The 69,572-nt window shown below is 51.7% G+C and overlaps 4 protein-coding genes across 4 annotated transcripts in view; 3 read left to right on the top strand and 1 right to left on the bottom strand.

Moving 5' to 3' along the window:
• The window catches only part of Scube1 (signal peptide, CUB domain and EGF like domain containing 1), a 117,522-nt gene extending 103,512 nt beyond the window's left edge, over positions 1–14,010 (top strand). Inside the window, 10 exon segments of the mRNA XM_032918762.1 lie at positions 22–138; positions 1,245–1,382; positions 3,310–3,513; positions 5,895–6,056; positions 7,306–7,473; positions 8,334–8,495; positions 10,281–10,478; positions 11,777–11,929; positions 12,348–12,427; positions 13,162–14,010. Coding sequence (XP_032774653.1) covers positions 22–138; positions 1,245–1,382; positions 3,310–3,513; positions 5,895–6,056; positions 7,306–7,473; positions 8,334–8,495; positions 10,281–10,478; positions 11,777–11,929; positions 12,348–12,427; positions 13,162–13,314 — 1,535 coding nt within the window. The 3' untranslated portion in view covers positions 13,315–14,010.
• Positions 14,011–25,862: 11,852 nt separating this feature from the next.
• Positions 25,863–45,070, top strand: Ttll12 (tubulin tyrosine ligase like 12). The gene is made up of 14 exons (XM_032918752.1): positions 25,863–26,066; positions 29,370–29,539; positions 31,539–31,737; positions 32,853–33,012; positions 33,102–33,235; positions 35,638–35,714; positions 37,951–38,067; positions 38,179–38,373; positions 38,655–38,766; positions 39,839–39,990; positions 40,326–40,407; positions 41,974–42,042; positions 42,894–43,032; positions 43,729–45,070. The coding sequence occupies exons 1-14, from the start codon at positions 25,905–25,907 to the stop codon at positions 43,878–43,880; spliced, it is 1,920 nt and encodes a 639-aa protein (XP_032774643.1). The 5' UTR covers positions 25,863–25,904; the 3' UTR covers positions 43,881–45,070.
• A 1,346-nt stretch (positions 45,071–46,416) lies between these two features.
• Positions 46,417–56,632, bottom strand: Tspo (translocator protein). The gene is made up of 4 exons (XM_032890898.1): positions 56,580–56,632; positions 48,461–48,671; positions 47,701–47,839; positions 46,417–46,844 (listed from the first exon to the last, which is right to left on the bottom strand). Exons 2-4 carry the CDS (start codon positions 48,640–48,642, stop codon positions 46,656–46,658), a joined length of 510 nt encoding a protein of 169 aa, XP_032746789.1. The 5' UTR covers positions 48,643–48,671; positions 56,580–56,632; the 3' UTR covers positions 46,417–46,655.
• A 7,941-nt stretch (positions 56,633–64,573) lies between these two features.
• Mcat (malonyl-CoA-acyl carrier protein transacylase) overlaps positions 64,574–69,572 on the top strand; it is a 10,439-nt gene continuing 5,440 nt past the window's right edge. Inside the window, exons 1-2 of the mRNA XM_032918740.1 lie at positions 64,574–65,033; positions 67,621–67,708. Coding sequence (XP_032774631.1) covers positions 64,620–65,033; positions 67,621–67,708 — 502 coding nt within the window. The 5' untranslated portion in view covers positions 64,574–64,619. The remainder of the gene's footprint in view (positions 65,034–67,620; positions 67,709–69,572) is intronic.

Below are 69,572 nucleotides of genomic sequence, written 5' to 3'. Positions count from 1 at the left end.
GGGAATTTTGGCTTTCCCCAGATGCCCCCACCACCCCCATCAGACAGAAGGCCCGCTTCAAGATCAGAGATGCCAAGTGCCACCTGCGGCCCCGCAGCCAGGAGCGAGCGAAGGATACCCTGAGGCATCCCCTTTTAGGTAAGTGGGCTGCCTCTCCTGCTCACCTAGAAAGTGAGAAGTGCCCAGGCCTTCCGGGTTGGGTTGCCACGCAGAGGCACCCACCTGTCTGTCCTTCACCAGGATCCTGAAGCTCTCTGAGACATGTCTGGCCCACACTGCAATAGTCATGAGTGGGACACATGGGTACTACAGCACCTAACAGGCCACTGTCACACAGACAGACAGACAGACAGACAGACAGACAGACACACACACACACACACACACACACACACACACACACACACACATACTCATACTCTTTATGGCCTGATGGAGCCCTGATGGAAGAGATTTCAGGTCTCAGTCTGAGAGAAAAGCAGCTAACAGCACGGCGAAAGGCCGAAGAGTGAAGCCTTTATCTCTGGGCTCTGGAGATCCTTCCACAGACTTGCAAAACTCAGCCCTCAGCTGGCTTTACCTGGGGCGTAGGGTCTCCTGGCCAAACCCTCAGCAGGTGCCAAGCAGACACATGGGCTCCTCGCTATTATGAGGTACCTCCATATACGGTGGGATGTCACTCAAGGCTGGACTCAAGACTCACTTCAGCCCTCAGTCCCTGTGGAACCCCATGCAGCTCTGGTCTGGTGTCTGACTTAGGGTTTTATTGCTGTGAAGAGACACCATGACCAAGGCAGCTCTTATAAAGGAAAACGTTTAATTGGGGCTGACTTACAGGTTCAGAAGTTTAGTCCATTATCACCGTGGCAGGAAGCATGGTGGAGTGCAAGCAGGTATGGTGCTAGAGAAGGAGCTGAGAGCTCTACAACTTCATCTGCAGGCAGCAGAAGGGAACTGTGTACCACACTGGGCATAGTTTGTGTATAGGAGACCTCAAAGCCACTTCCACAGTGACACACTTCCTCCAACAAGGTCACAGCTATTCCAACAAGGCCACACCTCCTAATAGTGTCACTCCCTATGTATGGGCTCATGGGGGAGGGCACACTTATTCAGACCACCACAGTGTCTATCTGTCCCATGGCCCGGAAGGACCTTGCCCATGGCAGTTAGCATGTGGGACTAGGAAGGACCCTGCTTCTGACCCAGATCACCTTTGCCACAGTGTACTCTTCTCTGTTCAGACAACTGCCACGTGACTTTCGTGACCCTCAAGTGTGACTCCTCCAAGAAGAGGCGTCGAGGCCGCAAGTCCCCCTCCAAGGAGGTGTCCCACATCACGGCAGAGTTTGAGGTGGAGATGAAGGTGGATGAGGCCTCAGGTGAGTGGTCTTCTTGGAGACAGTGAATCTAGTAGATGTGAGGCTCAGTGAGCCATAGGGAAGTCAGGGCTTTGGGGAAGCGCTGCACACTGCGGGTCAAGCTCTGTAGCCCTGAGTGCAGAAGGCAGTGCAAGGTAAACACTTGGAGCACAGCTAAGGGGCAGAGACAGCAAAGTACCCCAACTCTATGTGCCTGCTAGGGCAGGAAGGTCAGGGGCAGTAGCCAAACCAGGCCCTCTTCCCAGCCAGCAAGAGGAACTTGTGATATGGAGCCCTCATACAGGCAAGCCTTAGCTCGAGGTGAGTGGTTGGTAATTTATTATTGTCATTGTTGTTGTAGGTGGTGGTGGTGGTGGTGGTGGTGGTGGTGGTGGTGGTGGTGGTAGTAGTAGTAGTAGTTGTAGTAGTAGTAGTAGTCATCCTTTTGAGACAGGTTCTATTATGTAGCCCTAGCTGTACTGGAACTCTCTATATAGACCAGGCTAGACTCAAACTCACAGAGATCCTCCTGCTAAGCCTCCAGAGTGCTGGGATGAGAGGTGTGTGTCACCATGCCTAGCTTGGGTTGTTTGCTCTTAAGACAGGGTCTTATGTAGCTCAGGCAATCCTCAAAGCCGATATGCAGCTGAGAATAATCTTCAACTCCTAATCCTCCTGCCTCCACTTCTTGAATGCTGGGGTGCACACCTACCCTACCTGGCTCTAGTGGTAGGCAGTGACAGATCTGATTGCTTTTGGCAGCTGTGCCGTGGCAGGATGTGCCTGGTCTGGGCCATGGGCATTGTGGCCATGGCTGCTGCCCTAGAAGCACTCTCATCTATGGGGAGGCAGATATGGGCAGGCCAGCGATGCTGGGTGAGACTAGGTGGCAGGGCTTGGAGAATACATAGGGAAGGAAAGGTGTTGGAAGCCTTCTAAACTAGAGACTGAAATCTAGAAGTGGCAAGGAATGGGGTTCAGGGAGAGGAACAGAGCAGGTAAAGGCAGAGGGATCAGAGAGAACAGGACGCTGTCACCCAGGGATCAGCAAGGAAGAAGAGCAGAGACGAGCAGAAAGCAGAGAGAGACAGAGGGACTAAGCCCCTCGAGGATCTGCCTCCGTTGCCTATTTCCTCTAGCTAAGCCCCACCACTGTAGGTTTCAGAACCTCTCCAAACAGCACTGCTTAGCTAGGGACCATGCCTTCAAACCTTTATGGCAAAGAGGAGGTCAGGAGTGCCGGTGCACATCGGGGGAACAAGCCTGTGAAGGCCAACAACCAATATGTCACTTTTTTTTTTTTTTTTGAGACACATCTCACTAGTTAGCCCTGGCTGGCCTGGAACTTGCTATGTAGAACAGGCTGGCCTCAAAACTCACAGAGATCCTTTTTCCTTAGTGCCATGATTAAAGGCGAGTAGCCACGCCTGGCCCTTATTTTTAGAGATGGGATCTCTCCCTGAACATTGAACTCTTTTGACTCTAGAGATTGGCTGGCCACGAGCTCTGAAGATTCCCATGTCTACCTACTCCAGTGCTGGGGTTCCACATCCACCTGGTTTTTTATGTGGGTACTTAGGATCTGGGGGATCAGAACTCAGCTCTTCATGACTGCATGACAAACCTTTAACCAACTAAGCCATCTGTCCAGCCCTGGGGGACACTATATCTACTCATATCAGAGCCGGACGCTACCCTGGAGACAGTGGCAGAAATCAAGAATGGGCACTTGGCTCAAACTCAGATCTACTCTGTGACCTCTTAGACCCTCAACTTTTTATTTCTGTCTGACACCTCTAGTGCCCCCCATCATACCCCAACCAGGGTCTACTATGGATGTACTGACATGGTTTAGGCAGAAGCTTAGCACAGGGCCTTGCCAGGGGAGTCCCCAGCAGAGAAGACAGCCATTAGCTACTCTCTCTCACGGGTCCCTTCACCCCTGCAGGCTCCTGCGAAGCAGACTGCATGCGGAAGCGTGCCGAGCAGAGCCTGCAGGCTGCCATCAAGGCTCTGCGGAAGTCCATCGGCCGGCACCAGTTCTACGTCCAGGTCTCCGGCACTGAGTACGAGGTGGCCCAGCGGCCAGCCAAGGCACCGGAGGGGACCGGGACATGTGGCATAGGCCAAATACTACAGGATGGCAAGTGTGGTGAGTCCCTACTCGTGGGCCGGCACTGGTAGCCCAGTGAACAGCAGTGACCTCAGGGAAGTCAGATGCACGGCACATGTCGGGAACAGAGGGACAGGCCTGCGGAGGAAGAGAGCATTTGTTCTTGCCACCGTCGGTTAGAGCACAGTCCCTCTCTTCTGAGAAGAGGGGACTGACACAGGGCAGTGCAGCGAAGTCACAGGAGTGAGGCACGAGTCCCCTGGGGACCAGCCTGGGCTCTAGTCTGCAGTGTGGTTCAAAAGGAGGTGGTGGGAGCTGAGCCCTCAGACTGAGGAACTGGGAGGGTGAGGCAGGTCTGAGGTGTGCAGTGCTTCCTAACCTCCCCCATCCCCTCCCCCACCCCAGAGTACCATCCAAGAAATCTGTTGTTGTAAAACTACAAAAAATAAAAGGCTGTCTTTAATCCCCCACTAGGTCTACACCGCAGTGCCCCATGATATCTGGTAGATACCTTTCCAGAAGCACACATCCCAATTCCGAGGCGGACCAACGCCTCTAGCAGCCGCACACTCTCTTACACTTAAATCGCTACATGAAAGAACACACAACACAATAACCTCTGATCCAAATGATAAGATATAATTGCCCACCTAAACATATGAAGCCCTATACACATCCATTACTTAAGAACATTCATAACAACCTGTACAGGTACAGAGTGGAATCCTCCATTGTTGTCCCCACCACGGCTACTCTCTCATCTCCTCCTCTCTTCCGTTCCTGTCTCCTCCTCTTCCTTCAAACTTTTCTCCCACCCATCCTTCCTTCTCATCCAATGACAGGCCTCCTTCTATCCTGTACCTGCCCTCACCTCTATTTTACAAATTAAATGGGGAGAAGGTTCTGGTGAAGTCACCTGAGCCCTGAGTAAGTGACTAGGCAGCTGTCCTTGGGTCAGTGGAATTAGCATCAAAATACAGATAACTTCAGGGCAAACCACAAGAGACCAGGACCAGCAGGCTATAGGAGAGAGGCCAGAGGCAGTAACTATAGGCAGACCCAGGCAGTATCACTTGGGATTGCCCTGTTAGAGAGAGCAGATTCACTGGCAGCATAAGGCTTGGGTGGTAGAGTCCTAGTCCTCGTGAGGATGAGGGGCAGTGAGCAGGCCAGTGCACACACGGGCGAGATGATATGGCCACAGATGCAGCTCTGAGTCCCTCGTGCCCGAGGTGAGTGAGCCTCGGTGTGTCAGAGCCTCTGTGTTAGCGAGCCTGTCTCCTTGAGGCTGTGTGCAGGGAGGTGACCATGGAAGAAAGGCTGACTGCAGCCTGGAAGCAGGTACCTCACCATCAGGAGAGTGTCTAGGGAAAGACTTCAGGGGTACTCCGAGGGTGTGTTCAGGAAGTCGAGGGAGAGGGGTGGAGGGACATGCAGACGCTTACCCTGCTCCTTGGAAAGTGTTGGACAGGCCTGAAGAGCCGAGGTCAGGAACTCCGTACAAAGGGCACGTGCATGTGCACGAGTTTCATGTGGGACAGTGAGGGGCTTGGTGATGTCATTCTCTTACCTTTAACAACTTATCTGGGAGTCATTTCCAGTTTTCAGAAACCTAGTCAAAAAAAACAAAAAAATTGAGTATATTCCAGCTATGGACACCGTGTCATATCTGCTCTCTGTGTACACACATGTGTGTACTTCCCCCCCCCCGTCCATTTCTGTGTCTTTGTGTCATGTGTCTATCTCTGTGTTTCTGTCTGCCTGTCTGTCTGTGTGTGTGTCTGTCTGTCTGATTCCGTGTGTCTGAGGTGAATATGCAGTCCATACCCACGTGTCCACTTGGGAACCTCAGGGATCTTCCTCTGCCTCCTTCACACATCTGTACCCGCCTCCCGCAGTGACAAACATGGCTCCCCTTCCCTCACGGCTTCTTATGAGCATCTTCTGTGGCTCTCAGCAGCCCATGGCCCTGGCTCTGTGGAGCCCTTCATCTCTGTGTTACTCCATAGTAGTCTGTCTGCCTCAGCTCCTCTCACCCACGCCTTCTACTGGTCCCCAGGCTGTGTTCTTAGGTGCCAGCTTCTCCAAACAGGCAGGAAAGGAAAAAGAGGTTTGGGGTGGGAAGTCCCGGTAGAGATATACAGGGGACAGGGATATTGGATAAAACCAAAAAGTCAGGCTGAGAGCAGGGTGTAGGTCAGAGGCACAGATGGAGCCTAGAGCACAGCTGTGGGGAAGGGCTGTGCAGAACACTCTAGAAAGAGCATCAGGATGTAGCCCATAAGATCCTCATAGATGCCTGCCACCTGGGTGCTCTCCACTCTTCTGGATAGATGCTTAGAGCCTGGGAAACTAGGGCTGTGTCCTGTCTGCACACGGGGATGGCCCCTGACCCACGTCTCTCTGCTCTGCCTCTGCAGTACCATGTGCTCCTGGCACCTACTTCAGTAGTGAGCCAGGCCAATGCTTGCCGTGTGTGTCGGGAACCTACCAGGACATGGAAGGCCAGCTCAGCTGCACGCCGTGCCCCAGCAGCGAAGGGCTGGGTCTGGCTGGTGCCCGCAACGTATCCGAATGTGGAGGCGAGTGTGATCCACCTGGAGGGAGAGGGTTGGGTGGGGACACATTCCAGACAGGGCCCATCAGCCCCTTACAAGGCTCCCTGAGCTTGTGACCTTGGCTGAAGCTCTACCCCTTCCAAAGACACACAGTTTCCACAGAGTCACCATGCACAAGACCTTACAGCACGTACATACAATCATTGACAGACCAAGGTGTGGCTCGTAACAGAAAAGACGAAGGCTTAAACGACACTCCACGTTCTGTGAGATGCTTTGCCCCAGCCAGATCGGCTTCAGCCAGAGCTCTCTCTACATAAAGAAGTAGCATGTTGTTTGCCCTGTCGGTGGTTGAGAGGCCAGTTGTCAGTTTACCAGGGGCACTCAGCCCCTTCTGCAACATGGATCAGAGTTCTCCACCGGACTCTCCCGCTGGGCCATACTGGGCCACTCTAGAGAACAAACATCAAGGGCTCAACTCTGGAAAGGGGTAGTGTCCAGAAGGGTAGGCGAGGAGCAGAGACCTCCAAGGCACAAGAGAGCCCACCCAGAGGCCCTGTGGTTGCCAGCTACTCCCTCATCTTCTGGCTCCCAGGAATGTGATGCCTAGGGAAGTGGTGGCCATGAAAGCACAGGGTAGGGGTTGGGGATTTAGCTCAGTGGTAGAGCGCTTGCCTAGCGAGCGCAAGGCCCTGGGTTCGGTCCCCAGCTCTGAAGGAAAAAGAAAGCACAGGGTAGCCATGGGATAAGAAAGTCTCCACTTGGATGGAAGCTAAGGATCTCAGAGACTGGGCCAAGAGGACATTAGACCCACTCCATATTGGAACATCTGCACCCACATTTCTGTGGAAGTGCTGAGCTCAGGGTGGCTTTTTTGTGATCCCTCGTTGTCTCTGCCAGGCCTCAAAGACCCTCCCCTCCCGCCTCCCCTATTCTGACCTGTCCAGCTGACAGATCAGACAGCATCAGCCTAGGGCTCTGGGCTATTCCTTCTGTAAGCACCTGAGACCTGCCCCTGGGAAGCTGGGGTGTGAACACCCCCTCCTCTGCACCCCAGACCTTGCTCCTTACTTAGCCTCAGCCAATGCTGCTGCTGAGAGATGGGAGGGCAGGCTGGCAAAGCCATACAGTAAGCAACCATCAGCCTCAAGACCCAGGGCCTACAATCTCCAAGTTGCCCAGGGTACCTTTTCCAGGGAGGGTGGGGCCAAGCCCTCATGTCTGAGTAGCTGCAGCACATCTCCCAACCTGAACCGAGACTTCTGACTTCCAGGCCAGTGTTCTCCAGGCTTCTTCTCAGCAGATGGGTTCAAGCCTTGTCAGGCCTGCCCTGTGGGCACATACCAGCCTGAGCCTGGGCGTACCAGCTGCTTCCCCTGTGGAGGTGGGCTGCTCACCAAGCAGACGGGTACTGCCTCTTTCCAGGAGTGTGAGGCCAAAGGTAAGGGGCCAGCTACCCAGGGACACGTTCCCTCACACCACTTTCTGCTTTGCAAGGCCAACTCCAAAGTCAGAGACTCCAGCAGTGGACATGGGTTACCAGGACCATGTCACGCAGAAAGGGACAGCAGCTAGACTCAAACCTGCGGAACACCAGGAGTGTCAAAGGGGGGATACCAGCACCTCAAGGGAGTAGGTGGGCTGCTGGAAGGAGGAGAAGAAGAGAGGATGATAGGAGGCAAGGAGAGGACATATAGGCAGGCAGTGGCAGAGAAGTCCCACCAAAACAGACATACCAGTCCAAGCCACCCCCCCAGGCTTCCTCTCTCCAGTGCACCAGACCCTCCCCTCCTCACTCACTCTCTGACCCTTCCCTCCCGATCCCCTGTCCTGTTCGCCCCCTGTGACCCTGTGTGCTGCCAGTCAAGGCCAGGAGGCTGGACTGTCATAGGCAGAGCCTGCCATAGGCAGAGGGTCCCCTGACACACAGGCTGCTCTGTGTCACTTCCCACTCAGTTCCAGGAACAGAGCTCTGAAGCCCTATCTTTGCTCCACTACCCATTCACTTGGTACAGATGTCAGCTGTAGCTCTTCCTTTCCCTTCCTGCCCTGAACCCCTCCTGTCAGACTGTCACCCCCTACTGCACCCCTCAAGTAAGTTTGACCCTTAAATGGTCATTATATGAGCCCCATATACCCTTGATGTGAACAGTCCCTCCCACCATGACGCATACAGCTTGGGCTCACTTACCCATGATGGTGAGACAAATCAGTGAGGTCTTTTGGTGAGTAGGGTCTTGAGAGCACAGGGGCTCCCCTATCCTCGCCCATGAGCACCCCACCCCCATGTCCCCTCTGCAGTACACTGCTCTCCCGGCCACCACTACAATACCACCACCCACCGGTGCATCCGATGTCCTGTGGGCACCTATCAACCCGAGTTTGGCCAGAACCATTGCATCTCCTGTCCGGGCAACACCAGCACCGATTTTGATGGTTCCACCAATGTCACACACTGCAAAAGTAAGTGTCCCTCCAACCAGGAGGGAAGCTGGGAATGCGGGGCAATGGGGGAGGGAGCAAGTGAGACCTGACCCCACATTCTGAGTAGAGACCACTGGCCCCTGGCAAGGTGGGGCAGCCAATGCTCTGCCCACTGTACAATAAATGAGATTACATTACAGTTCATAATTCCCCATGCATGCTTGACGAGACCTGAGCCTCAACCCAGACCAGACCCTGCTCTGGTTTCTGGGTACCCAGAGAAAGAAAGCAGGCTCTGTGCCTGCAGGGGGCAGGCTATGAGGCAGCTTCCAAGTGCCTGCCTTCAGCTATAGAAGGCGCGCACTACCTAAACCATCACCTGGCACCACATAAATGCCAGGAAGCAAGGGAAAACATGGAACTGAGCGGGGACCAGTGTGGAAGGGCTGGAGGAGGACCTGAAAGGCCTTGTGGGATATCAGCTTGGCCTTTCCTACCAGCTCCCAGCTCTTGGCACAGCAGTCCTGGGGTATAAGAGGATACTAAATTAGGGCTTTTACTCGACTTCTGAGAGTTTCTTCTGCTACTGTTTATTTTTTCTTTTGGGAGTCTCTCTATGCAGGATCTTTCTATGTAGCCCTGGCTGGCCGAGAACTAGCTATGTAAACTAGGCTGCCCTTGAACTCACAAGAATCCCCCTGTCTCTGCCTCCAGAGAGCTGAGACTAAAGGTGTATGCCAGCATTCTGGGCTGTTTCTCAGAGTTTCTAGTTTTCACACTTCCACCCAAAAGTTCACAGCTCCTTCCTGACTGCTGGTCATATCTAGAGCCACCTAGAAGCCTTAAAAGGTTGGTGGTTTGGTCAATCCTTTGTCCAGGGCTGTCCCCAACCCTGCCATGTTACATCTGTCAAACAAAGAAGAGGCACCCTCAGCCATGTCATATTAAAGATTAATTAAATATTACATTTAACTGAAAAAAATGTTTTAATGAGTAAAGTTGGAGAAGCCAGATGTGAGAGAAGATTCTAGAATACTGGAGAGGCAGAACTGTTCCTCAGAAACTTACTTCTTTTAGATAGAGTCTCGGTGTGTAGACCAGGCTGACCTAGAACTCACAGAGAGCCGCCTGACTCTGCCTCCTGAGTGCTTGGTTTAAAGGTGTGCCCCCCCCATACCTAGGTCTCAGAAACTTGGAAGTAAAAACTCACAGGAAATTTACCAATATTTACTACTACTTACATTCAGTTCCCTTTGAAGAGCTAAAACTGTAAGCTTAAAACTAGGAACCAGGGGTTGGGGATTTAGCTCAGTGGTAGAGCGCTTGCCTAGCAAGCGTAAGGCCCTGGGTTCAGTCCCTAGCTCCGAAAAAAAGAAAAAAGAAAAAAAAAGTTAAAAAAAAAAAAAAAAAAAACAAAAACTAGGAACCAGCCAGGCATTGGTGGCACATACCTTTAACTAAAGTCTTAGCTCAAGACCAGCTTGGTCTACAAAGAGAGCTCTAGGACAGCCAAGGGTACACAGAGAGTCCAAAAAACTGAAAACAACAAAGAAACTAGGCACCATCTGGCTCATAAAACATGAAGAAAATAAAGAAGGAAGCTGGGCAAGCAACCGGGTGTCAGGGAACCCGGTGGTGTCAGCTGAGGACCTGCCCTCTGGTTGCACAATAGCAGTCCAGGCAGGGCCTGCTGTGAGTTATCAGGAGACCTCAGTAGCTGGCACAGGAGTACTTGCCAGCCCTGCCCCGCACCTCTAATGCCTTTGAGGGCTAGAACACCCATGCAGCCAGCCTGACAAAGTCCCTTGGCCATGGTACTCACAGACCAGCACTGCGGCGGCGAGCTTGGTGACTACACAGGCTATATCGAGTCCCCCAACTACCCTGGAGACTACCCAGCCAATGCGGAGTGTGTGTGGCACATCGCGCCTCCCCCCAAGCGCAGGATCCTCATTGTGGTCCCTGAGATCTTCCTGCCCATCGAGGATGAGTGTGGCGATGTTCTGGTCATGAGGAAGAGCGGTATGTTCTGGGTTTTGGGCTGGGACAGTAAGAGCAAACAGCTCATGTGCTCAGAAAGCAGGTGGCGCCAAGGTCCCTGGGAGGTAGGAGCCAGGTATAAGATCTGAGCCGTACGGAACTCTAGGGAAAGGTCGTAAAGGCCTAGGGCTACCGAGTTGGGAATCTGGACCTAGTCAATTGTGGTCTCAACCTGTCAGCCAGTCTCTTCCATTTGTCCAGCCAGCTACAGTGTTCCCTCCATACCTTATGCCACCATACCTCAAATGAGACCCTGGAAGCTCCCTCCCACTCAATAGGCTTCTGACTTCCCTCAGAGGCTTGGAAGAACCAAGGGCCATCCAGACACACATAGAAATACCTGGGCTAGCCCTTTTTGAAGCCCTAGCTATACACCCTGTCAGGTGTGGGAAGGATGTGGAAGGATAAACAGAGTCAGCCCTCAGCAGGGGTGGAGAACAGTGTAGGCCATGACAGTGACAAAGCCCAGGAAGGAACTGAACACCTGCAGGGGACCTGGCCCTATCCTCAGAGACTTTACTGTCATTGGGTGGTGGTCACCCATAGGAGTGAATTGTGAACCAGAATATTAAGGGAGAAGGGTAGGGACCCAAAGAGGCACAAAACTGCCTGCCTAGTTGGTCTGAAGCTAGACTATCTGTGGGCAGGAAGGTGGAGGGAAAAGGGGGACTCAGCCAAAGTCTTTGTGGAGCTCTGTGTCCTCGTACATAGACTACTTGTTGGTTGGCTGTCAGGTCAGAAAGCCACCGTATACAAAAGGAGGGTTAGAGCAGGAAGGTCCCCGCCCAGCTGGTCAGAGCCCAGCCTGCGACCCGGTTCTCCATCCACTCTCATCATGGCCCTCAGACCACCCACAGGCAACACTCCTGTGAGGGTCAGTAGCTCCGAGTTACCCTTGTCACTCAGCCCCAGGTGAGAAGACTTTTTAAGCCTGAGTTTCTGGTGGCCTTGGTCCATGCTGGCTCAACTCCTACATCTGCCTGAGCTGGTCTCCTGTCCCTGTCATGGAGGAGCCATGAGCCTGGGGGAGACAGAGAGACCGTAACGGGGAGTTCAACAGAGTAACAGGGACAAGGCTGGGGGCAAGAAGCAGCAGGGAGGCTTCATGGGCAGGAAGTAGAAACATGGCCTGAGAAGGTTGAGGCAACAGGTCAAGGGCAGGGCCAGGGAGGACCAAAGGAGCTGGGTGCTCTGGTGCAGGAGGCTGATGAGGTGGGGGAGGTGAGTGGCCTAAGGCAGTGAGCTGCGGGCCTGGGTTGCAAAGGCCTGCATCCCTACAGCCTCGCCCACGTCAGTCACCACCTATGAGACGTGCCAGACCTACGAGCGGCCTATCGCCTTCACCTCCCGCTCCCGCAAACTCTGGATCCAGTTCAAATCCAACGAGGCCAACAGTGGCAAAGGGTTTCAAGTGCCCTACGTCACCTATGACGGTAAGACACCACCATCTCGTCACAGCCCACTCTGTCCAGCCAAGGCCTGGCTTGGAAACTCAGAAATGAGTTGCACATCCCTGCCTCTGACAAACCAGAGACAGGACTGAGGGCTAGGCAATGTGGAAACCCAAGGGGTATAAGGGTATAGGCAAGAAGAGGGGGACTGTGGGTACTCTCTGTGGGCTTCACAGAAGGTCCCACCCCACCAGGGCTTGCAAGGTTAAATAGGGGCAGCAAAGCCACCAGGAGGACAAAGCAGGTGGAGGGGACCCCAGAGCAAAGGCCAAGAGACACAGCTCCATCCAGCCACCACCAGCTGTCCAAGGCGGGTCCAGGGAGCTGGGGAGGGCAGAGGAGGGAGGTGTAAGGTCTCAAGCCCCCTCCACCTTCCCTCTCCCTGCTGGCCGGCTCCCAGAGGACTACCAGCAGCTAATAGAAGACATCGTGCGCGATGGGCGCTTGTATGCCTCGGAGAACCATCAGGAGATTTTGAAAGTGAGTTGTTTGGAAGGGAATCCCTGTGGTTCTGGGAGAAGGGTCAGGGCCATCCCTGCCCTTGCCCTGACTCCTGACCTCTGGAGAAGGGACAGGGAGGGGGGAGGTGTTAGACCAAGGGCCCTTACAAAGGACTGGACCTAGACTGTCTGTCCTCCCTCCAGTCCATGACAAGCCAACTAGGAGATGGGGACCCCGACCTAGTGAAGTACTTGGGCTGAAGTCCTCAGTCTCCCTCTCCCGTCTGTGAAATGGCTCAATGGACGGTGTCTTAAAGTCAGTGGAGTCTACCTACTGCCATTGGGCTTAGATTCCTTCCTCCTCATCCTACCCACTGCCCTAAGAAGCAGGACACTGTGTCTGTCCTAGAGGGCAAGCTGTGACTGTCACGCAGAGGCATTATCCCAAGCAAGGCTCAGAGGATCTAGCTGTCACTGAATGAAACCCGTGCTGGTGATCCGCCTTGATATGGTGGCCCCAGCTCGTCCTCTGGATGGTAGGAGCACTCTCCACCTAAGGCAAACAAATAGGGGCCACACGCCTCTGGCGCACCCTTGTTCAGCAGTTGCCTTCTATTCCACCAGACGGCGCTGAGGTGCGGTGATGGTTTGACAGGCCCAAGGCTGGCCGGCTGCCCTCAAGTTCCTGGTTCCTCCTGGAGCTGCCATTTAGTTTTAGGTAGGAGCCAGGTCCCCTGCCAGTGCTCTGTCCCACAGTGTCCCCGTGTCTTGCAGGACAAGAAGCTGATCAAGGCCCTCTTTGATGTGTTGGCACACCCACAAAACTACTTCAAATACACAGCCCAGGAGTCAAAGGAGATGTTCCCCCGGTCCTTTATCAAACTTCTGCGTTCCAAAGTGTCTCGGTTCCTGCGGCCCTACAAATAACCAGCCAGCTGTCCTGCGTGGGGACAGTGGGAACCAAGTGGGAGGGGAATGTGCCTTCCCTCCACAGCACGAGATGAAAGGAGGCTCATGGGCCTTCAGGCTGCCTTGAGAAACCCATACCTGCCTCTGGCAAAGCCATCCAGCCTGGACCACCCCCATGGAAGGCCTAGACCCAGCACAGACCCCTTGGTGGGGCTGCCACTCCTGGGTGGAAGCAGTGCTTCGGAAAGCCTTCACCTACCCTCTGCCTCCCAGGACACCTAGAGTACTCCCTCCTGAACCACCGCAGTGGGATCTGCCTGGGCCGGGACATACTGTCCCCACCATGTGGGGAGCAGGACGACTGTGCCCTTGGCCCGGTCTGTTTGTTGGGAGAGAGGAGTGTGTCCAGCTCCCTGCAGGCTCTGGAAAGCACGGGCCATTGTCACCCACACAGGGCCAGGCCAGGGCAGGAGGGGTGTGTGGTGGTGCCATCTGGGGAGTTGATAAGCCTGTGCCAGTGCCTGTGGAACCAACACACCCTGCCAGCTCTTCTGGGCACAGCCGGGTCATGGAGCTCAAGGGACTCTGTAAGAGATGGAACAGGTCCTCCAGGAGAGGAGTTCACATGCTTGTGCTTCGCCTTAATAGACCATCTAAAGAAGTTCTATATATATATATATAAATATATAAATATTAAATATATTCACTTCTCTATGTGGGTGGGTATTTCAGAAGGGTTCTCCTCAGCAACTGTAACACTAACCACTGTTGCCAGCCTCCCCCTGGTGATTAAACTGCGCCTCCCAGCGCTTGCCACCTCTGGCCCCCCCACCCCCCCCCCCCTCCTCCCACCCCCCACCCCCCGCCGGCCTGGGGAGAGCACAGAGATATGCTTGGACATGCCGTTGAATGTGACTTGTTGAAGACTGGACTAGGTGTTGTGTTGAAGCATTGACGGGGGGGGGGGCTTCACAAGCAACATCACCACTGTCAACAGAACACAGTGGAAAGCACCCCCCACCCACTCTGGGTCCTAGCGCTCACTGACTCTGCACTGTGCCTGCAGGTCACCAGAAACAAGGCCTTCCTCAGGGATGTGCAGGCTGTCTTCAGACAGCCCCCACTCTTTACTGCAACAGGAGGAGAAAGCAAGTTCCGGGAGAGGAGGCCTCCAAGGCAGAGGCTATTAGGAGCCTCCCTGACACCTCCCAGTCTCTTAAAGAGAGGAACCCTTGTGTGGCCAGGCTACACGGCATCCCACTGGCTGGGGAGTCATCCCATCACACAGAGGCCTTGCCTGTGCCTCAGATGGCTTGCTGCCAGCTGTCAGATACACGTAGAAACTGGTCTGTATTCTTCAAATTAATGGATATTAGAACTTGGAGGAACATGGGGGAAATCTCAAAATGAACTCCAAGGTTTCCTGGTCTCCAGCCCAGCCAGTCCGATGGTATAAATGTACTGTTCCGGAAAACACATGTGGCTCACGGAAGACTGAAGATGTGTGAGCCGGCAAGCCAGGCCTGGAGAACCACAGCTTGATAACAGAGCACATCTGAACACAGGCTTGGAACTCAGGGAGAAGCTATGGTTACCACATGGGGCCACAAGGGATCACCAATGGCCATCACTCTTTCGTGGAGCGTGGCAGGTGGACTTTCTTCATCTGGTAGAAAGGTCAGGGCCGACTGCCTCTGCAGTTCACAAGCCCTGCAGCCCAGCTGTGCCAGGGAGAAGCTCTCTTCATCTTCAGTTGGGCCACTGGTCATCCTCAGTCCCGCAGAATGAATGCAGCAACACTTACCATCTCCAGGAAAACCAAGCAGAGAAGGACACATATGGAGGCACACTAAGAAGGAATTACAGGAATCAGTTCAAAAGTTATAGTGGCCAAGAAGTGATACAAGGTGTCATCTGCAAGTTGGCAAACAGGAAAGCCAAGACGCTGAGTATCTGTGTAGATAGATTGAAGGCCTGAGCCAGGAACACTATGTAGGTCACTGCCCTACCACATCACAAGAAGCATTTGGGGGCTCAGCCCTGCCCAGTTAAGTTGACATATCAAATTAACCCACTTAAGGGCACCAAGTTTAGTTTTTAATCTTCTCCCAAAACCAAAAACATCAGAAAGAGTCCTCACATTCACCTTAAGTCTTGCCTGCAACCCCTGAGTGGCTTTTGGCAGTTGCCACCTGTGTACCCATTAACAAACCCAACTATGTCCTCTCTCCAGAATGCCCACCCCCACTGTGGCCACATCACGCCCAGTGTCCCCGGGGTAGGAGCGGATACAGTGCAGACCAGGCTCATGATCGAGTCCTTTTGTATCTCTCCTCCCCACCCCACCCTCAAATAATCACCAAAACCTTGGCACCTGGCGAAGGCTGAGGGGCCTGTGTGTCTCCCTCCAGCTTCATGGTGCACAGTCCCTCCTGGTAGAGCTTCGTACCCAGGCAACCTGAAGACCTTTATGGAGGTGAGAGGAAAACCAGCTTGTTCCCCAGGTTCCAGAAGATGGTCATCATGTGGGACCCGGAATTGGAGGCACTCCAGCAGAACAGCCAGGAAGCCTCCCCGTGTCCCCAGCACCTCCTGGTACTTGTCTTGGAAACACCTACACGAAGGAGAAGATGGACCTGCACGGAAGGCCAGCGCAACAGTGAGGCGCACCATCTCCCACTCCGAATGGGACTTTTAATTGTCCTGGCCACTTGTACTGGTTACAGAGCCCTGTGGTTATGGCTACACCACCCTTCTCACCCTGACTCCATCCCCAAATCTCAGGCAACACCATCAACGGGTACTGCCTGTGGCACCCAACTCCTGTCACACTGGCTACCGCTGGTGACTACTTTCCCAAACCCTGGCTCCCCCAAGGCCGTCTTTCCTAACTGCCTCCCTACTTTGAGTGGTCCCATGCTCAAGTGCACACCACAGCCCAAGGTGGAGGGACACATTGGCCACTCTTCCCCTCCTGCCGTCTGTTAGTTTGGAGCACACAGATGAAATACATGCCTAGAAGTCCCGGTTCAAAAGCTTTACTGGGGAGCCTGCATGCCCACCGCTGGCTTCTACAGAAGGAGGCCCTGGCTGGTCCAGCTTGGGTGGATCCTAAAGTGACATGTGGAAACTGTGTATCTTACAGAGCCTCCTCTCGTCCCACCCCTCAGCAGAAAAAATACGGGCCTAAAATGAGTTGTGTCACTCAGCAAACATTTCCTGAGTACCTACTGCATGCCAGATGTCTAGAAAGACTAACGGGGGAACAACAAGGTCACATACAACCTACCTGGCACAGCAGCCTTCTGCTCGTCTGCGCGACCAGGACAGAAGCCGGTGCTTCCTTCTTGCGCTGGAAAGTGTGACTAGCCTGGCAAACATTTACCGACTTCACCAAAGATGCGCAGAGTGATATAGGTCAGCCCTTCTGCTCAAGCGGGCAGTGCCTGGCTGGTGCCATTCAGACGGAGGCCGAAGGACTTGTGAGCAAAAACACAGAAACGGCACAAAGAGCTCCTCTTCAGGGCAGGACTCAAGAAGTCAAAACTTCCGTCAAGGTTCAAGTGGGGGACTCCTCAGGGTCCAGGTGATGTGGCAGAGCCTGTGCTCTCTCCCCAGCATCTTGTTTAGACAGCCATCAACAGTAGGCTCTCGGCTGGCTGTGGCCTTCCCCAGCCTGCACCCAGCCATGCCAGTATAAAGGGCTTGATTGGAAGCTCCGAGCGACCATGGCCATAATGAAGCGTGGGGAGCTAGAAGCGTTAGTGTTGACTTTGGTGACATTCCACCTTTCCAAACACACATTCAGAGGAAGGGTGAACTTGGCACCTCTTGATCCATCCAGACCAGTCACCATCCAGACCTGAACTGTCACCACCACTTACGACGCCTGCAAAGACCGCGTGGCCCTCAGCCCCGCACCTGAGAGAAGCACAGGGCCTGTCAGCACAAACAGGAAGCAGCTGGTCCTTTAAGCAGATCTGTCAGAAACCACAAGCTTCGCCAAGGTCAGAGCCACGTTCACCCAGAAGCCATCTACTCTGCTCAAGAGACCGATGCACTCCTGCACCCCAGTCTTCGGCCCGGGGCCCCACACATTCGCAGTCTGTCCAGACACTGGGTGGCAGTCCTAATGCACAGTGACCAATGTCCACATAACCTCGTTTGCCTTCCAGCTGCTCAGATATTCAAAGCTTTTCTCTACCATGTTCCCCCCCCCATGCATGTAATTAAACACTTGTGAAAATCACTTTGATAATAAACAGGGAATGAGCCCAAGTGATGTTCATTTCTTATTTCCTTCAGAGTTTGCGACCGAGGGTATGGGAAAAGCTGACACGATCCAAAACAGGAGGGAGGGAGGGAGGGAGGTTGGGAGGAAAGTAGGACGGCGGGTGAGCCTTGAACTTTTGATGCTCTGTTCTAACCAAATAAATTCCGGGAGAATATATTCCTGGTCTTGTGATAGGAAAGATTTCTTAATTTTTTTGTAAAGATTTTATTTTTAATTACGTACTTATGTGTGCCTGTGTGTGTGTGTGTCTGTCTGTCTATCTGTGTCTCTGTGTGTGCATGAGCACATGACTACATTGTTGTCAGAGGCCAGAAGCAGGTATCTGAGATCCCGGAGCTAGAGTTACACATGATGTGGGTACTGGGAACTGAACTCAGGTCCTCGGCAAGAGCAGGACATTCTCGTTGTGCTATCAGCCCCACCCAAGAGATTCCTTAAATGCTCAGTATTAGTTCCTGTCTGGCTTCCACTCTCAACCTGTAGGTTATACCCCCTTCAGGAGTTGCATATCAGCTATTTAATATTACAATTCAAAACAGTGTGAAAATTAGTTATGAAATAGCAACGAGATAATTGTATGGTAGGGGTCACCACAGCATGAGGAACTGTACTGGAGGGTCTCAGCGTTAGGAAGGCTGAGAACTACTGCTGTATATAATATGTCTACTGCTGTATATAATATGTCTTGATCATATCCAGGCCCCTTCAAGTCCCCTTTTGCCCTACCTAGCATATCTTCCTCTCAGTTTCATGTCTGTCTGTCTGTCTGTATCCCATTGAGTCCAATTAATACACCCATATGTGTGGGACCATCTACTGGGACACAGGCAACCCACAAGTGACCATGCCTAAAGAGAAGTAGCTCTCGCCTCCCCAGCAGCCAATGACTGCCAGTAGCTCCTGAGCTAATGGCTCCCCTCCCCCACCCATGATAGCCGTTGAACTGGCTTGATCTGGTGCAGGTAGCCACAGCTGCTGTGAGCCTGTGTGCACAGCTAATCTTTTGTGTGCAACAGCCATGCCATGCCCAGAAGACAGAACTTCACGGCTCTCCTCCTCACCCTCTGGCTCGTACATTCTTTCCACACCCACTTCCTCGGGTGTTTCCTAAACCCGGATGGTGGGGGAGAGGTCTAGAGATGTCCCACCCATGGCTGAGCACTCAACAGTCCCTCACCCTCAGCACCCGGACAGTGGAGTCTCCACTGCAGAAAGCAGCGCCCCAGGGCTGAGAGCGGTGCAGAGCTCTGGGGATGAGCACAAATAGCTCGGTGGTTTGACCATGGGTAGCACAGCAAAGCCAGTCTTGAAAAAGGAAAAGGGAGCTGGGGAATGGCTCTGTAGGTAAAGTGTTTGCCTGACAGGAGTGAGACCAGCCCTCAAGTCACCATCACCCACATAAATGTGAACCCCGAGTCAAGGCCTGCCGGTGATCCCAATCAACGCTCAGGACTTGGAGACATGGGGACCCCTGGAGCAAGCAGCTGGCTGCTTGCAAGGCCCTGGGTCAAAGTGCATGTGCATCCATACACATATGGAAATACTAACTAGACACATAGGAACATGCAAATGAGAACTAGGGAAACAAATGTTTCATAACAGAACATTGTTTTCAAATGTCAAAAGCAAGGAGTGGGCTGGAGAGATGGCTCAGTAGTTAAGAGCACTGGCTGCTCTTCCAGAGGTCTCGAGTTCAGTTCACAGCAACCACACGGTGGCTCACAACCATCTGTAATGGAATCCGATGCCCTCTTCTGGTGTGTCTGAAGACAGTGACAGTGAACTCACATACATAAAATAGATAAATAAATCTTAAAAAAAAAAAAAGCAAGGAGTATATAATTCAATGAAACATACAGTCCTGTCTGATAAGAGGATTTTTCTCCCTTACAGGGTTTCTCTGTGTATTCCTGGCTGTCCTTGCTCTGTAGACTAGGCTGTCTCTGCCTCGTGAATGCTGGGATTACAGGCATGCATCACCACTACCTGGTTGCATTTTTTTTTTTAAGTACATGGAACTGTTAACCATCCTACCCAGTCTAATTATGTTCTTCCTCTGGGGATGGACCATGACTGCCAGCAGGGTTGCTGGTAAGACCAGCCCTGGGTTCTCCTGCCTGCAGCCGGCAGTCTGTCTGGGTAAGGTGTGGATGGAAACCTCATGCGTTCAGTTCAGTGGTGCATGCGAAACCCATTTGCTGTGTGCACCTCAGCACCACTCCCAGTACACAAACCTTCTTCAGGGAAGGAAGCCATGTTCCAGATGTTCATGATGTAAGAGACTTTATTAGTCTCTCTGTGTCTCTCTGTCTCTGTGTCTCTCTCAGAGGAATGTTGATTATGTTGATTAAATATACGTACATTCAGTGGCTAAATAAGGAGGTCACTTGTGAGCTGAACCTGAAGAGTGATGAGAATCAGCCAGGTTTGGCAGACAGGGGCCCTTGGTAGAGAGCATCAGGATGAACTTCTGCAGGGAAAGGTCAGTGTTGGGGGAAACTCCAGCGGGCAGAGAGTAGCAGGGAGGCCGGAGAGGGTGCACAGCAGGGACTCTCAGTGGAGGTCATATGTAGCCTTGAGGGGCATCCTCTGTAAGAAAAGTGAGGCAGAGGGGCGGACTCAATCCTAAGAGGCTGAGGCTGTCTCAAGTGGGACAGGCAAAGGGTCCCGACCTTTCTGAGAGATGAAGGTTGAGCCTGTAAGAGAAGTAAACGCCATTGAAATGATGTCGTTCACGGGGAGAAGGTTTCTATGGTAGATATAAGAGAAAGCCTAGCCAGAGGCATCTAGAAGAGTCGAGAGTAGCCATGGCTACCTCTCAGAGAGAGGGACAGGGAGGGGAGTAGGCTAGCCACCAGCCAGAGCTCTCTCTCCATCTCTCTGGAGCAGAGGGGAAAGTGGTGTGGAGGAACCTTGCCATTTAAAGAGAGGAGTCCTGGGGAGGTAGGAGAGCCGGACGGCGGAGCAGCCTGGGAATAGCACAGTGTGGACAATGAGAAGGGTCGAGAGTCTAGTGTGAGAGAATCATATCATGAGATACATGTTACTAGGGACCAGAAGAGCCTTGGGGGGTGGGGGAGCATGGTCTTTGATACATAGCCACAGGTATATCTAAATGCAAGGGAAGACCATGGAAGTGGCTCCTTGTGGCAGTCAGAAACCTGTTTTCTGAGGAATGCTGCCAGCCACCCTTCTATAGTCACTGACCTAACAGAGTACATTTATACGGGCTAGGGGACACACATACACACACACACACACACACACACACACACACACACACACACACACACACACACACACACACAGCTACCAGGAAACTACAGCTATTTGACTGGGAGCACGGTAGGTTGTTTTTTGATACCTGGGCATGTTGTTTCTCCCCGTGGAGTAGGATAGACAGGCTGAGACAATCTTTTTTTTTTTTAAGGTTTATTTATTATATATAAATAAACCATAGCTATCTTCAAACACACCAAAAGAGGGCATCGTATCCCATTACAGATGGTTGTGAGCCACCATGTGGTTGCTGGGATTTGAACTCAGGACCTCTGGAAGAGCAGTCAGTGCTCTTAACCACTGAGCCATCTCTCCAGCCCCTGAGACAATCTTTTTTTTTTTTTCTTCTTTTTTCCAGAGCTGGGGACCGAACCCAGGGCCTTGCGCTTGCTAGGCAAGTGCTCTACCGCTGAGCTAAATCCCCAACCCCCCGTGAGACAATCTTTAAGGCTAGGAGCTATCACCTAATGTGGCCTGACTCAACTCCTCATGACCTGAGGCCATGAGATTCCACCATGGTGTTCTGCCGCCACACAGGCCCAAGGAAGCAGGGCCAGGAGACCATGATCTGAATCAAACTAAATGAGGTTTGGCTTGGACCGGATGTGATATGCTTAGGTCCTAATTTTGTTCTCACCTTTACTTTTTCCATTTGGTCAACCATAGATAAAATTTTATATATATATATATATATATATATATATATATATATATACACACACACATATATATACATACACATATATACACACATATATACATATACACACACACATATATATATACACACATATATACATACATACACATATATATCCATAGATATACATAAAACATCAATATATTATATATTAGTTATATAATATATAATATATAAATGTATATATAATAATATAAGCTCAGCATAATAAACTCAGCAGTTGATTATGAGTCAGTCGAACACAAAGCACATATAACAAATTTAAGATCACATGTCCACCACCTATTGCTAAAGTTTCCTATATGTGGCAGATCTGAGGCAGACTCTGCTGTCGATCAGTTTTAAAAGGACTCGTTCGCACATTTCATTCTTTGTCTCACAAATATCTGGGAGTTTCTGCGTTAGGCCGCAGCAAGAGCTGGCCGAGGTAACAAAATCTCCCATGACCTTGGACAGCAAACCTCATATAAACCAAGAAAGCAGACAGGAGGAAAAGAATGTACGTGTGATACAAAAGGCACTGCCTCTCCGAAGAGTGAAGGAGGCAGCAGGGGCTCATTCTGTCCATAAAGACACAAGGACAGCTGGACATATCTGTTGAACATGACCCAGGGGACTGTTATCAGGAGTGGAAATTATGGTACCTCCTTTCTCAGTCAGAGATCTGACAGGACAAAACAGAACAGAAAGGAATCTTAAAATCAGAGGCCAATCAAACCATTTTCACATGCCCCCAGACCTGACACCATGATGCAAAGCACCATTCAGGCCGTACAACTGAGCACATAGACAGCACCACCAGCCAAAACGAAAACAAAAACCGTAGTTCCGGAAAAGTCTCTATATCTATAACCTTGCTTTTGGCTTCAGTAGTTCTGCTTCTGGCTAACTGTTCATGCTGGCTGACAGACAGACAGACAGACAGACAGACAGACAAAAACCATAGTCAGGCCAGGTATAGTGGCTCACAACTTTATTCCCAACACTTGGGAGGCAGTGGCAAATGGATCTCTTGTGAATTCAAGGCCAACCTGCTCTACATAATGAGTTTCAAGACAGCTAGAGTTACACAGTAAGACCCTGACTGGCGGAAAAGAAAAAACAAAAAAACAAAAAAACAAAACACCTTCAGCCAGAATAAAGTCTGAATACAAATTGATTCAATTTACTAGGTAAAACTGAGGGAGGATTCTCCAGGAGCCAGAAAGAGGCAGCTGCGATTTCCCAGCCCAGAATGGTGCTGCCTACCCTGGGGGTGGAGGCAGATAGCCACCCCTAGGCTATATAACTGGAGTACCAGAGGTAGTGATACTTGCCAGTCATTGGAGACAGGGATGGAATCTTCTAAATTGTGCTTTATTCATAGATTCAGCCATCAGAGAAGGCAGCATCGGATCCTTAAAGGGGGCTGGAGAGGTGGCTCAGTGGTTAAGGGCACTGGCTGCTCTTATAGAGGACTGGGATCCGGTTTCCAGTACCCATATCTGTTCACAAACATCCAGGTGATCTGACACCAGGAACTCCTAACCTCTGCTGTGGTAAGGTAATTCCACCAGAGAATACACAGACGCTCTTTTTTTTTTTTTTTTTTTTTTTTTTTTGGTTCTTTTTTTCGAGCTGGGGACCGAACCCAGGGCCTTGCGCCTAGGCAAGTGCTCTACCACTGAGCTAAATCCCAACCCCACACAGACGCTCTTAATGCTGAATAAAGAGTGCATTTCTGGCTGGCAGCTGCACGGGGAACTTCCCCAACTCATGCAGCCCCAATCCTCAAAGTCTGTCTCTCTTATGCACAAAAACCACATCCTGGTTAACTCCAATTAGCAAGAAGCCAGAAAACAAAGTTAGAACACGTAGAGATTTTCCTGGATCCTGGATCAGGTCTCTGATGGCTTAAGCCTTTGTTCCCATTTGGGCAGATGTTGCAGCCTGACAGATGGGTTTTAAGGTCACAACGTGGCCTCTAACATGGCTTCAGTTGTGCTAAGGTCTGAGGTACCAGGCACACATAGATACACATGCATACACACAGACAAAACACTCGTACACATAAAATACATCTGTCTTAGTTATGGTCTTACTTCTGTGAACAGACACCATGACCAAGGCAACTCTTTTATAAGAAGTTTTAAGAGTACTTAAGTTTATAAGAGTATTTAATTGGGGTTGGCTTACAGGATTCAGAGGGTCAGTCCATTATTATCAAGGCAGGAGCATGGCAGAGTCCGGGCAGGCATGGTGCAGGAGGAGCTGAGAGTTCTACATCTTCATCTGAAGGCTTCCAGGCAGCTAGGACAAGGGTCTTAAAGCCCGTACTCACAGTGACACACCTACTCCAACAAGGCCACACCTACTCCAACAAGGCCACACCTACTCCAACAAAAGGCCACACTTACAAATAGTGCCACTCACTGGGCCAAGCATTCAAACCACCACATACATCTACTGAAAAAAATTTACACTACCCTTTATCTCATCTCCATCGAGCAAATTATGTGAGGAATGACCAGTGCAGTCAGTGATTGATTTTTGAAGATTCGTGGATATAAGAGTCTATGCATACAGTTAAGGGGTGTGCCCGTGTACAAGTGGAGTTAGAAGAAGGTATTGGGTATCCTTTTTTTTTTTTTTTTTTTTTTTTCCGGAGCTGGGGACCGAACCCAGGGGCCTTGTGCTTGCTAGGCAAGCGCTCTACCACTGAGCTAAATCCCCAACCCCGGTATTGGGTATCCTGATCTGCCTTTCTCTGCTTAATTTTTTGAGGCAGAGTCTTTCCCTGAACTTAGGGCTCACTTTTCTTGGCTAGACCGGAAGCCAGAAAGCCCTAGAACTGGGCAGCTGGGGGTGGTAACTTGCATCTCTCATCCCAACACTTGGGAGGCAGAGGCAAACTGATCTCTGCACTTGTGGAGTAACCCTTTTGATGGTACACCCAGTCATCACAACCTCTGAATTCAATGAGGCATTCCTAGGAGTGAGAAGGCTCCTCTAACCCCTAGAAGGGTCTGTTAGCCTCTGGGATAGAACTCAGATCCCCACACGGTGGTGCCTCCCAATGCTTGGCAGGTGGAGGCAGGAAGATCAAGGGTTCAAGGCCAGCCTACGAAACAAAGTGAGTTTCTTGATCAGGTGAGTGTGAGCTGAATGAAACCCTGAGGCAAAATGAGATGGGGTGAGGGCATGATGATGATGATGATGGTGGTGGTGGTGATGATGATGATGATGAGATGGGGTAAGGGCATGATGATGATGATGATGATGATGGTGGTGGTGATGTGATGATGTTGGTGATGATGATGATGATGGTGGTGGTGGTGATGATGCTGATGATGGCTGCTGATGGTGATGGTGATGCTGCTGCTGCTGCTGATGGTGGTGGTGGTGATGATGCTGATGCTGATGATGATGATGATGTGATGGTGGTGGTGGTGATGATGAGATGGGGTAAGAGGATGATTGATGATGATGATGATGATGATGATGATGATGATGATGAGATGGGGTAAGGGCATGATTATGATGATGATGATGATGATGGTGGTGGTGGTGATGATGGTGTCATGATGATGATGATGATGATGGTGATGATGATGATGATGGGGTAAGGGCATGATTATGATGATGATGATGATGATGGTGGTGGTGGTGGTGGTGGTGGTGGTGGTGATGATGATGATGACAACTGAGCCCTGGGAAATGGCTCAATGGTAAAGCATTTGCCATGCAATCTTAATGACTTGGTTTGAGCCCTGAGACCCCATAAAAGTGGAAAGAGAACAGACTCTACAGTGTTTTGTTCTTTGAGTTCCACAAGTGCACTGTGACACACACACACCCCAAAATAAAGCAAAACAAAGCTGGGAAAATGGCTTAGTAGTTAACTGCTCTTGCAGAAGACCCGGGTTCGGGTCCCAGCACCACATGTGTAATTCCAGTTCTAAGGAACTGCCTTCTAACCTCCACGAGCTACGCACTTACATACGCACTCACACACATAAAATAAAAAATAATAAACATTTTTAAAACTAAAATTTAAAAATATATTTCAAGTGAAACAAAATTGTAACCAGCGCAAGGAGGAGGACTCTTCTGCCTCTTCCAAGCCCCGTCTCCATCTCACCTCCACCTGCTCCCTGGACGATCTCTCCGAGTGTGACTACCTGTGTCGCAGTAAGCAGTGTTCCCAGAATGCCCCGCGGCAGGCCCGGGATGAATGGGGGAAGACACGCCCCAGCGCGCGTGCGCACACTCGAAGCCTCGCAACCCAGGACGCAGGCGCGTGCGCACCGTAAGCTTAAATCCCGCTGTGGGCGGCGCCGTGCGCATCCGAGCACCATGGAGGGCGAACCCCGGTCGCAGCCTGGCAGCCCGGGCCGCGCCGAGAGGCTGAACGCGCGGCTGCTGGACGAGTTCGTGTCGCTACACGGACCCGCGCTACGCGCCTCAGGCGTCCCAGAGCGACTATGGGGCAGCCTCCTGCACAAGCTGGAGCACGAGGTATGAGGCGGTACGGGTTGCGGGCGGGCTATGCGGTCGAGTGGGGAGTGCAGTTCAGCTGCTCGGAAGAGGAGCCACTTATATATAAGCTCAGGAGCAGTGTGTACCTGGGAGTCAGAAGGGTATCGAGAGTTGTGCCCATGTCGCCATCCTGCAGGGTCTGGGCCCGTTGAGGATGCAGACTGGCATGCGCTTGGCTCGCGGCATCCCAGCGCCTCGGCTGAGACGTAAGGAGTAGAACTCGCGACTCCACTTACGGATGAGGAAACTGAGGCTCCGGCAGATGCTGGAGCTCCTGTTAGATTCAGGCTACACCAGCATCATTTCAGCCCGCTCTGCGCAGCTCTGCTTGGTCCGTAGAACTCTGTGGAGTTGCTTTCCGCGGCGCGAGTAGCAGGTCTCCCTTTGTAGACCTAGGAGAATGGAAGCCCTGAGACATGGTGAAGACGCTAAGAGAGGGTTTGGAAGATCTCCCATCTGTTGAGGGAATGGCTCCATCTTCACCTGAGCTAGGCCTCCACGGGGTGTCCGGCTTCTTCCGCCGCGGAAGAACTGGGTTTGGGTGCTGAAGACAGAGCAGCTGTTATACTGGGCAGAGGATCTTTTCTGAAGCCTCCCTTAGCACACCGCCTCCTATCTGAGACCCACTAAGGCAGCGGGTGACCAGGAAAAGCCAAGAACTAGAAGTCCCCTGTGCCTTGCAGTGGGACAGCCTCACCCACTTTGATCACGCTGTGTATGGGCCAGATATTTCCTGGTTAAAGCCTGTAGATAGGGCTGTACTGCAGCTCACTAGAAAGTGCTGGGGGTTAGAGAGCACCTCCATCCCTAGCCCTGTGGGAAAGTAAATGCCGAGGAACGTTGACGGTCCTGGGCAGTGCCCTGAGGCTACAACCCCCAGCCAGCCCCAGGACAACCGCTGCAGTGACCGGTTTGGTAGGTGGAGTATTAAATGCTTTTTCTACTTCAGTCTGATTATCAGACGTTACCACATCAGGCATGAATCGAGGCTCATCTGTCAGTGGCACCTCCCTCTAACTGGATTCTCACGTGGTTGGCCCTCCTCGCTGCCACTTTCTGCAGTCTTGCCTTGATCCCAGGCCAATGCTGAGGTAGACCTGGACTCCCATTTATTAGTGATGATAAGAGGGTACTCATGATGCCATGGGGCTGGTTTTTTGGTTGCTTTTTTTTTAATTAATGCCCTGGGATCCCGCTCAGGGGTACCCTCTCTTGGTCAGGTGACTCCCCGCCTAAGCCATGTCTGATTTGGAAAGCAGGCATGGAAAAACACAAGCACCTGGCTCCCTGAGGGGATGCAGAAGATAATAACAGGATACTGCACTCCAACAGGGTCCTGTCCTTTCTCACTAGGGCTGCTGTGGCCTAGCCAGGGACAGCCATTGTTCCCCACCCCCGCTCCCCCAGGCCCTCCTGAGCCATTCCAGACAAAGCTGAGTCACCACAGTGAGACCTGCCACCCAGCCCAGAGGGAATGCTCAGCAGGACTGCGTTCCTGCCTGCAGAGAGCCACCCTCCCCCACCAGGCAGTCAGCTCTGGCTCCTTACCTTGATCTGATCCACAGAAAAGACTGCATGTTTTTAAAAACACCCTCCCCTCCCACTTACAGGACCATTCTTGGTGTTGCCTCCCTCGGGTTTTACAACTAGGAAGGTTGGGGTTCGTCCCTCCAGGCCAGAATGGAGGAAAAGCCAAGACCGGCTTCAGCTTGGGCCTGCTTGTCACCCAGAAGATCTGAGGTGAAAGGCTGGGGGTTTGGAAGACTGGCCATTCCTGAGTTGTGGGTTCTGCCCCCTTAGTTTTAAATGAGGGCAAGCCTCCCCTCCCTGAGGGGATCAAGAAAGAACTTGGCTGAGACTTTGCACTAAGTAAGAGTGTTCCCCAAAGCACCGGCTCCCCTTATCTACTGTCTGTCCTGCCAGCCTCCACCCCGGAGGATGGTAACCTCCCTGCTCCCCACGCACATTTTTTCATATAATGATCGCATGCGTGCGCGTGCGTGTATGCATATGTGGCGATCAGAGTACAACTTTCAGGAGTTGTCCACCATGAGAACTCAGCGACCAAACTTAGGTCAAGCTTGGTCATGAGGACTTTGTCTTTGCCTCATGAGCCTCTCACCAGGTCACTCTCCTCTATACTTTTCTTTCTCTTCCCATCTGTGGTTTTTTTCCCTCCACACCCCAGAAATACAGGCCTGAATGTTTCACTCTCCTCCCAGAGAGTGCTCCCTCCTGGAGAAGCCACATCTAGCTTTCTGAGCTGTGAGTCCCCCCAACCCCCGAAGAGCCCCTTTCTTCTGGCCTCACGAAGCTTGTCTGTGTCTGAGTAGGTAGTGGGTTTATAGCTGTCCCAGAGTGGTAGAGGTCTGAGGGGAGAACTTGCCGATTTAGTCCTGTTTTATCTGATTCGGGCAGATGTCCTACAGGAGTGGATGATGGCCGCTTTCACAAGTTGGGGAAACTGAGTCTCAAAAAGTGTGATACTGGAGCCTGGCTTGGAAGAGAGAGCCTTTGCCGTAGCCCAGGGCCCATTCTATGCCTGACTTTGTGTTTGTTAAATGTCCCAGCAACCCCAGACCTTCCTGTAGTACAGATGGGGAAACCAAGTCACAGAGGGTTTTTGAGTCATGACTTCCCTACCTGTATAAGATGTGGCAAAGTCAGGATTCAAACCTCAGATTCCAGAGGTTCCTCCCACCTGCCCTCCCCCCCACCTTGCGGGCTCAGGACAAGCCTGGGGTCCCTAAAAGATGAAAACTAGGAGAGAGCGTGGGAGAAGAGAAAGAGTTGCTGCTTCTCAGGCTGTCCTTGACTCCCAGTTGTTCCTGGCCTGGGAGATCCAAGCCCACAATTTGAGTTCCCAGTCTGCCCTGAGGGCTGCCTCAGCTCCCTCAGGCCAGACTTTCTGCTGCACTAGTGTGGGAAGGTGCCTGTGGGCTGCCTCAGCTGTCCCGGGATCAGCTGTCCTGGACTAGCTCTAGTGAAAAGGATCCTGAGCTACCTTCTGCCTTTGGGGCCTCATTCCCCTTATAAAGCAGGGCATGTAGGCATAATTCTCCCGTGAATACCTTCTGCCTTTGCCAACATGTGGTGCCCTGTGGGTACTGGCCCAGGAGACCGTGGCATAGATTAAACCCCAGGATGTACCTACAGGGCCTCAGTCTTCAGTTAGGTGCTGCTAAGAGGCCGTATGGTAAATAGGGCTTGCTTCTTGGAGGTGAAGGACTGAGGGGAGGGGTTTCCTATCCACACCCCTGATCCACTACGCTCTGGCCCTAGGTTTTCGATGCCGGGGAGATGTTTGGGATAATGCAAGTGGAGGAGGTGGAGGAGGCTGAGGACGAGGCCGCCAGGGAGGCTCAGAGAAAGCAGCCGAACCCTGGGGGCGAGCTGTGCTACAAGGTCATTGTGACCAATGAGAACGGCGTCCGGGCTGATGACCCCAACAGGTAGGATCTGGGTCTGGACATCGGTTTTTATTAAATAGCGATTTCTCCTGGGCCCTGTTTCCCTGTGACATGTGTGGCCAGTGGTGTCCCCACAGGCTTTGGGGTGGTGTCTAACCTGTGCTGTTGACAGTCTCATCGGGACCAGGGATTGGGTTTGATGCCTCACAAGAGCACATCCCCCGTGACTGCACTGTTGTGATCACCATCTCTCGGTGCTGTAGCTCCTGGTTTTGCTCAGGACAAGCAAACCCGGGGAAGGAAGAACATGCATGAGGTTGTCAGTAGGCTAAGGATATGGCTGCTGAACCCAGCAAGACCAAACAGAGGCTGGCTTTGCTGAGGACCTTTGTCCCCTCTCTGTGAACCATGCTGACTCAGTCCTGGGGAAGGTTCCCAGGAACTGGAAGACCTGAGACCTAGAGCAGGCCTGGTGTTACCCAGAGACGCAGGACTTCCCATCTCCCGGGGACTTGGGTAGGCCTGTGGATCCTTCTGCCAGCGGCTTTGTCGAAGCCTTAACCATGGAATTATTGAGTTTCAATGACATCCCTGATACCAAGCTTTTATCTTCCCCTTCACCACACCGAGTGAGCTGTAGGGGCCACCCTAACCGATGGCACAGCAACACCCCTGCCTGGCACTCACATTTACCTACAGGTGACTCAGACACTGCCCCAGGGGCTTGAGCCTCACTAAGCTCCATGCACTCTGGGGAGTGGCTGGGGATGGACTCACAGACTAATTGGAACCTGTCTTAGTAATCTTTCCTGTGATAAAATATACCAACCGTTGGCTAAGGGAGAAAGGTTTATTCTGGCTCACTGTGTAAGATACAGTCCATCATGAAGGGTGTCCTGGGTATAAGAGGATCTGCCAGCAAGAACCTGAAGCAGTCTTTCGTGACAGATAGGAGTGGGTACAAGGGGATCCAATAGCAGGAATTCGAAGTAGTCTCCTGTTATATCTGCAATCTAGAAAGCAAACAATGAATGCATTGTTGGTTCTCAGATGGTTTTCTGCATTTTACGAAGTCTGGGATCCCCTGACCAGGGAATGGTTCCTCCACCATCAAGATGTGTCTTCCCAGATCAGTTGACATAATCAATGGAGACAGTCCCTCACAGACATACCCAGAGGCCCCTCTCCCAGGTGACTCCATTCTGTCAGGTTGACAGCTCTGACCCTCACAGAGCACAGCTGTCTTTTTCAGTCCCCTCTGCCCTAAGGACTTGTCTGAGTATTTCACATTTGCTAGGCCCTGGAAGTTCTCAGTCCTCTTTACCTCACACCCGCCTGGGTGTGAGTGTTGTTGTACTTCATGGTCACCCCCAAGTGCACACCTCTGGGGCGTGGTTCTGTGTCGCACTGTGTTGTGCAGGAATAAACCTGCCTTTGTTTCAGGATATGCAAACAGACAAGGAAAGTAAGAGCATAGTAATAAATCCCTAAACTTGACCTCCACTGATGACTTGGGACTTGACTGCTCCTTTTATTTCATAGGGGCTATGTGCTCAGGAGAGAGGGGGCTGCCTTGTCCATTGGACAGTAATATGTATGGATCCTCCTAATTCAGAAAAGCTTGCTGGGGCCAGGGTTAGAAGGACAGGCTCAGCTTCTCCCATAGGAAGTTCTTGATGCTCTTAGGTCCTGGGGTGCACATGCATGTATGTGTGTGCTGTGCTGCAGTTCTGTCACTTGCCTGTTGGTGTCATAGGTGCTAAATCCATAGAGCCTTTGCTGTGTTGAATGCCTGTCACTGCTAAATCTGCAGTGGCAGAGTGGCAGCAGGAGCCTTCACCCTGTACCTGCAGCCAGGCGTTTGCACTTCCGTCATGGTGACAGTCAATACGACCACATTTGTTCCATGTGATGCTCATGTGCGTCTGGGGTTGGGCAGTGGGGACTCCCGTTGTCCTGCTCTAGAGCTTAGAGAGGGTCACAGAGTTAGGAAGGTTGAGAGCCACTGGCTTAGTGGCTCATGTGCGGCTTGCGCCTGCAGCATCTTCCTCATCGACCATGCCTGGACGTGCCGTGTGGAGCATGCACGCAAACAGCTGCAGCAGGTGCCTGGACTCCTGCACCGGATGGCCAACCTCATGGGCATCGAGTTCCATGGCGAAGTGCCCAGTCCAGAGGTTGTGGCCCTAGTGCTGGAGGAGATGTGGAAATTCAACCAGACCTATCAGCTGGCCCATGGGGTAAGTAGACTCACTTTCTCCCAGTGCTGGTAGAAGCCCTACTTGGTCCCCATGCCTTTATCAGAAGTATGTTACCAGCTGGGCATGGTGGTGCATACTTTTAATCTTAGCACTTGAGGCAGAGGCCAGTGGACCTCTGAGTTCAAGGCCAGCCTGGTCTATAAAGCTATGAAGTGAGTTCCAAGACAGCTAAGGCTACACAGAGAAATTCTGTCTTGGCCAAAAAAGAGAGAGAGAGACAGAGACAGAGACAGAGAGACAGAGACATTACCAACAATAAAACCAGCTGGTGTGGTGGCACACCTCTTTAATCCCAGCATTTGAGACACAGACAGGCGGATCTTTGAGTTCAGGGCCAGCCTGGTCTACAAAAGCAAGTTCCAGGACAGCTATGGCTATTGAGAAACCCTGTCTCAAAAAACCAAAATAATAATAAATAATAATAATAATTTAAAAAACCAATCAGAACAATCAGGTTACACCCAGTCATGGAAGTCACCCCTTTCGTCTCAAGGAGGAAGAGGCTGTTGGATCTCTGAGTTCAAGGCCAACCTAATCTCTAGCTAATTTTAAGCCAGCCACGGCTACATAAAAGACCTTATCTTGGTCCCTGGGATCAACCAACCAAAGCTGGGGAGCAAGGTACCTACTCTGCCTTCGTACTCATGGGATACAGCCCTGCCTCAGACCTCTAATCCTGGGTACTAGTGACTCAGCTGCCCCTTCCACACATGTTGCCCTCTGTGGTTCTCACTGCCCTTGAGAGAGGAGAGCAGACTGCTTTGACGTTCTTTCAGGCCTTCACCCACCCTGGCAAGCTTCTAGGCTCCTTCCCCTCAGGCTTGAGCCCCTGACTACTCCCAGCCTGGGGAAAGCCAGGCTCAGTTCTTATGGTCTAGCTCCTTGAGCCTCCCTACCTCAGCGTGCTGCATGTGGAACCTCCCCCTGCCATTACCATTAATGCCATTAGGCATTACCTAGTGCCTTATTTCCACAGGCCTGGGCCAGTTAGTAGGATTGGGGGAACCTCCAAGCTCAGAAGTGAACAGCGGTTGTTGGGTGCACCCAGCAGGTGGGTGGACATGTGGCCCAGAATTGCTGTATTCCTCCCACAGACAGCCGAAGAGAAGGTGCCAGTGTGGTACATCATGGACGAGTTTGGCTCAAGGATCCAGCACGCAGACATGCCCAGCTTCGCCACTGCTCCCTTCTTCTACATGCCCCAGCAGGTGGCATACACGCTGCTGTGGCCCCTAAGGGACCTAGACACAGGCGGTAAGTCGGGTGCCTTGCATACCCCAGAGGATGGGCCGTGGGAGGGCCTTCCGTCACCCCCACTGATGGGCATGCGTGTCTTGGCGCAGAGGAGGTGACCCGGGACTATGCCTACGGAGAGGCAGACCCTCTGATCCGGAAATGCATGCTGCTGCCCTGGGCCCCCGCCGACATGCTGGACCTCAGCTCCTCTACGCCTGAGCCTCCCGCCAAGTACTACCAGGTGTGGCCCTGTGCCTGCAACCTTGGGCCTAGTGTTTGATGGTTTTTGGAATGTTCTCTATCCGTTTACTAAGTGTTAAGCGTCGGCTAATCTCCAGGCTCCAGACGAGCTACTCTGGGATGGAAGAGACTTACTGTGCACCAGCTCCTGTAGCCACACAGTGAGGCTGTCTGTCCTGTGTAGATCCCAGGTGGCCTGGGTTTGGGAAGGGGAGGGAGGTCTGTGCAGCCAGATCTGACTCCATGCACTACTTTGCCTCTCCTCTTCTCATGGTGCTTCCTCAAAGGGGACAAGAAGACACTAATTGTTCTGTGGTGTCCATGGGGATGGGTTGCAAGACCGTACGGATACTAAAATCTGTGGGTACTCAGGTTTCTCACGTAAAACTATCAGCACTGCCTCAATATCCCTTGTCTTCCCTAGATAGTTCTCAGTAGAGTAGAGGTGTGCTGTTGACAGTCATGTGGTTTGGGGACAATGACAAGCACACATTCCCTACAGAGGACTTTTTCTCCCAAAATACTTTTGACCTACTGTCAGTTGACTCTGAAATAGTAGCCTCCTGAGGCTTCGAGGGCTGACTGTATTGTACATTGTACACCACAGCAGGCCTTCAGGGAGTCCTTGCTGTCACTGGGACCCGGCAGGTTCATTCAGAAGTGCCTGGCTATGACATATTCACACAGAGGCCCGATACCAATCAGGAGCAAAGCCCTAACATCTATAGAGACTACTTAGTGGTACTGCGCAGTGGCTGCAGCCACACAAGATCTGTGTTCAGTTCCCGGCACCCAGGTCAGGTGGTTCACAGCCATCAGTAACTCAGTTCGTGGTATCCAACACCCTCTCTGGCCTCCACAGGCACTGCACACATGTGTACAAATGCGCATGCCGGTAAACACTCAACACATATAAAAATAAGCCTTTAGGGGAGGGGATGAAAACAGGCCCCTGCAGGAAAGGGCCTCTTCCCTTGTCCTCAACTCTGTACACACAGGAGCCTGTGCCTGGCACACCACAGATGTGTCGATGGTAAACAAACTGGGGTGTAAAGAAGTAGAGTCCAAAACCCAGGGTCAACAGCGACCCGCAGAGGCTGAAACCTCACCCTGCTATGTTTGAGTCTGCCCTGACATTCAGGCCTCTGATGACCACTTAGTTGTAGAAGGTTGTAGACGGATTAAGCGACTTAACTTGGGTGGTAGGGGAAGCTCTGTAAGTTGCTGATTGGGCAGGGCAGACGGCAGTCGTGGTTTTGTGGACCTTGTCGGATCCAGAAAGACTGAAGATGCTGCACCTCGTACCGGGAGTTCAGGGTTTGCCTCCCAACCTCCTGAGTGCCCATACCTAGTCATGTTTGGTGAACGAGGAATTGGGTGCTTGAGGCTTGAGGAATTGAGGTTTGAGGAATGACTAGGGAAGGTTCTACTGACCTCCACCTATGTCTCCACGGGAAGTCACTGCAGGAAGGAAAACAAGGCAGGAGACCAGACAACCCTCACCTGAGACCTGTTGGCCCAGGACCATGGGTCCGGGCTGTAATCTGGCCTGGGGGCGACCTGTGTTGGTGACAAATTGCTCCAGCAGCTTAGGACAGTGAATATTTCTTGCCTCCCACAGTTTCTGGGGGACAGGAATAGAGACAGTGCTCAGCAAGTGGCCGAAGCTGAGGCGTTTGCAGCACTCAGGCTCTGTGAGTCAAGCTGGCTATTGGAGAGGTCTCAGCGTCTCCACACAGGTGCCTCTCTGTGGGCTTCTGAGTGTCTGAGGCATGGCAGCTGCCTGTTATTTGAGCGAGTGATCCAGCAGCAAGCCAGAGGGAGTTGAGCCTGTGATCTGGGCACAGATCTCTCGCTTCCTCTCTGCTGCTCATTTAGAAGTAGCTCCTCGGGTCCTGGGATGAACTACATTCTGTAGTTCAAGGGAGTGTCAGAGTCTGTGGACATGTTTTAAACTGTTAGCCAGCTTAGGCCAGGAACAGCCCTCGGGTACTCATCTCAGACCCGAGCGACTCCTCCCAGTTCCTCCCAGTTCCTCCAAGCTCCTCCCAGTTCCTCCCAGCTCCTCCCAGCTCCTCCCAGCTCCTCCCAGCTCCTCCCAGCTCCTCCCAGCTCCTCCCAGCTCCTCCCAGCTCCTCCCAGCTCCTCCCAGCACAGGTTTGGCACCTCTTGCCACCTGAGTCTAGAAGGCAGCGTGAAGAATAAGAACAATGTGTTCTTTGCCCAGCCTGGATTCTTGGGGATCCGAGGGGCCGGAGTCCAGCACCCTGAGGTCAGGTAGCCCTGGGCTGCCACTGAGAGAGACAAGGATTTGAAGGATGGGGCCTGTCACACAGGGCAGGAGAAGTTCATGGTCGTTCACTTCCTTCATTGAGGTCTGTTTCTGCCTCTGTCCAATTCTAGGCCATTTTGGAGGAAAACAAGGAGAAACTGCCGCTCACCATTAGCCCGGTGGCACGTCCCCAGGGCCACATCTTCAGGTACATAGCCCTGTTCTCTGCTGTCACTGAGACTTGTCTTCTATGACTGCCATTCCCAGGTCCCAGAACAAGACCCTTCCGGGCCCTGGGTCAGTTGCTGTGTCCTGGGGGCTTGGAATCTAGACGTGGTGGCAATGGTACCAGAGTACTTAGAATCACAGAGGAGTGTGAGAAAGCAGGCAAGACTGCCTGGAGGAAGTGGCTATTAAACTTGCCCTGGAAAATTAGAAACAGCCAGGCTCGGTGACATCCCTGTAATCTCAACATGAGAGAGAGATGGAGGCAGGAAGACCCTGACAAGTTCTCAGCCATCCTGGACTACAGGGCGAGACCCTAGCTTGATAAAAGAGAAAGACACCTATATTGCCAGGGAAGCCAATCCAAGGAGTCTGAGGGTGTAGGCAGTGATGGGAAAAGGTACAGCTCTACCTCCATGCCATGGGGCCTGAGCACAGAGCCACGCCTACCTAGTACTGAGCAGGGCTTCTCTGCCTTTCTAGAAACCCTCCCTACAGACCCCCAGATACCCATTACGCAAACTTGGCACAGCTAGAATTGGGTCATGTGCTCCACTCCATCCAGACTACCAGGTCCTGGGTCAGCCTCTCTCTACTTGGTCCTCTTTCCTACAGCCGGAGCCCTAGCCAAGCAAAGGGTATGTCCTGAGACAAGATCTGGCTGCAAACCCCACTCCCCCACACACCTCTATTCCCTCTGGAGTGGACTAGATGGGGCCCAGTAAGTCCTGGTTGCAGCCATGGTTCATACTCTAGACTCAGACAGGTTAACAGCCAGTGCTAGTCCCATCCCAGCAGGCTAGGCCTCAGTTTGAGCCCCTACAGCAGCGTCCTCCCAAGCTGCCTCCTACCTCATGCCATGTGTCCTCTTTGCTTTACACTTAGTAACCTCAGAAATGCAGCCATCTCTAGGTCCTGTCCTCACTTCTGCCCTGGCTTCGAAGTATGACCTAAGACCTGCCCCGGGTCACAGCCCTGCAGATTCAGGAGAGCACTCTGAGGGACTCACAGACTGAGAGCAAACAGGACTGGGAGGTTGCTGCTGTCGGCCTGATGGCAGCACTGGAGGTGTTTCCAGGATTCTAGCCTCTTACTGAAGAGTGAAATAAAAGGGCCAGCGAGATGACTTGGCCAGTAAAGGTACCTGCCGCCATGCCTGGCAACCTAAATTCAATCCCTAGGGCCCACATGATGGAGGGAGAGAACCAGCTACCTACCTCTGACCTCTGTGCACACACTTGCACATGTGGGTGCACACACTACACACGCACACATACACAAAGGAATATAAGAAAACTCACACAGATTATAGAGCAGCAAGGAAACTTTTATTGAAAACAGAAGTAGTAGAGATCAGAAAGGAACACGCTGTGAAGACTGCTAGAGCCCCACAGACTCATGTCCTACTTACTGTCTGGGGTTTCCTTGTATGGGGTTCAAGAGAAAATTAGTCCCTAGGGGTATAACTTGGGGGGTTCTTGTTGGTGATGTTGTTGTTGTTTGAGACAGGGTTTCTCTGTGTAGTCCTGGCTGTTCTGAAACTTGCTCTATAGACCAGGCTGGCCTTATGTAGGAGATAGACCTGCCCCTGCCCCTGCCTCTGCCTCCGTCCCTGCCTCCCTCGTGCTGGGATTAAAGGTGAGCACTGCTACACCTGGCTTCTCCACTTTGACTAAGAGGCTTAGAGTTTTTAGCCCTTTACTCACTGTGCATGTCTATCCCCATAATGCGTCTGACCTTGATCAGATCTGTTGCCAATTATGCATGGGCATGAGCTGGTAAATAAAGAAAAGATTCTCCCCTAAAGGTTCACTTGAGGACAGGTGTGGCTTATTGCCCTTCTACCCTACGCCAATTCCAGCCAGATCGACACTCCCCCAGGATGTAGTTTTGAATAGAAACTGTTCGAGTTTGGTGTTATTACAGGGAGGAGAAATCTGCCTCATTGTTGTTCAGAGTGGAGTGTGTATAGCCCATACCAAGCGGAGTCCCAGATGCTAAGCTCTCCCTATGCTTGCCTGACCCCTAGCCATCTGTTTTCATCTACTGAACATCTAAGCCATCCTGTCAACCTGATGGCAGATGAGAGGCAAGCTCTGTGGTCCCACCTTCTGTGGGGAACCAGGGGATGAGTGTCTTCCCACAGCTGGGCAGAGGAGATGGGTTTAGACGCAGACGGCCAACACCAGGGGCCACTGCTCACTCAGCTCTCTCCACAGAGTCCACTGCGATGTGCAACAGGTGCTCAGCCACCTCACGCACCCTCGCTTCACCTTCACTGACAGCGAGGCTGACGCCGACGTCTACTTCCATTTCTCGCACTTCAAGGACTACACGTACGTACCTTGCAGCCTCCCCGCGCCCCATACCTGTGCCTATCATGGCTGCCGTGCTCCCCAGGATACTAAGCTGACCTCTCTGTTGGCCATACCTGTGTTCACCCGTAGGAAACTCAGCCAAGAGAGCCCACAGGTACTACTCAACCAGTTCCCCTGTGAGAACCTGCTGACTGTTAAGGACTGTCTGGCCTCCATCGCTCGCCGGGCTGGAGGTCCTGAGGGTCCCCCCTGGCTACCCCGAACCTTCAACCTGCGCACCGAGCTGCCCCAGTTCGTCAGCTATTTCCAGCACCGAGAGAGGCGGTAAGTCCCCTAGACGCCAGGCAGGGCGAGCAGATACTGCTATTCCATTGTAAAGCTGCAGCTCCGTTCCCATCCTAATCCCTTAGCTGGACACCTACTAGCTTCTCTTGTCGCTTCGGGGGAGGGGGCAGCTTCCACCCTGTAGCATTCCTTAGTTTCCATTACATTCCTAACCCAGTATGACATTGGGCTTCCTAAGTGACACTGGCTACCCAGTTTACCTCTAGGTCCGCAGGACACGTTGTCTGAAAGGCAGGCATGGCTCAACTGTCTTCCCTTAGGGGTGAAGACAACCACTGGATCTGCAAGCCTTGGAACCTGGCCCGCAGCCTGGACACTCACGTCACCAACAATCTCCACAGCATCATCCGACACCGAGAGAGCACCCCCAAGGTAGGCACGCAGCTCCCCCAACCCAGGCGCTCCAGATACAGGCACAGCGAAGAGAGTCAGCTGGGAGTTGGGGTCACTCAACCTGCGGGGATAAATCATGCCACTGTAGCACATGGCTCACCACCCACGGAGCCCCCAGATCTGTGGAAATGATCCTATAGAGATGGGACTTCCCGTGGCTGTTTGGAGGAGCTGTGTCAGGACACACGGTCCTCAGCCATGGCTACAGCGGAGGGACACGTTCATGGCACAAGCTGGGAGGAAATGAACTTTGAGGGCTGCCAGTCATTGTGGGGACTTGAGACAGCAGGTGGGAGTGGGTGGGATTATTACTGAGAATCCCTCTTTTTAAAACCTGATAACTAGGGCTCGGTCAATATCTCAGTGGGTAAAGAAAGTGCTTGTTTTGCGTGCATGAGAACTGGAGTTCAGTTCCTGAACCCATGTAAAGGGGGTAAGGGGCAGGGGGTAGGGAGAGCCAAGCATGGCCAGTCTAGCCTGCTTGTCACACTCCAGGCCAATGGGAGACCCTGGCTCTAAAATAAATATATGGATGACACCTAAGGAATGGCACTCGAGGTTGGCTCTGGCTTACACACGTGTGCATACACTAATGCTGATTTTTTTTTTCTTTAATTAAAAAGGGTAGGGATTGGAGCGATGGATCAGTGTTAAGAACCCTTGGTATTCCTGCAGAGGATCCAGGTTCTGTTCTCAGCATCCTCATAGCAGCTCACAGCCATCTGTAACACCAATTGAGGGTATCTAACGCTGTCTTGTGGCCTCTGAGTGCATGTGGTATGCATTCATAAACGCGGACAAGCACTCTTACACATAAATAAGCTTTTTAAAGTACAAAATCAGGGTGACCATACGGCCTCTGCCCTGCCGTCGCTAGAGTTTGAAAGTGCAGGAGGAGGAGGGAGCAGCCATAGCTGGCAGAGATGGCATTGCACTTGGAGTCCTTTTATGGACCCAGGTGAACCCATCATGGGTGTATAGGAGCTCCCAGGTGCTCTGTCCTGCCCTGGGTGAGCTGGGAGCTACTGGCGAGTCCCCGTCTGTCCTCCAGGTTGTGTCAAAATACATTGAAAGTCCCGTCTTGTTCTTCCGAGAAGACGTGGGGAACGTCAAGTTTGACATCCGCTACATTGTGCTGCTGCGCTCAGTGAGGCCGCTGAGGTTGTTTGTGTATGATGTGTTCTGGCTACGCTTCTCCAATCGGTAGGTGGGTCAGTGGAGGCCGAGGGCTGGGCAGGGAAGGGCTGGACAGAGGAACCCTTCCTTCACTGTGGGGCCAGGGTGCCTGCTCTGGGCATCACCCATGACATCATTGCTGTAGCAAATGTGACACTCCTGGATATCAACACAGAATCATAATGACGTACTGTGGTTTACAGAGCATCTCCACAGCACATCGCTTGTCTTGACTCCAACCCAGGCTGAGGGGCTGTCCCAGTCCACAGACAAGGGGAGTAGTGTACCCCAACCCCAGCAATGTGTGCCTGCTCTCCATAGCGCTTGGGAACCCATGCTTTGTCTGTCCTCTTGTCTCTCAGGCCCTTCGCCCTCAATGACCTAGACGACTATGAGAAGCATTTCACCGTCATGAACTATGACCCGGATGTGGTGCTGAAGCAGGTAGGGCCTGGTGGGGCCCAAGAGCGAGTCTAGGATCTGGCTATCATAGTCAGGAAGTCCTTCCCACGGTGCTAAAGAGCACCCAGTGTTGACGATGGAGAAACTGGGTTCCCTGGTCTCTGTAGGGGCCACTGCCACACCGCAGGTACAGTGAGGTAGCAATGCTATCTGCATGCCAGGGCTAAAGGCAGCACAGCAGACATAAGGCCAGCAGTGCCTCTGGGACAGTAGTGTGCAACCACCAGGTCCCAACTCTGGGTATAGGTTGGAAAGGGCAGCTAGACCATCACATATGTTCATCAAAGTCCGCTATCCCAACTAAGGAGTATTGGTGCCTAACACCGACCCTGTCTGACAGGAGACCAGGAAAGCCCATGCTGTCCTCTCCTACTCTCCTCCCTTCCCAAAATGTGTGCTTTTCCCTCTGTGGGCACACCCTAGTTCTTTTTTAATTTATTTTCAGATTTTTTTGTTGTTGTTGTTGTTGTTGTTGTTGCTTTTTTGTTTGGTTTGGTTTGTTTGTTTTGGCATTTTTGAGATATGGGCTCATTTGACCCAGGCTGGCTTTGAACTCTCAGCTCTCCTGCCTCAGCCTCACACATGCATACTGAGTGCAGAGGCTGGTGGACCTCTAAGGTGCCTCTCTGTGCCGTGCCCAAGCATCTTCTAAGTAGGTTTGGTTTTGTTTTTGTTGTTGTTTTGGGGGTGGTTTGTTTGTTTGTTTGTTTGTTTTTCTGGAGCTAAGGACCGAACCCAGGGCCTTGCGCTTGCTAGGCAAGTGCTCTACCACTGAGCTAAATCCCCAACCCCTCTAAGTAGGTTCGTAAGAAAAGAACTGCCACAGCAGAGTGGCTGTGCTGACTAAGATTCCCCATGGGGCAAAGTGACCCTGTTGCTTCTTGTCCCTCTTACCTTTGATTGGATTGAAAGCCAGGACCCAGATTACCCATCAAGGCCCCTGGCATTGTTGGAAGCCAGCCCAAGGACACTGAGCTCTTTTTCCTCTGCTGGGTGATTGTGTTACCTGAGAAGCCCCTTTGTGCAGTAACTGGTGTCCCATGGGGCATGCACTCCTGTCCCATGGGACAATGGGACACGTACTCGTGTCCCATGGGACCTCTATAGGCCCATGCTGGCTTATCATTCTCTGGGAAAAATCTCAGCTTTCTTATTCAGATGTTTCTTCGGTAAAATCTCGGTCCTGGGGTCCTTGTCCGGGGTCCTTGTCCGGGGTCCTGCAGAGTGGGTCTGAGCTCTGCTGCCAGTGGGCTGTGCTGAGCTGGTCATGATGGCCATGCCCCATAGCCTCCTGAGTCCTGGATCTTTAGTTCCCAGCTTGAGCCTTGCAGCAGCCCAGCAAGGTCAGTGGACCACTACTCTTTTTGTAGAAGGGGAAACTGAGGCTCAGAGTAGCAAGTCTGCCTGCCTAGAGCCTAACATGGTCTCCTGTCCCCCTGAGTACCCTGAGGACCAGAGCTGGACCCAGTCCTGTGCTATGGGATGAATGTCAGGACTGAACCCTAAAAGGCAGCCGTTGTCCTGGTAACTGACTCTCATCTACTGCAGGTGCACTATAATGAGTTCATCCCCCAGTTTGAGAAGCAGAACCCAGAGTTTCCTTGGAGTGGTGTCCAGGTGAGTCTTGGGCTCTGCCAGGTTGGGGCTTTGGAAGCCACACCCTTCCTTTACAGACAGAGGAGTCGTCTTCCCACTGAGACAGGTAGAGATGGCTAGACTAAGACCACCCTCCCAGGCACTCTGGGCCTGTGTGTCAGTTCTGTGGGCTCTTTACAATACTCCTAAGAGGAAGGTGTTGTGAAAGAATCGCAGCTCACGTCTGGACAGACCACACCAGGCCAATGCAGTACCACATGAGAGAGGTTTATTGTGGGGGAAGGGGACAAAAGGGTAACAGAGACCAAGCGGGAAGAGAGAGAGAAGGGGAAGAAGGAGGGGGGAAGGTCAGGAAGGGTCTCCTTTTATTTAGGCTGTGATGTAACCACTCACAGGTAAAGGTGGGAGGTAAACCAAATGGATGCTGGGAATGTATGGCCATTGCCATGGCAACAGATGCGCGGGTCCCTGTCACCTATGGGTTCTTCAGAGGTGATCTGTAAGCAACCATAAAGCTGGTTCCTGATACCAACATAAGGGAAGGAATTCATCTTAGCTGTGAGGTTGCCTAAGAGCAAAAGGCTCCAACAGCTCCAGGAATCCAAGCTCATGGGGCTGTGGGGGCGGGGGGCTGGTCTTAGGACAGAAAATTGGCAGATTTGTTGGAGTCCTGCTCAGTGACATCCCTAATACAAAGCAGAAATGGACTCCTGGAGTGTGGGGACAGGATGACATGGCCATCGGCCACGCCTAGAGACAAAGGTTGTAGGGATGTCCATCTTCAGGACAGGGTTCAGACAAGGATAGTGGGCCTCGTTAGTCCCAAAGTCAGGGTCGAGAACACCATGTAACAGAGCATTGCTTGTCCCTAGGCTGAGATCTTCAAGGCCTTCACGGAGCTGTTTGAAGTGGCATGTGCCAAGCCACCACCCATGGGTCTCTGTGACTACCCCTCATCTCGGGCCATATATGCTGTTGACCTCATGCTCAAGTGGGACAGCCATCCAGATGGTAAGGGGACTCTCCACACCAGAACCTTCCACCGCTCCACCCATGCCCAGACCAGCAGCACCTGGAACAGCCCTAGCTGTGGTAGGGTTTTTGGTTTGGTTTGGTTTGGTTGTTTTATGCATTTGAGAGTTCTGTGTGCGTGTTCATGCAGGACACAGGACCTCCTAGAACTGGAGTTAAGAATGGTTGTGAGCCACCTTGTGGATTCTAGGAACTCAATCCAGGTCCTCTGCAAAGACAGCAAGTGCTCTTAACTACTGAACCATCTCTCTAGCCCGTGGCTGTCATTCCACTGGATAATTAGCCAGGTGGTCCAGGTCGGGAATCCTGGCCTGGTCTATTAGGGAAACACCTGCATCACTTCAGGGGGAAAGGCACTGACTGGGGCCATGAGAGCTCACGGGACCGGAGAGCTGGAGCCACCCTGCCAGCCCTGCATGCCACTCCCTCTGACCAAACTGGCCGTCGAAACCTGGAGCAATGTGTCCTTGTAACCCTAGGGTTAGGGGTAGAGCTTCAGCCTTTCTTTGAGGAACAGGTCTCAAGCAAGGAAAGTTCTGGATCACACCCTGTGCACCCACACTGGGAATTGGGGCCTAAGTCTGTACCCATCACAGCCTCAGCCTGTCCTCCCAAGACAGATGTGTACCCGGGCCTTGCGACCATACAGCCTCCCCACCTCTGTTTCGCCACCAGGAAAGCGGGTGATGCAGCCCCAGATCCTGGAGGTGAACTTCAACCCTGACTGCGAGCGAGCCTGCAAGTACCACCCCTCGTTCTTCAACGATGTCTTCAGCACCTTGTTTCTGGACGAGACCGACGACTGCCATGTCACCCGCATCATCTAGGTGCCCAGAGTTCTGCCCGTGCTCGTAGCTGGTTCCAGCCTCTGCTCATGGAACTGCCTCTGCAGCCCCAGCCATCTCCTTCCCTCCCTTCCCCACTTCCTGAGCCGTGTTCCTGCTTCGTATGTGGGATGTCAGGTCCATGTGTGGCAGAGCTGGACAGGGAGTGGTGTCCCAAGGGCTGGGCTCTGCCCTGGCACTCTCCATACCTCTTAACACCCTCTCTTCTCTGACGAGTCTGCAGCTCAGCTCTTCTGGCATCCAGAGAGTTCGCAGACAAAGAGGTGTCCTGCAGAAACAGGGTTCCACGGGGAAGTCTTTGGGAACCCCATATCCACCAGGGCCTGGGAGTGCTCTCTCAGAACCTCTGCCCTCCTGTGCCGTGGCTGCTGTAAGCAGGGTACAGGAACCCTGTGTTACACCCAAGGCCCCAGAACAGCCCAGGGGAAACAAACATTTGCCAACCCAGCCTTATGCCTTGGCTCCTCCACCAGAGCCTTCACCAGCAGACTTCCCAGCCATGCCTGCCCTTGGTGTTTGCCTTCTGGGAAGCTGGGCTGTCCAGAGCCCTGTGCTCTCTGTGTGCTGATGCCTCACCGAGTCCCACTGTGCTCCTGTGATAGACAGGGTGCTAGGGTGCTCTAGGGTTGTGATGTTTCATGGCAGAGTCCAGGCAGGGGTGACTGAAAATGTCAGAGCTGCTAAGATAACTCTGAGGAGACCTTGATGTGGGAATCAGGCTGCCTCTTGCCAAGTTTCAGAGTCAAAATGTTGAGGCTTCGGGGTGTTTTTCTTTTAACCTACAGAAAGACAATGTAATATCCAGCTCCTAATTTTGTTTCTAGAATTTTGAAGTCAGCCACTATTGTTTCTGGAACTGCTGGGTGCCTGGATCCGGCCCCCTAGGGAGTGGGTGTGGTTATAGTGGGCGGGAGCTGCTTCCAGACTCTCCGACTGCTCCAGTGGGGCACTGTGGGGGCCGTTGTACTTGTGAAGGTAAAAGTGACCTCTCAGCATAACTGGACATGGTTCCTCCTGCTCATCTCTGGGCGTGTAGGCCATCTATTAGAGAGCCGGCCCATCCATGTTGGGTCCAACCACCGTCAGGGGCAGGGTAGAAACTTGCTGGTCCTGCTCCTGGAAAGCTGCTGGTCTCCGCCTTTTATACTGCAATAAAATACGCCTTCTTTTTACCCAGCCTTTTCTCTCTGGGGCCCTAGAGGCACAGGCCTGGGTTGGCATGGAAGCCGTGTTCCCCCACAGTTACAGGCAGACCCAACATGTTACCATGTGTGCTTTGAGAAATGAGAGGGAAAAGCCAGATCCCCGAGCTCTCTAAGCCAGTTTGGCTTCCTAGTGGGAGCCCCATTCCAAGCTGAAGAACTCTGACCCGTCCTGTCTATACCACCAACCCAAGGGGGTTTGGGGGTCACAGGATCTGAGGCTTGGCCCCACATGGTGGCCTTGAGAAATAGTATTCTCTGTGTTGTCTGCTTGTTCTGGAGTGGGAAGAGGCCACAGCTCATGAGGTGGTTAAGAGAGGCTGGAAGCTGACAGAACCAGCAAGATGGCTCATCAAGTAAAACTGCCTGCTGCCAAGCCTGAGGACCTCCCTGGGAATTACAGGGAGAAAACAGGTTGCTCCCACAGGTTGTCCTCTGACCTCCATGTGTATACCAAATATATTTTAAAAGTTTTCTAAAGAAGCCAGGTACTCACATGCTCCAGCTAGCCCAGCATCAGGCTTGGCCATCAGCCAGTTGTAGAGACAGTGTTATTTCACTGACAGGCCCTGGTCATCCACACCCTGATCACTTGAAGGGGTCATCAAAGCCCAAGGTGGGCATGGGCAGTTGGCTGGAGAGCCTAGGTAGCCAAACAATGCTTCTGAGAAGGGAATAAGACTGAGATCTGCAGACCCTTGCTTGGCCACCAAGGAGATGTCAGAGGCTGACCACAAACTGAAGTGTTTGACTGCTCCTTCTAATGCTAAATCAACATGGCTCCCATGCTGACAGTTGGCCACCCAACTCCTCTAGCCACTTGGCTGGGTACATCAGTGTAAAAGCTTGAGGCCTGTGCTGTGGGAATGAGCACAAACCAGAGACCGACCAGTCTAAACCAGAAGGGAAAGTGCCCTTCTCACTGAAGATGACAGCTTAGAAGAGAGGGCGCCTCCAGTGGTGAGCAAGGGAAGCACATCTGTGGGTGGCAAATGACCCCGTTTCAGCAGAACACTGGGGAATTGCTGGAGCCCTGACCTGCGTGCCTGACTGGAAGAGCACTGCCAAGGAGCCCTTCTCAAGTCTTGGGTGCCTATGATACCTGATGGGTCATTTGTGCCCTATAGGGACCATTTATACCCTTGAGGCAGTGCCCAGGTGAAAGGGTGCTGGGACTCAACACCCTCTTTCTTCCAGTTGGGTCACCCTAGGTGGAGAACCTGGGTAGTACAGCCCAGACAGGCCCAGCATAGCCACAGTCTGCCTGTCCTCCAGGCCAGATAACCCACTAAGTATAAGAGCATATTACACATGCATGAAGTTAAAGACTTTATTTAGCTTTAAAGGCCCCATGCTCCTAGGGCATGCCTGCAGCAGTGCAGAAAAGCAGGTACAACTGTCCCTGCATGGGACTTGGCACTGACCACCTTGACCTACCTGGTGGCTTCCTGGACTAAGACCAGGTAGACCAGCAGGCCCAATGGTCATGAAAGCAGGATGACCTCAACCCATGATGCCTGGCTGGCAGGGCTGCATTCCTGATAGCTAGGTGTCCTCACTCTGTGAGCCGGGAGCCCCCTCGCCGACCAGAGTTATCACGCCATACATAGTAGTTGAGCATGGTGGCAAAGGCCAGCCAGGCCAGGTAAGGATACAGCAAGCGGGCAGCCGGTGGGCTCACTCGGTGCCAAGCCAGGGTCGTGGCGGTTGCCACCCCACTGACAAGCATGAGGTCCACCAAAGCCTGCAAAGAGAGAAGATGGGAAAGCTAAGCCCTTGCCAAGTCTAGAAGCCCTACTGAACTTCAGGTATGATGCCTGCTTCTGATCTTAGCTTCAGTTTCCTTGTCTGCAAATCCCTGCCTGAGTGTGCTGTGTGGAGTATGTGTGACAGCCCCAAGGGGACACAGCATATCCAAGAGGGGAGCAGCAGCTGAAAGGCCTCTGACCTGAAGATACAACATAGTAAAGTGCTGAGCCAGGAGGCCAGTGTAGGGGCCAGACTGCTACTGCTATGGTGCACACAGTGTCTCAGCAAAAGCTGAAAACAAACAAAAAACCAGGTCTCACTGTGCGGTCTTAGCTGACTATGAACCGGCTTTATAGACCAGGCTGTCAGACTAACAGCAATTCTCCTGCCTCTCCTGGCACTGCAGACCAGGCAAGCATCACTAGGTCTGAACGAGAACATTTTTAAGGAGAGGTTTGGTCCTCATGTGTCAGAACACAGAGCACCAGGTGTAATGCCAGTGTTTGACACCACTGCTTCTGTATCCAAGATGGCAGCCCCACCCACTTCGACCTGGCCCTCCAGACTTTCTTCATGGAGGGAAGATGGGCTGAGATGGCATTAGTACACAGGTCACTGTCACCTAGTCTAGCCTAGCCCTCTCCTGGGCTCAACTGATTCTCCTACTTCAGCCTCCTGAGAGCTGAGACTACAGGGGCCCCACTGCATCAGACTCAGAACTCCTAAAGGGGTTGCAGGCCACAGGCCTCCCCCAACACCTGTAGATACTGACCCCACCTGGGATGTGATGTCACCTGCTCTCCCAGGGCCATTTCCAATGACCCCAAGAGTCAAGTTACAGCCATACTTACCCAGCCCATCTGCCGGGCACCAAAGAAGATGGGGGGCCACGCCCAGTTCAGAGCCAGCTGACCAGTGTAGAGACCCAAGGGAACCATAGCCTCCTCTGTGAAACCTCCCAGCTCTTTCCAGATTATGTAGGAGCCATACCTGAAACAGACAACCAATCAGGATGTCTCAGGGCAAGGCCAAGAGTATTCCCCTCCTCTGAGACCACACGTTGACGGCTGGAGTATGCTCTGCTACTGACTTCTGTGTGACCTCAAAGGAGCTGCTTGCTCTCGCTGGGCCTTTGTTTCTTAGAAGATCACTACAGAGATTGGACTTGAGAACCCAAGTCAGTATGGTTACAGAATGAAGGCTGGGGGTGAGGGGACAAGCAAGTGACAGCTTGGTCATTGCAGGTTGTTGGGGTCACAAGGCGACAGCTGTGGAGGGCTTCTGGGAATGGACCACACTAGGGCCTGGTGCTGTACAGTACGACAAGGAGATTGTGGCAGCCTCGTGTTTGCCTTGGCCCATGTTGCTGTTGTCCACACTAACCTTTATACATGGGACAGCCTGGGTAGTTTGAACCCAGGCAGGGTTCCCAGAGGCAAGCAGGAAAAAGTTCACTCTCGCAATGCATAGGTTGGCAGCCTCACCACCCTCTCTTTCTCAATGGGAAACGATGCCACTCAGTCCGTGGGCCTCCCTCTGCAAAGGCCCCAATGCCCAGACTGATTTAGGGGGAGCGGGGCACTACATGGGGCACCTACAACTACTACCTACCCCATGGCCGAATACAGTGTGCCCCAGATGGGAGCCAGTGTCCAGCGAGGCGGATGCCAGGAGGGTTTCTGCAAGCTAGCATACCAGCGGAGGCCCTCACCACGCACAAAGTAGGCTCCCATGAAGCCCCCCAGGCTGGGCACCAGAGTGAGGCCCACGGCGGGTACCCAGGATTGAGACATAGTGATTGCAACTGCTGTTCTGGAAAGATCTGTAAGAGAACACAGGGCGGGGTGAGGGCAGTTCTAAGAAAAACCTTGGGGGCCAACCCTTCAGCACCTCTGGGGTCCTGTCCCCCAGGATCAACCAGCCCACTTATTCCTGCGGGTGTGGAAGGAGAACAGAGTTGCCACCCACACTCATGCCCCTGCCCAGAGGTGTCACTAGGGCTCCACCCACCTCCTTCCTACTCCTACTCCAAGCATCTGTTCTCTCACCTCATCCTCGATCTGGGGTCTCCTGGTGCAACCTCTACTCCTTGCCTCTCTGTTAGGAAGGCTCTCAGTTCTGCTTCCCCTCAGGCCAAGTGTCACTTGGGGATGCTGGGAGATCTGTGCCTTGTGTCGCAGACTATCACTCACTCATTCCCTTGGTGATTGGCAGCTGGCAAAGCTTGGCTCCCTTTCCACACCCACCTACCATGACCTCAGAGGAGTCTCTTCACTCCTCTGTCATGCACTATGTTGACGCTGCCTACTTCGGTGTCCCTAGGGGGCAGCATAGAGTATCCTGATCCTCAGATGTCTACCTCTGAGGCCAACCCCATGTACCAGAGAAGGAGGACAGACAGCCTTCCCAAAGTTGCCCAGCACTCTCAGCCAGGCTCTGCCCTGATCACAAAGTTATACACACACACGGACACTCAGGAAAACGATCAAGACTGGGTCCCAGCCTACTTTCCGTGTCTTACAGCTGGTCTCAGGCCCTTTGCAGCCAATCTCTGGGCTGAAGTCAAGTCCCTGTGCGATTGAGAATGGGGAACCCTGGTGTGGAAGTCCAGGGTCAGCCCTACCTCTGCTTGCTCTAGGAGTACAAAGCCAGTCAGTACCCTGACTGGGACTCAGTTTCTCCATCAGAAAAACAGTTCCCACTAACACACACACTGTTAGTAGCTGGAGAATCATGGTGTCTGCTTGCACTGGGTAAGAAGCCACCCAGGGAAGTGTCTCAGTATGGTAAAGCATTTGCTATGCAGAGTGTGAAAAATGTCATTTGGATCCCCAAAGATCCATATGAATGCTGGGCAGATGTGGTAATCCACTTGTCATTCCAGCACTGTGGAAGCAGAGCAGGATCCTCAGAGCAAGTCAGGTAAACCATCAAGAATTGGCAAACTCTGGTTCAACAAGAGATTCTACATCACTGAATAAAGGAGACATCTATTGAGGAAGACACCAGATGGAACCAGAGGTCCATACCTGTATACAAACCTTCCCCCCCACCCCCTGGAACAAAATAACATCCTACATATAGCTCAGTGGTAGGTAGACAGAGGACTTCATTAACAAGACCTTGACTTCAGGGGCTGGAGCGATGGCTCAGCGGTTAAGAGCACTAATTGCTCTTCCAGAAGTCCTGAGTTCAAATCCCAGCAACCACATGGTGGCTCACAACCATCTGTAATGAGATCCAATGCCCTCTTCCAATGCATCTGAACAGTGTATTCATATACATGAAAAAAATAAATAAATCTTAAATTAAAAAAAAAAAAAGACCTTGACTTCAGTCTATGGTATGAGGAAAACAACCCCACTGCCTGTAGTTGTTTGAATGAGACTGTCCCTCATAGGCTCAGTGATTTGAATATTTGGTTCCTGATTGGTGGTGCTGTTTGGGTAGGCTTAGGAGGTGTGGGGGCTGAGCTTTGAAAGCCAAAAGCCCCACCTCCTTCAGTTTGATTTCTCTGTTTCACGTTTGAAGATGTGAGCTCTCAACTTCCTGCTCCTTGCAGTATGCCTGCTCCTTGCCACACCTGCCCCCCTGCCATGCCTGCCCACTATGATGGACTCTTATTCCTCTAAACTTTTATTACTTGCCTTGGTCCTGGTGTTTTATCAAAATAACAGAAAAGTAGCTAATATTGTACCCAAGAACAGGGGAGTCTCACACACTCCCTCCAAGCTTCCGAAGACTCATTTCTTTGTTTGTAAAGTGCTTGGCAAGCCAGGCAAGTGTTCTGAGCTATACCGCTACCCTGGAAGAGAAATTTTTTCTTATTCTTTTTTATTATTGTTGTTGTTGGTCCTGAGAACACTGAGTCTAAGCCTCGGGCATACCAGACGAGCATTTTACCACTGAGTTGCATGCCCAGATCTCTCTTTACTTTTTGTTTGTTAAGTGACCTAATTAGACTTGTTGTTGTTGTTGTTAATTTTATGCCTCCATCAGAAGACTGGCTGTAGGCAAGTCTGTGGGGCCTTCCTCTGCTCCGTGATTGATGTGGGGGAGCCTAGTCCACTGTGAGTGGTACCACTCCTGGGGAGGTGGAGGTCCTGGGTTGTATAAGAGAGCAGGCTGAGCAAGAGAACAAACCAGTAAGCAGCACCCCCTCCATGGCCTCTGCATCAGCTCCTGCCTCCAGGTTCCTGCTCTGACTTCCCTCAGCAATGGACTGTAGTCTGTAAGCTACATAAGCCCTTTCCTCCGCAAGTTGCTTTGGTCATAGCATTTTATCCCAGCAATGGACAGTGAACCAGAATAGTAAGTAACTAGGCTGGCCTTAAACTCACAGTGTAGCCCAGACAGACCTTGAACTTTAGAACTTCCTGTGTACAGCATCCAGTCACGGCTTAGAGGACATTTTTAATGAGTTGAAAACTGTCTTCGGCATGAACTTTTTGGGAGAGCAGGAGTGGAGACAAAGTGTCTCTATGCGGCCCTGGGCTATCCTGGAACTCACTCTGTAGACCAGGATGGCCCTGAACTCAGATCCACCTGCTCTGCCTCCTGAGTGCTGGGAATAAGTTATGTGCCACCACCACCCAGCTGTTTTCAACATAACCCTAAGGCAGACCAAACCATTTACTTCTCAGGAGGGGGTTGGCAGCCCCTCCCAGTACAGACAAGGCAGTCACCAGCATTTTTCTGCATGTTTGTTGAGTCATAAGACTCATCCCCCCCTTGAGAAAGCTGGGGTACAAGAAATATCTGTCCCAAACTGGCTGTTCACTTAGCTCAGACTCGTGTCACCTCAAGCAAGCTTGGGTTGCCTCAGAAGCTGCTTATCTCTGCAGTGGGAACACATCCCGCCTTTCTAATAAATGCCACAGCAGTGTGGTATCCAGTGAGCAGGAGGGGGCCATGACCAGTGCATTAATTAGGCTTCCCTGGATGTCAGCATGGTCAGAGCAAGCAGAGGCCCCACATCACACTGTGAGAAACTGAGGCCCAGAGGCAGCGTGGAGAGCTGCAAAGTGAGGCACTGAGGGCCCCGCATAGGTTCAGTTTTCTCTCTCACTCTCAGAAGATCACCGGGAGCTTGCCATCGCTACAACGGACGTGGACACCACAGTCCCCTTGGGCACACTTGATGATCTTGCCAAACCTCAAGCCTGGGCCTGAGCCCAGGAAGAACCTCAGGAGGAGACTTCTGCACAGACTGACAGTGCTCGGTGCCCCGGAAAGCACTGGCTCACAAAGGTGAAGAAAGACGGAGGAAGAAGCCCAGAACTGCGGAACATGAGTGATGGGAAGCAGTGGGCTCTGGGAAGCACTGGGGCCTGTGCAGGAAGGTGGCCGGTTCTAGAAGTCAAACCTGAAGCTGAATGAGGGAGAGAGTACCTGAGTGCCTGAGACGCTGGAGTGGAGGGGAGGGCCTAGGAGAATAAGAAGCTGAATGGGGGAGTGACTGGGGGTATGAGAAGCTGAGTGGGGGGGAGTATCTGGGGGTATAAGAAACTGAATTGAGGAGTGGGGGAACCTGGGGGGGAGTGCCTGGGGGAATGAGGAGGGGAGTACCTGTGGGGGAGTACCTGAATGGAGTACCTTGAGTATGAGAAGCTGAGAGGGGAGAAGCACACTGGGGAGTACCTGGGGAATGGAGAATACCTGGGGAATGAGAAGCTGGGGGGAGTACCTGGAGTTATGAGAAGCTGAGGAGGGGGAGTACCTGGGGGAATGAGAAGCTGAATGGAGGAAGTACTTGGGGGTATGAGAAGCTGAATGGAGGGAGTACCTTGAGTATGAGAAGCTGAGAGGGGAGAAGCACACTGGGGAAAGTACCTGGGGGTATGAGAAGCTGAATGGAGGGAGTACCTGGGGGAATGAGAAGCTGAGTGGGGGTAGTATTTGGGCGTATGAGAAGCGGGTAGGGAAGCTGAATGGAGGGAGTACCTGGGGGAATGAGAAGCTGAGTGGGGGTAGTATTTGGGCGTATGAGAAGCGGGTAGGGAGTTGTACCTCTGGTTTCTGGGCTCTCTGAGAAGAGGGGGAGGTAGATGGAGCCTATGGGCCATTTGTTTTGCGTTTGTACGTTTGCCAAGGTTTAGACAAGAAACTGCATTGTCCCTACCAGCACTGTAGCACATCTTGTAACCCCCAAGGCAGGAGGATTGTGAAGTCTATACCAGCATGGGATGCACAGAGGTAAGGGAGGGAGAAGGAATCAGTGTCCCTACTTAAGGTCACTGCTCCTCCCGTTGCCAAGTTGCCAAGTCCCCTTCACAGTATCACTCCTGCTCCACAGCCTGGGGACACCTGTCAGGGACACCTGTCAGGGTTTTCAATTGGTTTTGTTGTTTGCTCGTTTTGTGGAGCCCAATTGAGTCTGAACTCAGCCCTGTAGCCCAGGCTAAGCCTTGATGCATACCTTCTTCAGTCTCTGAACTCAGCCCTGTAGCCCAGGCTAAGTCTTGATGCATACCTTCTTCAGTCTCTGAACTCAGCCCTGTAGCCCAGGCTAAGCCTTGATGCATACCTTCTTCAGTCTCTGAACTCAGCCCTGTCGCCCAGGCTAAGCCTTGATGCATACCTTCTTCAGGCTCTGAACTCAGCCCTGTGGCCCAGGCTAAGCCTTGATGCATACCTTCTTCAGTCTCTGAACTCAGCCCTGTGGCCCAGGCTAAGCCTTGGTGCATACCTTCTTCAGTCTCTGAACTCAGCCCTGTAGCCCAGGCTAAGCCTTGGTGCATACCTTCTTCGGCCTCCCAGCTCCTGAGGCTCAGGTTACAGGCCTGCAAGCCTGCACTGCCACAGCCTGGTTTGCACTGTTGCTGCTTTTCCTCTCCCTCTCTAGGATTTATTCATTCATTCATTTTATGTGTGTGAGTACACTGCCACTCTCGCTCTCTTCAGACACACCAGAGGAGGGAATGGGCAATCGGATCCCATTACGGATGGTTGTGAGCCACCATGTGTTTGCTGGGACTTGAACTCAGGACCCCTGAAAGAGCAGTCAATGCTCTTAACCACTAAGCCATCTCTCCAGCCCACCTCTCCTCTCTTAATAGGGGCATGAAGATATTCACCATGTAGCCCAGACTAGCCTCAAACTGATAGTCATCCTCTTACCTCAGCCTCCCAAGCCCTTAGATTACTGGGCAAGAACCACCACTCCTAACAACAGGTTTTATTAACTGAGGTGAAATTCCCCAAATATAAACTAACAATCTGAAATCACACAAGTCAATGATATTGCTGTCTCCCCAGCCACCATCGACACCAGGTTCCAAACATGTCCATTTAACACAAAGAAACCAGTGCCTGCTGGGCACTTGCTCCTTGCCCTACCCCACAAACAGCAAGTCCCTTAGGTCCCTCAGCAGCTGCCTTTTCTGAACATTCCCTAGCAAGTCAGAGCCTGTGTGGCTGGCTTCTTTTCTGAGAACCCTGTCTTAAAGGTTTTCCAGCCTTACACCCAACAGGGTAGTACCTCTTCCTCTCACCATGGCTCTGAGGAAGAAAGTGCTCTCATCACTGCAAATGGGGGGTGGGGTGGGGGGATTCTCTGTGTCCAGTAAGTCCCCAAATGGGACCAACCAATGTCTCTGTTGATGGATTTCAGAGTATATCAAGTCTTCCATTAAAGGGTGGTGTATGTCCCAAGGACATACCAGAAGGACAGGATCTAGGGACAGGACACTGAAGCCCAGGTTCCCACTCCCACCCTCCAGCTGTCCTTCGAAGGGGAGGCTGTCTTTATGCTCTGCTGCACTAAGGGGATCAAAGGGAGAACACCCATTTCCATCCAAAGTCACAAAACACGACTGTCACCGCCCTGCTTAAAACTGAAGGAGAAAGTTGGGCCAGGGACCTTCCAGGGAGCCTCTTGGAGGCCGCCCAGTTCCTGAGTCACCCACATGGAGGGGTGGTAGACAGGCAGGGGCAGGGCCCACAAAGCTGAGTCACCCCCGGCTAGGCTGAGCTGGGCAGGAGATCAGCTCAGGGTGGAGTCCCAGGATAGTATAGAAGACAGGGCAGGGATACTCAGAGGGGGCGAAGCTGCCCACTCACCCTTTATTTCTGTCTCTTCTAGAAGGCACGGAACATCCCAAGCTTCACTCTGTTATCAGCTTGCTCAGAGTGAAGGACGGGACACCAAGATCTCCCTGGAAAACTCTATCAGTGTGGGGACCACTCAGTTGCTTTCTCCAGGAGAGGAGATGGCTACCTCTCCACTTCCAGAGAACACTTTGGACAGATAGATGGTCCAGGACAAGACAGAGCAGAGTATGGTGGTAGGCCTTCTCCACTTTCACCACCCCAGGACCTCAGGGAAGGAGCCAAGCCTTACTCAAAGACATTTCACAGGGCTCTTTCCGCACATTCATATTCCTCACAGCAGCCACAGGGCAGGAGTCAGCCACCTCCCTTTGATCCACAGCCCCCTAAGGGGGTTTATTGCTAGTGTCACTTTCTAGGTGAAGAAACTGAGGATGCGGGACTGTAGAACAACCCAGGTCAACATCTCTAACACCCACGATGACACACGGTCACTCATGGATATCTGTCACCTCCCCTTGGGATACAGTGCCCTGGGCAAGGATCAGACCCACAGGCTGTGATTACTCTCTTCTCAGTGTCTGATGGGTCTCAGGCCAACAGCATCAACACCATCACTCCATAGAGCCTCGACCCCGCCTCTTAGTAGGACAGCCAGAAAGGATGCCTGAGCCCTCCCTCTCCTAGGGTCAAGGCTGCAACTCCGTACTCCTTCGCTCTTGGCTAGGCATCTTAGACCTTCTACTACTCAGCATCTGAGTTTGTGAAGCTAGGACAGAACCAGTGGGCCTGGGGTACCTGTTGCTCTGGGCCTTTCCTAGAGACTATAACCTAGAAACAGAAGGGAGCCAGCCACGCCCTCTTCCTGCCACCGCATGAAGCTCCTCCCCATCCTTGAGCTTTCCTCCCAGCGAGCCGTTTTTGTCCCGAGGAAATTTAGGACTTTTTGTTCTGAACGAACTTGCAAATCCTCCTTATACCTTTTGCCAGCCTTTCTCATTCTGAAAGTAATCACTGTGCCAGCAACAGGTCGGTTAGGACCGGCCGGAACTGGTCATCTTGAGGTCTGGGATGTGGGGAAATGGCGTGGCGGAGTGGCAACTTTTTCAAACAAAACTGGCTTTCTGGCGCCGCTTGCACAACCCCTAACAAGGGGAACGCAAACAGAAGAAGTCGAAAACTCCGATCAGAGAAAAGCTTAAAAAGCAAGCCTGCTGTCTGTCTGTCTCACCCCTCAGGGACCCACTATCGGGCGTTTCTGGACGCTAGCGGGTCTCAACCCTGCCCGGGCCAGGCACAAACACGCAATGCCCGAGTGCACACATCACTACAGAGGAGAGGCGTCCACACCACACATGCAGGAGAAGCAGCCTTTGGTCTCAGACAGTTGGGCTCAAGTCCTGGCTTCTATACGTTGCCTTTGCACAGCCTCAGTTTCCCACGGATCCCAGCACTCCCCTGCAAGGGAAGCAGGATTCCCAGCAGCTAGAGGATCCTTCTTTCTCTCCGCCCAGCTGCCTCCAGCAGCAGCCGCCGCCCCCTGCCCCACCGAGGCACAGGATCTTGGCCGTCGTCCCCAGAGGCCGAGCACCCTCGGCAATGCATTCTCGGGAGGAGTCCCACCCGCTTGGTCTTGGCCTCAGTTTACCTTTTAGCTCCCTGCTGTCAGGGTCTCACCTACCCACAGCCTCGCTCACGCAGTCGCTGGCTGCTCCGTGAAGAACACTGCGCGTAGAGGTTGGTAACCGCTGACCCCGCCTCGCCTCGCCCCGCCCTGCGCCGCACCCGGAGGCACCCTGGCTTCCCAGACCCGCCCTCAGACTGGCACCCCTCTTTTTTTTTTCCTCTCCCCATGGTAGGCCTGAACACAGAGATCCCTGCTCAGGGCATCGCAGACAGGCCACTGTTCTGCATACAACGAAAGCCACAGTAGTGGCACGTGCTTGTAATCTCACACCCGAGAGGATGAGACAGGAGGATGACAGTGAGCTCGCTGCCAGTCTGAGCTGCGTATTACATTTTTTTTTTTCGACTGTGCCTGACTGAATTCTACCTAACATCTTATTCCGTATTTTGTTTTTTGTTTTTTGGGTTTTTTTGGTTGTTGTTGTGGTTGTTGTTGTTGTTTTAATGGGGGACTTGGGGTATAGTTCCATGGTGAAGTGCACAAAGGTCCCCGAGTTTCAATCCCTAGCACTACCCAAAACAAAACAAAACAAAACAAAACAAAACAAAACTAACCACTTTCTGCCCCTTGTGGTAGTAAGGCCCTAGGCACTGTGCCTGGCCACACCCACTTGCTGGCAACCCTCAACCTCTCTTCCTGTGAGTCAATCAGAGTAGGCTGGCTGGCTAAGAAGCCTGTTTCAATCTTCTGGGCCCTGGGATTATAACTGTACACCACAACCCCCAGGGTTTTACACAAGACGTGAAACTCAGATCCTGGTAACTGCAAGGCCAGTGAGTACGTGACCTACTAAGGCTTCCTCCCAGTCCCGGACTTCCTGTTCTTAACTGGAAGCACAGCAACAGAAGGGGTCTGGTTGTGACATCTCTCAGCACACCTCTGGAGCCTTGCCAACCCCCGTGGCAATGGCTGTACACGCCTTGTACATGCCCACAGCCTTTCAGTCTCTCTGCTCCCCTCTGGCATACCCTTGTCTGTCTCCTGGATGGGTTTTGTGACCTGTTGTATATTTGCCAAGGCTTAAATGTCCCCTGGGAGGGGGGGAATCCCAGGTGGAAATTTAGTCCCCATGATGAAGGATGACGAGGTGAAACCAGGTGGGACCAGGTGGACCTTGAAGAGGTGACTATGTCCCAAGGGACTCACTGTGTGGCCCTAGTCCATTCACGATTCACTCAGGAATAGATCCATCCGTTATCCTGAGTGTAGGTCTGGTGTCAAAGCCAGCTAGTGCTGGTTTTTGGATGTGGTCCCTTTGCCAGATGAAGCCCTGCATCCCTTGGATTCTGCAGAGAGTCTCCACCAGCAAGGAGGCTTTTGTCAGATGCAGCTTCTGACCTTGAATTCCACAACCCTGAGGACTGTACGTGGAATAAACTTGTACTCTATATAAATGGCCCAGTCTGCCATTCAGTGATAGAAACAGAAAATGAACCAAAGCATCTTCCCTCTTAGTGGGCTCCGTACCAGGGTGTCTGGAGGGTGACTTTATAAATCTGCCCTCCCCCATGTGGACTGATGCCTCTCTAAGAAGTCCCACTGTCCTTCAGAATCTTGGAGGTGTGTTGTGGTCTAACGGCTTCATGCTGTGCTGTGGTGTCAGTATGCGACTATATAGGTCACTGGTACACTTGACTGTTGATGCCTTTTTTTTTTTTTTTTAAGATTTATTTATTTATTATTTAAGTACACTGTAGCTGTCTTCAGACACCCCCATCAGACCTCATTACAGATGGTTGTGAGCCATCATGTGGTTGCTGAGATTTGAATTCAGGACCTCTGGAAGAGCAGTCAGTGCTCTTAACCACTGAGCCCTCTCTCCAGCCCGACGCCACCTTCTTGGCTACAGCCTGTGGATGCAATCTATCTGGGTCTTTCTGGAAAAGTTTAAGTTAGGGCTGCAAAGATTTGAGACTTTATGAGCACACCTTCTAAGCAAGTTTAAGCTTAGTCCACGGAGCCAGCCCTCAAAGGGCCTGACCTTTCTTATTTCTCTTTTTGGTGTATAGGTTTCTTTTTTTTTTTTTTTAAGATTTATTATATATAAGTACATTGTAGCTGTCTTCAGATATACCAGAAGAGGACATCGGATCTCCTCACAGATGGTTGTGAGCCACCATGTGGTTCCTGGGAATTGAACTCAGGACCTCTGGAAGAGCAGTTGGGGCTCTTAACCGCTGAGCCATCTCTCCAGCCCCTGGTGTATGGGTTTCTTGCCACATTTATGTATTGTACCACATCTGTGCCTGGTGCCCACAGAGGCCAGAAGAAGGCATTGGAATCCTAGAACTGAAGTTAAGGATGGCTGTGAGAATTGAACCCAACTCCACTGAAAGAGCAGCTAGTGCCCCCCCTTTTTAAAACATTTATTTATTATATATATATGAGTATAATGTAGCTGTCTTCAGACACACCAGAAGAGGGCATCAGATCTCATTACAGATGGTTGTGAGCCACCATGTGGTTGCTGGGAACTGAACTCCAGACCTTAGGAAGAGCAGTCAGTGCTCTTAACCACTGAACCATCTCTCCAGCCCCCATTTTTTTTTTTTAAATCTTTATTTTTGGAGTCTCCTGATAATTTAGGCTGACCTTGAACTCATGCTCTTTTATCCTGACCTCTCAAGTGCTGGGGCTACAGGCATCTATCAGCTCCTGCCCGCCTTGGTTTTTTTTTTTTTTTTTTGGTTACCGTTTCCGGACTTCTATTTCCTCACTTCTCTTTCTGGAATACCTGTTACTCAGAGCCCTGGACTTCCGGTGTTGCTCTCCTCACTCTCTGCTCTTGCTTAGTTCTTCTGTTTCACTTCTTTAGTCCCCTCCCTCCCCCAGAGGTTTCTTCTGGACTTCACTGAGGGTTTCAATTCTGCTTTTCCATTTACTTTCAGTCATTGTCCATTTCTATCTTAAGAGCACACTGTCTTACCTTCTGAAGAGGCCAGTGGGTTTTTTTTATTTACTTTCTTTTAAACATTTATTTTATATATGAGGTCAGTGAAGAGCTTGCCAAATTTGGGTCTCTCCTTCCATCCAGTAGGTTCTGGGGACCAAATTCAGGCTTAGTAGCAAACACCGTTACCCACAGAGCCGTCTTACTGACCCCAAAGTTAATATTTAGGAACAATTGTTCTCTTCTTTCCTCATCTTCCAAATTCTATATGTTGGTTTTCTTTTCTGTCCCCCAGAGGCTTTTCTTTTTGTTTTTTTCTTTTTTTCAGAGCTGGGGACCGAACCCAGGGCCTTGCAGCGCTCTACCACTGAGCTAAATCCCCAACCCTGCCCCCCCAGAGGCTTTTCTTAGATGCCTGGGAATCCTTGGGTGTCTTCTCACAATTAAAAAAATGTACAAAAGCTGGGTGTCAAGAGACAGGCAGGTGGATCTCAGAGTTCAAGGCCAGCCTGTTCTACAAAGCAAATTCCAAGACGGCCAGGACTGTTACACAGAGAAACCCTATCCCAAAAAAACACAATCACCAACACCAACACCAACACCACCACCACTATCAAAGAAGTGAAAAAAAAATACACCTGTGGGTAACAGTTCAGTGGTTTCGATTCATTCTTCTAGAATATCAGTGGCCTCAGGGTTTTCCTTCTAAAGTGCTTAGCATTTGCCAGGCCTCTTCAGCCCTCATTTGGAAGATAAGAGCTGACCTGAGCGTTCCAGGAGCTTTCTGAAGCAGAGTACTGGAGTGGGTCTCTAGAGTCAGCATTCACTGTCAGCCTGTTCCAAAGGAGCCTCAGAATTCATGCCCCACCTTTCCCTTGATCTTTTCCAAACTGAAGCTCAGGTGATTCCAGGAATAGGGGACCGGGGGCTGGGGAGAGGTAAAGGCTCAGGAGCTAATCATTTTTTCCAAGGATGTTTTCAAATAGATTTGCACTTTCTTTCTCCCTTATTTCTAGAAGGAGCTGCTGCTGCACACAGCTAAGGTTTAAAGGAATGAGACCTGGCTTTGGTTTTCCAGACTGGGTTTCTCTGTGTAGCCCTGGCTGCCCTAGAACTCGGTCTGTAGACCAGGCTGGCCTCAAACTAGAGATTCACGAGCCTCTGGAATCAAAGGTGTGAGCGGACACCACCGATGAGACCTGTTCTTCAGCTTTCTCCATATCTGGAGAGGTCTAGGGACAGCCAGGACAGATAAGAACAGCTTCTTTCTGTTTTCAAGACAATCAGTTACTAGAGTTTCTACTTTCTGTCTGTGGAATTTATGTCTTGTTTGATTGTTTTCTTTTTTTTTTTTTTTTTTTTTTTTTTTTGGAGCTGGGGACCAACCCAGGGCCTTGCACTTGCTAGGCAAGTGCTCTACCGCTGAGCTAAATCCCCAACCCCCTTTTTTTTTTTTTAATGAAACAGGGTTTCTCCGTGTAGCCCTGGCTATCCTGGAACTCACTCTCACTCTGTCTGTGTCTGCCCTGCCACTGGGGAATTTGACCGCGCTTACCCAACACCACCGCTGGCTGTCGGGAAGCACCAAGACATTGCTCAGGGGTGGGGAAAGCACAGTCTGAGATGTGGGAACGCCAGAGCTAGTTTGGGGGACCCAGACCTGCGGCAATGCCGGGGCCATGGCGTTCCCAGACTCTTGTACATCCAGGCGCCGCTGGGAGTCTCAGAAGAGCAGAGAACCGGGCGGGGGTGGGTGGTGGACTGGGGCCAGCATCTAGCCCGGGGCCAGGGGTGGGAGGAGCCTGGCTTGTCCCATGGGTGGTCGCCTTTAGCTTAGTGGAGGCAGGCTTGGTAGCAGTTGTGGCTGAGAGCGCAGAGAGGCCTTCTGCGGGGGAATTAGGCTGCAGCTCTGCAGGTGAATGCCTTCCTCATGGCCCCCCACGGTGGATCTTGATGAAAAAGACAGCCCATGGTTCTAAACAGCTTATTGGTTGTTCATGGCGGAAAATGGCCCATACCCACTTCTGGGGGTAGGCCTGAGATTAAAGACCTTTTGCTGGGAGGAATGTCTGGGAAGGGAAGCTTATTGGCTAAGCCCCCCCTCCCCCCAGGCCTCTAGGTAGCTTATTAGCATGAAGAACTCTGTTCTGGGTCTACATGACCACAAGTCAGGATTCCTTATGCAAGCGGTGTGCCATGTGTTCCAGGCCGGGAACTGGGAGTCACCTAAGCCTCAGGTGTGTGCCCACTGAGCCTCTGGCTCTCAACCTGCTCCATCTTTAACTTTTTTTTTTTTTTTTTTTTTTTTTTGGAGCTGGGGACCGAACCCAGGGCCCTGCGCTTCCCTAGGCAAGCGCTCTACCACTGAGCTAAATCCCCAACCCAACCTGTTCCATCTTATCAGACTTCCTGGCATGGTTTTATGTCCCACATCACTCTGCAGACAGAGGTGGCTTTGAACTCACAGAGATCCGCCTGCCTTTGCCTCCTGAGTGCCGGGATTAAAGGCATGCACCACCACTGCCAGGCAGAAATTTATGTCTTCGAAAGATTCCTTTAGACCAGGGAGATGGCTCAGTCAGTAAAGCATTTGCTGCACAAGTTTGAGGACCTCAGTTCAGATATCCAGAGTCCATGAATAAGCCGGGTGTGGGAGAGTGCACCTGCAATGCTAGCATCCGAGAGGAAGAGTCCTGAGCCTCTCCGGAGCCTGCTGGCCAGCCCTGCTAGGTGAGCTGCTGAGCTCCAGGTTCAGTGAGAGACTCTGTCACAAAAAAGTCAAGTGGAGAGTGGTGAGGAAGACACCCAACATTGACTCCCACCTCTGCATACATGTACACATGCATGTGCGCACATGGTGGCATGTGCACTGATTGTACTCTAGCATACATATGTGAACACATGTGAAAACAAAAGAGTCCTTGGCTGTGCATTTCTGCACCCCAGGCTGAAGAGCCCAGCACCATTTTCACCACACCACCGGATGCCCCGATCATGTTTCACACGGTAAATCTCCTCTGGTGGGTTACGTCCTCCTTATCACAAGCAAGACCTCAAGGCCAGAAAGCGATGGCTCAGCAGCCGAGAGTATATGTTGGTCTTGCAGGGAACCTGAGTTCTGTTCCCAGCACCCCCATCAAGTGGTTCAAAACCACCTATAACTCCAGATCCAGAAGATCCAACACCCTCTCCTGGACTCCCTAAGCCCCCCCTCACATATACAGATAATTAAAAATAAATTAGTAGCCATGTGTGACGGCACACACCTTTGATGGCAGCACTCAGGAGGCAGGGGCAGGCAGATCTCTGTGAGTGTAAGGCCAACCTGGTCTACATAGTGAGGTCCAGGCTGGCTACATAGTAAGGTTCTTCCTATCTATCTACCTATCTACAATCTATTTTTCTCACACATACAGACACACATGTCTATATGCACGCACATATGAAAACATAAAATAATAAAACAAGACTGAAAAACCTGAAACGCTTATTTGATGTTTTTCCAACTCAGTGAAATATGTTTGGTGATGTGGAGCACTGAGTGGTACATCCCCTTCCATACATCAGATTCCTATAGTGAGCCTTAGTCCCCAGGTGAAGGCATTTAGAGGTATTTAGAGGACACTTGGAAGGTCAGTGTGATTAAGTAGAGGTAGAACCTTCATGAATTAGATTAATATCCTTATTAAAATCCCCCATCTACCATGTGGGAATATTAATAGGTTTTTCCCACTGACGAAATAAGCCAATTCAAGCCCAACTAAAAGTATAAAAGCTAGTTTATTGGGGGCAGCTCTTGGGCAAGTTCACTGGTCTCAGAAAAGGAGGCCAGGGAAATCGCCATGTAGACAGGGAGGCAGACAAAGGGGAGCAGAAAAGGAAAGAGAGAGTCTGAACAAAGAGGGACTGCAGAGACAGAGAGATCTGGGGTGGCTGCAACACACCTGGCCCAGCTGGCTACAGCAAGTGATGAGGTAAGCAGTTGCTAGGTCCATGAGGGCAGGCCATGGAATTGCCTGTATACTAACAGTTAGGGTTATGGGTCCCTGGTTTGGAGCCTAACAGATATGGAAAGCTAGTCATCTGCAAGCCAGGAAACAGTCTCTTCCAGACACTGAATCTGCAAGCGCTGAGCTTGACCTTGGACTTTTCAGCCTCAAGAACTCTGGCATATATTTCTCTTATGCCTTAAGTCTATGGCATTGGTATGCCAGCCAGAGCAAACTGAGACATACCTCCACATAGATCTTCTCATCGTGAAGGCTGTGGTGAGTATTGGTGTGGAGGTGGATTTACTGGGCTCTAGGAGAGACTGGCAGGAAATGAGAACAGGTCAGGGCTCAGGTAAGGATCAGTGTGATCCAGACTTACAATAGCTCTCAGAGACCGCATAAACACAACTTGTAGTCCCCATTCTGTGACTAACTAAACAGTACTCAGTCTTTATGACGTTTGTCTCCTTGTTTGTAAACGGGATTTAATTAATTAATTTATTGAGACAGAGTTTCTCTGTGTAGCTGTTTATTGAAACAGGGTTTCTCTGTGTAGCCCTGGCTGTCCTAGAACTGCTCTGTAGACTATGCTGGCCTCGGACCCAGATCCGCCTGCCTCTGCCTCCAAATTGAGTGCCACTACCACTCAATTGTAAGCTGAGGAATTTAAAAAGCGAATTTGACTTGGTTCAGATTCTGGACCTGGTTCCACCGCACGGAGATTTATTGGCTTCTTATTATGAGCTGGACACCTAGTTGTGCAGCAAGAGAACTGCTTGCCTAGTACGGTTGGCAGAAACACGGGAAAAAACAAAAACAAAAACAAACCCCCCCCCCCCCAAAAAAAAAACCCAATCGCAGTACTATCCCGTTCTCCTGGACGGTGATACACAATATGTACGTAGATACCTATCGAAGGCTCACTATGGAATGCTATCTGCGGTTCCTGGTTGGAGAAGTTTAAGGAAACTCACGGACCACTACAGATCAACATGCAAATAGTTTGAGAACTAGTATGGAACAGTAACATAGGAACGTTTCTTTTCTGGCTGCCTAGGTGACCCGACCGGAAATATGCGAAGGACCGCCCCGCTGCGCAGTCGCAGTGTGTCTCAGCCGCCGCGGTAACGAACACCTGCTCTGCGTCTCGGTATGAACGCCCGGGTAGCTCGGGTCTGTTGGGCCTGGGGCTCCTGGGGCCGCCGCGCCGCCTCGAGCCTTCGGGAGCCTCCACCGGATGCCGTGGACGTGGCAGGGCTGCTACGGGACTCCAGCGTGACCGAGGAGGGAGTCCAGGAGGCGGTGGCGCGGCGGCCGCCCTCGCGCTGCTCCGTTTTGCTCTTCCCGGGTCAGGGCAGCCAGGCGGTCGGCATGGGTGGCGGCCTGCTCCACTTCCCGCGTGTACGGCAGCTCTACGAGGCCGCGCACCGAGTGCTTGGCTACGATCTGCTGGAACTGTGCCTGCGGGGACCTCAGGAGGATCTGGACCGCACAGTGCATTGCCAACCCGCTGTCTTCGTGGCTTCACTGGCCGCCGTGGAGAAGCTACATCACCTGCAACCGGCGGTGAGCCGAGGAGAGAGCGCCGAATCTAGCCTGCTGGGTCTCAGGGCTGCTCAATCTGGTTCTTTTTGATCCCCATTCTAGTCCTCATCGATTGAATTCTAGATGCCCTGCACAAAATAAAGATCCCTGCTCCAGGGGAGTTTGCATCTTAGATGACACAGATCTTCACGTGAAACTTAAGGCACTGAGTTAACGTAGCACATTAAAGGTGAATGTGTTGGGCTAGAGATATGGCCCAGAAATTAAGAATACCTTGGTTTCGTTCCCAGCAACCCATATAGTGGTTCACAACCGTCCATAACACCAGTTCCATGGGATCAGATGCCATTTTATGGCCTCTGTGGGTATCAGGTATATGTGTACCATGTGCACAGAGCATACAAACAGGCAAAACATTCATACACATAAATTATTATTTTGGCTTTTTTCGAGACATGGTTTCTCTGTGTAATAGCCCTGGATACCTTGGAACTCACTTTGTAGACCAGGTTTTCTTCAAACTCACAGAGATCCTCTTGCCTCTGTTTCCCAAGTGCTAAGACGAAAGGCGTGTGCCACCACTCCTGGCCGCACACGTAAATCTTTTTTTTTTTTTAATTTATTTTTTTTTAATTTTATTTTTTTTCGAGGGGCTGGAGAGCTTGCTCAGCAGTTCAGAGCATTGCCTGTTCTTCCAGAGGATCCTGGTTCAATTCCCAGCAACCACATGGCAGTTCACAACTGTCTGTAACTCCAGTTACCGGGGATCTGGCACCCTCACATAGAAGAAGTACGTTTAAGTAAAATACAATGCACATAAAAAAATTTTTTTTGACTGTATATCAGAGAAAAAAATACACAGTAAAGGGCCGTGATTTTAGATGAACTCGAGTCACTGGAATAATTATTAAATACTAAAGATCTATGTATGGGTATTTTGCAGGTATGTCTGTGCATGACATGCATGTCTGCTGCCCCTATGGGCCAGAAGGGGATACTGGACCCTTTGGATTTTGAGAGACAATTTGTTACTGTGTTGTGGGTGCCGGGAATCAAACCTGGGTTCTTTGGAAGAACAGCTGCTACTCTTAACTACTGAGCCATTATCTCTCCAGCCCTCTTAAGATGTTTTTAGAAGATGACTTCCTTAAATGAAAGGAACTAAGAAATTGATGTTAGGGGCTCAGCGATGACTCAGCCATTAAGAGTATTTGCCGTTTGCTTAGAAGTCAGTTTCAGTCCCCAGGACCCTGGCTCATAAAATGCCTGAACTTGAGCTCCAAGAGATCCTTTGCCCTCTTCTGGCCTCCATTGGCACACACACACACACACACACACACACACACACACACACACACACACACACACAAATACAATCTTTTTTTTTCCCCCCAGAACTGGGGACCGAACCAAGCGCTCTACCACTGAGCTAAATCCCCAACCCCTAAGATTTGTTTATTTTTATGTACGAGTACACTGTAGCTGTCTTCAGACACACCAGAAGAGGGCATCAGATCTCATTACAGATGATTGTGAGCCACCATGTGGGTGCTGGGGATTGAACTCAGGTCCTCTGGAAGAGCAGTCAGTGCTCTTAACCACTGAGCCATCTCTCTCGCCCCACAAATAAAATCTTTAAAGAAGAAAAAAAAAAAATTAAGAGAAGATGCCAGAGGCAAAACCAGGCAGAGCTCTTTGAGTTCTAGTCCAGTTGGTGCTACTAAGAAGACAGAATGGCATGGCAGATGTTACAGTATGTGACTAAGGTAGAGTGATACCAGGACACTGTGTGTTAACTGTGCCGAGACCCTCTGTTCTGCCTTCACAGCCACCTTCTGAGGGAGTTGTAGGAGTGGCAGGAGGAGCCTGGCCCTGTGGCTTGTCTACTCAGTGCTTCCCTGGGCCAAGCCTATGCTGAGACTGTACAGATACGAGCATTACCGACGTGTGTTAGCAGTAATGTGAAATAGGTCTGGGGGACTAAATCCGATTCTCTCTGGCTTAGAGAAATCATATTGTTTTAAATTTAATTTTATGTGTATTAGTGTTTTGTCTGCATTTGTGTCTCTGAGGGGATTGGATCCCCTGGAATAGAAACCGTTGTGAGCTGCCATGTGGATGCTAGGAATTGAACAAGGGTCCTCCGGAAGAGTAGCCAGTGCTTTTAACTGCTGAGCCACCTCTCCAGCCCCCAGAAAAATCATATTTTTAATGCTTCTACTTTTGTTTTGTTTGGGAGCATGGGAAGGGTGAACTGTACTGTTGCTGTGCTGGCACTGAATTCACAACTCCTTAGCCTCAGCCTCCTCTGGCGCTGATTGCAGCCACGAGTGGCCATAGCCAGTGCGCATGCGATTTCAGGACCTCATGTGCCCGAGAAGCCTCTCTGGGCAGAGGCCAGAGGAACCCGAGCTCTGGCTCTTGGTGTGACTAGGACTGACCTTAGCCTGCCCTGCTAAATTTTCATCAATAAAGGGGAGTGCCAGGCCAATAGAATTGGCTCATGGTGACACATAACTGCCCTGCCAGTTCTGGGGGCAGCGGGGGCATATCCCAGGACTGAGCTCTTCCGGAGGATTCGGCCTCATGCTCTGCTCTGTCTCCACAGGTCATCGAGAACTGTGTTGCTGCCGCTGGATTCAGCGTGGGGGAGTTTGCAGCCCTTGTGTTTGCTGGAGCCATGGAGTTTGCGGAAGGTACACAAGAAGTGTGAACTTGTTCAGGGTGTGTTCTTGCTGGGCTCAGTGAGGACAGGGGACTCCGTGGACAGTGGTGCTGGATCCACTCCAGGGTTGTCAGGAAGGGAGCACAGGGCTGCAGATGACAGGGCTGGAGCTCAAGGACTGGATTCCACTGATGCCCTTTGAATCTGAAGGATTCAAGGTGTTTGCTTTCTGTGTGTAATTTCATGAAGTATGTTTTCTTGGCTGCTGCCCTTCACTGTCCTCTGCATTCTTTTTTTAATTACATAAAAGAGTGTGCGTGTGTGCGTGTGTGTGCACGCGCGCCATGCCTCTGTGTGATGATGTCAGAGGACAAGTTTTAGGAGTTGATTTATTCCTTCTAACATGGGGATTTCTAGGAATGAACTCAGGTTGTCAGGTTTGGCCACAGGCACCGCTGCCCACTGAACCCTCTTGCTGGCCCTCTCAGTGCATTAAGACGATCACATTCTGTGCCTGTCAAGCCTGGAAGATGCTCAGTACGTGTTTTGAAAAAGAGAGTAAATGAATACTTTGATCATTGCCTAGTGTTTGCAAGGCCTTTTGTCAGCACCCAGCTCGAGTGCCGGGAACTGAGCTTGAGTCCTCTGTAAGAGGAGTTAGTACTCTTCATCGATGGCCATCTCTCCAGCCCCATTTCTGAGGATTTTTTTTAAGCTGAAAGTGGGTAAAGTATCAAATGCATGTAGTCTCGGCTACTCAGGAGACTGTGGCAAAAAGATCACTTGTGCTGAGCCAGCCTGGTCTACATATCAAGTCCCAGATCCACCAGGGCTACGGATAAGACCCTGTCTCAAAAATGGGGGAGGGAGGGCATTTGTGGCATAGGTAACATTAAGTCTGGGGGAGGGGGATGTGAAGGGAGAGGCAGAGATGGACGTGCCCCCCACACACAGAGAGAACATCACACAAGTGCAACCGAATGCCTCAGTGACTATAATCTTCTCTATACTTCAGTGCAGGGGAAGGACTCGAATGCACATTTCTAGGGAGATGAGACTCAGATGGACGATAAGCGCATGTTTAACAACACTGGTCAACAGGGAAATGAAAGGCAGCCCCCATGAACAGCACTCCATACCCTGTGGGAGATGAAGGTTGAGAGTGTGCAGAACTCAGCTCAGGTTCCTGCTTCTGGGAGTGTTAACAGGAGAGCTACTATACAGTTAAACTGTGATGTAGACTGTGCACAGGACACGAAGCCAGTTGGTAGAACGGGCAGAGTTGGTAGAAAGGTAGAGCCTGCTGGGGTTGGAGAAACGGGAGTGGTGTTCTTGAGGGAGTGGTGCTAGGCATTGAACCTATGGCCCCAACCATGCTAGGCAAGCACTCTGCACAGAGCTGCATCTCCAGCCCCAGTGCTGTTTTTAAAAGCATTACTATCGTGGAAAGGATGGCCGTGTGTCTGTGTCCTGCCGAAACTGCTAGCTTTGTGGTTCTCTGTGTGTGGTTTGCAGAATGGCCGTGCGTTCACAGGTGCGTGTTGAGTGAGTGTCTTTCTGTCAGTTTCTGCTTTACCACTCCCATGGGAGATGGTCACACATACCCTCTACCTTGCAGTGTGTTCTCATGCTTCCTGTCATGGTTCTGCACATGTTTGCCCCACAGTTGCCAGGGGCACAGAGCTCTAAGTCCCATACAAACATACCCAAGTGCTGAGGGAATGGCGTGCATAGAGAAGGGTGTGAGGCTGCCTCCCCTCCAGATCCTCCATCTTTTGTCAAGCCCAAGGCAGTGCCTGTGTCTCTCCTTGTTCCAGTCAGCCTGTCCTGCCCAAGGAGCAAAGACTGAGAGAGGAAAGGAGTGTTGTCATAGCTCTTCCTTGGTGTCTCAGTCC

This window comes from Rattus rattus, chromosome 1 (assembly GCF_011064425.1).
Source record: "Rattus rattus isolate New Zealand chromosome 1, Rrattus_CSIRO_v1, whole genome shotgun sequence".
Taxonomy (NCBI): domain Eukaryota; kingdom Metazoa; phylum Chordata; class Mammalia; order Rodentia; family Muridae; genus Rattus; species Rattus rattus.
Note: the sequence above shows the minus strand (reverse complement) of the source record. Positions and strands in the feature narration are given on the sequence as shown.

Bases quoted from the DNA above. Each gene is read 5' to 3' on its own strand.
- Tspo (XM_032890898.1), bottom strand. From the start codon at position 48,642: ATGTCTCAATCCTGGGTACCCGCCGTGGGCCTCACTCTGGTGCCCAGC. The intron at 47,840-48,460 runs GTAGGTAGTAGT...TGTCTGTTTCAG, and splicing joins ACACTGTATTCGGCCATGGG to GTATGGCTCCTACATAATCT. The intron at 46,845-47,700 runs GTAAGTATGGCT...CTCTCTTTGCAG, and splicing joins GTGCCCGGCAGATGGGCTGG to GCTTTGGTGGACCTCATGCT.
- Ttll12 (XM_032918752.1), top strand. From the start codon at position 25,905: ATGGAGGGCGAACCCCGGTCGCAGCCTGGCAGCCCGGGCCGCGCCGAG. The intron at 33,236-35,637 runs GTGTGGCCCTGT...GTCCAATTCTAG, and splicing joins CTCCCGCCAAGTACTACCAG to GCCATTTTGGAGGAAAACAA. The intron at 35,715-37,950 runs GTACATAGCCCT...CTCTCTCCACAG, and splicing joins CCCCAGGGCCACATCTTCAG to AGTCCACTGCGATGTGCAAC.